We start from the raw sequence: 72,089 nt of genomic DNA, 5'->3' as shown, positions 1-72,089 counted from the left end.
ATCAAAAAGAATGAGATCTTGTCATTTGCAATGACGTGGATGGAACTGGAGGGTGTTATGCTGAGTGAAATAAGTCAATCAGAGAAAGACATATATCATATGACCTCACTGATATGAGGAATTCTTAATCTCAGGAAACAAACTGTGGGTTGCTGAAGTGGTGGGGGTGTGGGAGGGTTGGGGTGGCTGGGTGATAGACATTGGGGAGGGTATATGCTATGGTGAGCGCTGTGAATTGTGTAAGACTGTTGAATCTCAGATCTGTACCTCTGAAACAAATAATGCAATATATGTTTAGAAAAAAATAAAGAAGACAGCAGGAGGGGAAGAATGAAGGGGAGTAAATCAGAGGGGGAGACGAACCATGAAAGACAATGGACTCTGAAAAACAATCTGAGGGTTCTAGAGGGGAGGGAGGTGGGGGATGGGTAGGCCTGGTGATGGGTATTCAAGAGGGCATGTTCTGCATGGAGCAGTGGGTGTTATGCACAAACAATGAATCATGGAACACTACATCAAAAACTAATGATGTAATGCATGGTGATTAACATAACAATAAAAAAATTTAAAGAATAAAAAAATTTCACACACACACAAAAAGAATCAGTGGTTGCCAGTTGTTGGTAGGAAGCAGGGAGGGAAGACTAGGGATTTTAGGGCAGTGAAACTCTTCTATATGGTAGGTCTGTATCTTTACATATGTGTCCAAACAAATGTACAACACCAAGAATGAACCCTAAGGAAAATTATGGTCTTTGGATGATAATATGTCATTGTAGGCTCACTGATTATAACAAATGTTACTTTGTGTGGGATGTTGAAGTGGGAGAAACTGAAGGAGTGGGCTTGTGGGGGTATATGAGATCTGTGTACATTTTGCTCCATTTTTCCATGAACCTAAAAGTACTCTAAAAAAATGAAGTACCTTGAAATTGGGGAAACCAGAATAAACACTAAACAATTGGATTTAAAATGAAAAAAAAAGGAAAAATAGCAAGGCAGACCACACACACACACACACACACACACACACACACACACACACACAAACATTAAATATTGGCTTCTGCTGTCCCTTAAGAATAGAGCAATTTAAATAGATCTGGGGAAGGCAGCCTCTGCTGTCCCAAAAATGGCTTTCTGTATCAGTTTGTTAACTTTGAAATATACCCCTGGACCCTCAGCCCAAGATATCGAATCTGTATGCTTGGGTAAGACCTTCACTTGAGATTTGTTTATAGTTTTTCCATATGAGCTTCTGCTACTCTATGTAGGTTCCATCAGCCATAAATTTTCCATTCGGAAATTCCTCTCAATTTTTGAACATGAAACCACTGCAAGCTATGGGCAGTTTGGGATTTCTTTTTCAATTTCTTCAAGACCAAGGAATATGCTGTACCACTTAGACTATAGCCATTTATTAGCAATCTATAGTTTCTGCCTTTGATGGCTGACAGCTCAGCAAGGGAAACTAGTATTTTGAAAATTGTGGGAATTCAATCATCAGCCATGCTCTCATGGGCTCTCTTCCAAGGTACTGGGCCTGATTAAAGGAAACGTTAATTTTGGAAGTGTGCATTGTTATTGAGCAGAAGTAAAAGCAAAACACAAAACAAAATAAATTGAAAAACAAAACAAAAAAACAGTGTACTGTTACTATGTCAGTGTTCCATCTTAACCATCTTGAATTTTCCCATTTGTTTACATTTTTTCTCAAAAGTGAGGTGTGTGTGTGTGTGTGTGTGTGTGTGTGTGTGTGTGTGTGTGTGTGTTTATAATTTTTATGTTGGGAGTTACCAAATATAAAATCTAGATATAACTGAATCACACATCCCCCTCTTTTATAGTCAGAAGGCATTAAAAAAAAAAGATGAAGAGAACTCTATCTGCATAAACAGATATGAAGCCAAATCTTAGATTTTTTTTTAAGATTTTATTTATTTATTTGCCAGAGAGAGAGAAAGAGCATGCACACAAGCAGGGGAAGCAGCAGGCAGAGGGAGAAGCAGACTCCCTACTGAGCAGGGAGCCCGATGTAGAACTCAATCCCAGGATCCTGGGATCATGACCTGAGCCGAAGGCAGACACTTAACTGACTGAGCCACCCAGGTGTCTCAGATCTTAGATTTTTCTATTGAGGTAGGACATAGCAGAATTATTATAGATACAGAAACAGGAGTCATGGTCTTGGATCCGCAATTTAGATGTTTAGAAGTCAAAAAGAATAACACCAATGATCCAAGGTTTACTTTCTCTCACATATATTTGAGGAAATGGGGAAGAACATAGGGGGCAAAAATGTATTTAAAAAGGGAAGTTGCTTGGCCTTAAATCTGCAGGCAGGTGAAGGCAGTATTTAAAATTATATCAGAAAAAATAGTGCTCATACATAGAAGGAGAGAGAAGTCAAACTCATATCTTAATATCAGAGGTTGCTAATGCTCCTAAATTGGTGAAAGAAGGCTAAAATACATTGCAGCTGACCTTCACTAGCTGACATGATGGCTATGTGACGCTTTTCCCCAAGCAGCCAAGAGAAAGCAGGCATAACCTCATAACCTCACCATCCAGAGCGCAGATTAAACTCCTCAATGGTTCAATGACTGGATTCCCAATATTCCAGTTGTGCTCATGGGTCAGGACTCCTGAGCTGCCCCTATGAGACCAGGTGGTATTATTACAATCTCAAGGACTTGTGTGAAGATCAATACATAACCAACAGAAAGAGAAATCTCAGTGTAAATGAAGCATGAGGCAAGGAGGAAGAAAGAGGATTGAAGTCTCAGTCAAGATGTGCCTGAAAATCAAAATACAAAGAAACAAAAAAAGTGAGAAATAATCATGCTAAAAGGGCAGTCAACAAAAATAACTTACTTTTTTTAAGTAAAGAATTTTAAAATTTCCAAAGATATAAATGAGAGAATATCATTTATAAAAAGAATAAAGGATATTGATAAATAAGTAGACAAAAACAAAAAAGATTGAGATTGGAGGGTCCTACCAAGGAACTCACTCAGAATGCAGATGGGATACTTTAAAAGATGAAAACTGTTCAGAGTTACAGAGAACAGATTAAAAGACACCAATAATTATTTACTAGGCATTCAGTAAGAAGAAAACGGAATGGCAAAGAAGCAATATTGAAAGGGATAAGAGCTGGGATTTTTCTGAAGTGTAAGATGTAGTCCACAGACTAATCCAGCTCACTGAGGGCTAAGTAGAAAAAAAAAAATAATATAAATATATAACTATACACATTTTAGCAAAACTGTGGAACATTAAGGTTAAAGACAAAACATTAATTAGAAAATTTAAAAAATAAAATTATCCCATAAAAAGACAAATTACATACATATGGATGCTGATAAGTAGCAAGCTTCTCATCAACAACAGTATGAGCCAGAATATAGTGGAGTAGTATCTCCAAGATGTTGAGCGAAAAATAACTAACAGTTTAGAATTCTGTAGCCAGTTAAACTATCATTCAAGAGTTAGGATGAAGTAAGAGAAAAAAAATCAGACTAATGGGAGTTTAGCACCCGTAGACCTTCCTGAAAGAACAACTAAGGGAGGTATTTCTACATAAAGAAAAGGCAAGAGTGTGGAGTCTGGTGGAAGAAAAAATAGTGTGATAAAAAAATAATGAAATATATTTGTAAGTTTAATTCAATATTTGCTGTAAAATAATAACTGATTTGTGCTTGAAACTTTTAGAAAACAATAAAAAAAAGAACATGTAGATGAAGTGTTAAGAGTGTTAAAACAGGGGCGCCTGGGTGGTGTAGTCAGTCGAGTGTCTACTGGTTTCAGCTTGGGTCATGATCTCAGGGTCATCAGAGCCCCAGACTGGCAGGGAGTCTGCTTGTCCCTCTCCCTCCCCCTCTTCCCCTCCCCCTGCTCTCTCACTCTCTCTCTCTCAAATAGATAAATCTTTAAAAAACAAAAGATCATTAAAACACATGGGGGTCCTTATCCACTTGGAAGGAACAGAATAGAATGAAATAATTTTGGCTTGTTACAAGTATGTACAGTAAGGTCTATATATTAAAATTTTAGGTGTAACCAGCGAACATTTAAATTTATTATCTTAGGGGTACCTGGGTGGCTCAGTCAGTTAAGCATCTGACTCGATTTCAGCTCAGGTCATGATCTCAGGGTGGTGAGATCGAGCCCCACGTGGGACTCCATGCTGAGCGTGGAGCCTGCTCAAGGTTCTCTCTCCTTCTCCATCTGCCCCTCCCCTGCTCATGTGCCCTCTCTTTCTAAAAAAAGTAATTAATTAATTAAATAATTAATTTTTAAAAAAACAATTATTATCTCAAATTTACAAACCAGTAAAGGGGAAAAGCATATTTAAAAAGGGAGGGATGAAGAAAACTTTACCCAAGCACAGCAAAAACCCAGAAAAAACAAGTGTTAATATATTAACCACAATAAATGTTAATAGAATAAGCCTGTATTTCAGATGAGATTTTTTTAAACCCTAGGTATATGTTGCTTGCGAGGTTACTTCTTACACAAAAATTCACAAAAATTTTAAAAATAAAATAAGAGGCATGGGCAAGATTGCCAAATATAAATGAAAGAAGGCTGATGTGATGATATTAATACCATACTCAATAGAATTTTAATGAAAGAGCATCAACAGTTACACAGAGTGACATTGCAATAAAGAGTGATTCAATACATGTGTATTAAGACAGTTGTTTTGCTGGGAGTCTAACCAAGGCGCCATGAGACAAACTTCATCTGGTAGCATAGCTCGACCATCTTTAAGAGGTCATCCTCAAGGAGACCTCTAGTAGCTGTCTTATCTTGATCTTTCTCATGATAACTTCATATGCTTTGAAAGTTAGAGTATGCACCTTTTTTTAGAAAGTACAGATTCTTCCATGTCAAAGATTCTCATAAATATTGAAGTAATTAAATAGTTAAGCAGCTTGGCCCAATAGGTTGACCAGTCCCTGGTACCAAGACTCTAAATGGCTGAAATGCAGTCTTCCATTATAAGGTTTGTCTCAGTCACAGAAGCACCAAATGAAAAAACAGCAGAAATAATTTGCTCGAAAAGGAATAGAGAAAGTGATTCTTTTGTTGTCTCTTTTTATGATGATAATTCTTGACAGAATAGCCATTTTATCAGTAAATGAATTCCTAAAGGAGAAGAAGGATATTGAATCTGTCTCTCTACAGTTTTTTTTTATTTCTCATAGAACGCTAACACATAGAATGAAATTTGGATTAAAAAATAATAAACTGCAAAGAAGATATCACAACAGAGCCATTTAATTTCTTCTTGCTAACACTTTATTTTTCTATCTAAAACTCCAGAGTGAAGGCAAAATATAGCATTATTGCCAGGAACAGTAAAAACATTTTCCCCTTTATGCTACCACAGTAAAATGTGATTTAGATGTAAATATAACTTATATTTCCAAATATTAACTTCAGGATGCACTACAGACCAGTTGTTTTCAGGAAATTCATATTGCAGATACATAGTTCAAAAGGACACTCATAACACTTCATCCTTAGCATCCCGATTGCTATAATACCTCCAACTCCATAATCCACAACAGAGAAAACACAAATGTCATACTATTATGTCCCAAGCCTTGGATTAAATAGATTTGCCTTTGATTATCGTCACTGATGGGGGCTCACTCAAAACCCAGATTTCTCAAACAAATTGTTCCTGGGTTTAAGATGTATTGGACTTCACCTCCTTTGTCAATCTTTGTACTATTCTTCATTTCTGCTGATTGCACCTGACTGTTTTCATTTTTCCCTCCCAGACGCGCACCACATTCTCAACTGGTCTTCTTTCCCCCCTGTCTTCTAGGTCCAACATCAACTTTGCACTGCAGACAGTAGTGTTTGCAATGTGCAAATGTGACCATATCCCTGCTTTAAAATTTAAGTAGGTTTTTTGTTTGTTTGTTTCCATGCCCCACCTTATTTCATCCTCACCACAATTTTAAAAGGTAGTTAATTTGATCGTCTTTGTTTTTTGTTGTAAATGAGATTTAAAATGCAAGTCATCCAAATTCCCACAATAGCTAAATAGAGAACAGGATTTGAATTTAGATCTAACTCCAGAACCTAGGTTCTTAATTACTATAATATAATCCCTCAATGTGCTTTATTATATATCCTCTCTTCTATCTGATCTCTATCCCCAGTCTTCATTCTCTCTGAAATGAGCAGAAAATAACTTTGTAGATAAATACCCATCTTAGAAGTCATTCTACCTTGCCTTCAAGCACTTCCTTTTCTTTTTCTTCTATTTTCTGTCTATATTTTGATGTCCTTCATCTCAATAATTTCTTTCTTTTTCTTTTCTTCTCCTGTCTTCTTCTGCACATAGGCTTCCCCCAATGCTAAGTTCTTGGAGTTGTACTTGAATGTCTACTCTTATTTGATTGACTCTTGTGTACAAGCCTTCAATTCCACACTGATTACCATTTTCCTAAATGGGTACTTTTATTTTAGGGTCCTGTTATCACCTCACACTCAACAATAATCAACTGAATGCTCTTCCTGAGTCCATATGTACCATTTTTATTTTATAAATCTATTAAATTTTTGCTATAAGTCCTAGGGCTAATAACCCAATTTTGATGTGTCTCTGTATTCCCTCTTTAAAACAAATAGATAATTCGAGTCCACATGCCTCCATGAGTCCTCACAACCTCATAAGGAAAATGTAGGTATGTTTCTTTATGTAATAAGAAGACTCCGGGTAGGAAGCAACTGTGATAGTATGTGCAAAATACTTTTCAACAATAAAGTGCAAATATAAAAAAAAATAATAAAACAAACAGATAATTTCTGCAGTTTCTACAAGCTCTGGAGTTTGGTGATTCCTTATTCCAATCCATGAGAGATTCACCTTTGAAATTTTAAAAGTCAAAATTTTGAAGTTTGTCATAGTTGGCTCTTTAAGGGTCCATCTCTTTGACTAATCAAAATCTTAGTTCTCATTAAAGAAATGTCTGGTGACTTGATGATTTATCTCCTGAACCATCTTATTATACTTAACATGTATCTTGAACAAACCATTCCCACTTGGAAATTTCTGTTTTCTTAAAAGTTCTCCACTTTTGAAGAACTAAATTTTGCATTTCTGTCTCCATCAATGATCAATATTGCTACTTATGAGTCTCATTGGCAAGTCAACTTCTTGAGCACTTTTTTTTTTCATTTGCATTTCAGCCTTTTGGCTAATGGCCCCTAAAGCATTGCATATTTATGCTCTGCCCCTGGAGACATCCAGCCTGAAACCAATACATTCATAGTGATTTCTTCTTCATCACTCTCCAAATCATTTATGTCCTTTATTTTTAAAAAATGTCTGTGTAGGTACCTACAAAATTTAATTCTGAAAATTCTCTCCAGTCCAATCATTCTGAATTGTATATTTAAATAGCTTTCTTAAAGTACCAATTTAATTATGCCACTTCCCTTCATAATCACATAACTCTGAATTTCTAGATTAAGTAAAAGTATGATTCTCAAGTGCTCTATATGTCAGTTGTCCAAATGTATCTCTTTTTACTCCTCAAAATACAGCCAAACATGTCTGTTTTAGTCAAGTCGGTCTTCTTAATATTCTCTAAGAAATTATAAAGAAGTCTGTGGTGGCACTATGATACAACACTCAGATCCTCCTTCAAGGAAGGATATTTTGCCTTAATTGTTGGGAGTGCTGTCCTAGCAGCTTTGGTTATCAGTACACTCAGGGATTGCATCAGCTGCAAATCTTCCCCGCCCAAGTTAACAACCTTGCTTCGATAGCCCATATCCAATGACCAATTAAGGAAGAAGTATAGGGTAGTACCAGTCATTTTTTTTAAACATCTTGATTAAGATATTCCACAAATCACAAAATAGGCTTTACTGAGAGTGTAAACTTCAATTTTTTTTTTTTTTTGTTAAATGTATAGCTATGCAACCATCACCGCAATTTGGATTGGAACATTTATATCACCTCAAAAAGATCCCTTGTGTGGAACTGGAGTCAATCCTCACTCCCACTGTAAGTCTTAAGCAACTGTTAATTGTCTATCTCTCTTTGTAGATTTGCTTTTTCTGGAAATTTCTTATAAATGTAATGTTATAAATGAAGTATTCAACTGCCCATATCATAAATCCATTCTCTTCAATGTAGCTCGAGTTATATTTCTAAAACACAGATCTCAGCATTATATCCCCCTGATTATACCTTTTAGTGTATTTTCTCTTTCTAGGTATCTGAAATCTGTTACATATAGAACATGAGAGGCTTTTCCTCGTCTGACTAGAGCTAAGAGGCTCATCCAATCTCCAAATACTCCCTTCCATTCCAGGCATAGATTTGTGACATCTTACCTATTTCTAATTATCTTTCCAAATTCTCAAATATCTCTTCAGCTGTGAGGCCTTCCCTGACCCAACATGGTATTAAGTACTTTTCATTTGGTACACAATTATTTCTAATTCTTATTTAAACCACACTATATTTCAATTAATATTTAAATATGTCTTTCCTCCTACGTACTGAACTCTTTGAGAGTGGGGATCAGGACTTTTACAAACCTTTCCTCTTGATATTGCAGAGCTCCTGGTCCATAATAGATACTAGATGAATGTTTACTAGGTCAATGAATAAATGAATGAATAAAAATTTAAAGTAGTATATTCATGAGCTTGGGGGACAAGGAAAAAGGAAAAGGAATAAATTGTCCCTGAGAATTGATTATCTACATTCAAGCTGATGCTCTGGATCCTGAAACTTATTAATAATAATTAATAGGGAACAACTCAGGTGATAGTTTCAGAACTGCTGTCTACTTTTCTGCCTGACACGTAATTGGGCTTTCATGATGTATAAATTGTGGTTAATAATTTCCTTTGACTGGGCTCTTGCAATTTTTCTAACAGAGCAGAACCAAACTACAGCCAAAATACAGTGAGGAGCTCTTTAAATCATTACTGAAATTTCCATTAAGATTCAACTGCTGTACAGGATCTTTAAAGGAGTTTCTCAGTTACAGAACCCAGGCTTATCGCACTGAGAAACCATTGAAACTATTCAAATTCTCTCCTCGTCACTTGTAGGCAGAAGAATTATTTTCACATCAGCTACTTTATTCTGGCTACATGTACAGAAACAACACATTGAAGACCAAGTTTAATTCATTCATCCTCAAGAGGAACATAAAGACTATCTGTTGAGATACGGAATTCAAAAGTATACTCCAATCAAAAATAGTTTGGTTTTATCTTTTATGCATACATATAACACCATGATACATATATAGCAAAGATGTATTACTGTTGCTGTCATATCCAAGGATATAAAACATAGAACATAGTTATTCCAGCAATGGTGTCTTTCAGCTCTTTCTGTAAGCCTGCATATGTATGTTTTCATGGACAGACTGCAAGTTAAAAATTTTATATTTGTCATTTTTAATGTCAAATGTACCCAGTATCAAACATAGCAAGCCTTATCACAACCTTATAAAATTATTGGCAAGGCTTCCTGTTACTTTTTTATTGCCACTGTCACAAATTACCACAAACTGAGTGGCTTATAATGATTTCCATTCATTATCTCACAGTTTCATGGTGAGAAGTCTAAGCACATGGTGGCTCAGTTGGATCCTCTGTGCAGAGCTTCACAAGGTCTAACTCAAAGTGCTGGCTGAGCTGCCCTCTTAGCTACAAGCTCTGGGGAAGACCCTGCTTCCATATAGAGTCAGGCTATTGGAAAAATTCAATAATTTTAATTCATTTTTAAGCAAACTAGAGCATGTTGAATCCCTGTTCTTCAAATCTCTGACTTCCTTTTCTGCTATCAGCCAGAGAAAAATCTTGTAAGGACTCATGTGTTTAGATTAGGTCCACTTGGATCCTCCAGGATAGTCTTACAATGTTACAGTCAAGTAATTGATAATCTTAGATCTTCAAAGTCCCTTTTACTATGTATTTGCAAGAGTAACACCAGGGGATCGAGAGTATGGGGGCTAAAATTCTTCCTACTACCGGCTCTTAACTGGAAATGAATTTAAGGAATGATATGGAACATGAAGTTCTTCCATTATTTTTAAAATTGTAACCCCAGGAACCAGTTGATATCAACAATAGAGCTAAATGAAGCTTATATTTACTGTGATTACTTCTGGGTGCATGTCTTCATCTTTGAACCTCCAGCAAGACATCTGTAATCCAATAAAGAATGCAAATAGGGATATTGGGCTTCCTATTGGCACTTTACACGTACTTGTTAAGGATATATCCTCAATAGCCTCTGTTGAGCCATTGGGTTTTAGAAGTCACTATTCCCCCTTGCTAATGACTCCATGCAATATGTTTAGTGAAAGTAAGTTTTAAAAAGCTTTGCCTTGGCACTCTTAGCAAAATATAGTGAGAGGTCTAAAATTTTTCTCTCCATCTAAGGATATTTGAATATACGCACATCATCCGTAACAGATAGTAAGTGTGCTTTGCTCAAAGGAAAGTGACACGTAACCAGCAGAATTTGATTGCAAGATGAAATAGAAAATAATTATTACAGGCTGGGTTTAATTTAGATTGCACTTTAGCATCCTAAAGATCTTTTCATATGTACCACATCAAAAGCTGAGATAAATGAAACCTATACAAGCAGTTGTACTGTTCCTCAAAGTATTCCTACCTTCACATTATATATTTTCTAACGAAGGCCCAATCGATACCACTTAAAAATGAGATGAATTGACATGTATCTCTTCACTTCTTGAAATCCAGAAGTGTTAACTCAGATTGTTTTAACACATACTAAGTATATGTCTGGCACTCTGTAGGGTTGATGAGTGTTTCTGACATAATATTTCCAATACCTTTTGCTATAATAACTAAAAGAGGAAAATTTAGACTCAGAGTGGCAGAATTTGGACTTTTGTACCAAAGCCTAAATCTGTCTCCTTCTAACTCAGCATTGCCTCTAGATTTGGGGATTAGAAAGTCTGCTGGATTTGGCCATTGGGAGTCAATTAGAAGACGAATTTAAAGAACAGATAAGCAGTAGAGATGAAAGGCGCTCTGAGGGCAGGAGGTTTCACCTAAGTGGATTTTGGAGAAATGGAACCAAGTGATCTCTCTTATAAGTTTAGCAGCTATAAAACAAGAGGTAAGGTGACAGAATGAAGAGGGAAGGAGGGACACAGAAGGTTTCTTGTTCTGCATTTCTTTTTCTTCTCTAATCAGGAGTGTCTGAGAATGTTGGTAGCCAGAGAACAAGCAACAGAAAGAGAATTTCCATAGAAGAGTGAAAGATGGAGCACAGTGAGAGAAGAGATAGAAGAGAGTAAAATCAAGAAACTTAAGTGGAGAAATTTTCCTTAGAAAAGAGAAAGGACATTTGTCATTTTGAAGCAGAGGAGAGTTCGTTTGATAGCTTGCACTGCATAAACATGTAGGTAAACCCAGGAGGTAAGAAGACCTATGGAAACAGTGTCTTTTTCATTTCATAGATGTCAATTAGGGATGACAACAGCCCTAGATGTGTAGAAGAAGACTGGTTAGTGTATTAGTTACAAGTTTAGGTGCTTTAGTAGGACTCAATATAAATCCTGGCTCTGGCATGTCAGCTACTGAGATAAATTTCACATATCATACAATCAACCCATTTGAAGTATACAGTTCAGTGTTTTTAGTATACTTAAAGAGAGTTATGTGCAGCCATCACCACAATCTAATTTTAAACATTTATGGCATCCCAGAAAAGAGCCCATTAACAGTCATTAACCTTTCCTTCTTCTCCTCCCACTTCTGGGTCCCAGCCTCAGGCAAACACTAATCTACTTTCAGTTGTTAACAGATTTGTCTGTTTATAGCATTTTACTTAAAAGGAATCATGCAATATGTAGTCTTTTGTGAAGCCTTCTTGCACATACAGTAAATGTTTCAAGGTTCACCAACTTGTGGCACATATCAGAATGTCATTCCTTTTTATTTCTGTATAATATTCCATTTTATGGATGTAGCATATTTTGTTTATTCATTCACCAAGTGATGCACTTTTAGCTTGTTTCCAAGTTTTGCCTTTTATAAATTACGTTGCTATGAACATTTGCTCTAAGTTTTGTATGGACATGTTTCATTTCTCTTGGGTATATACTTAAGAATGAATTGCAGAGTCATATGATAATTATAGGTGTTCCAAAAAGATTTATCATTTACTCTTGTATGTTATTTAACATCACTGAGATTCAGGCTCCTGATCTCAAACTGGACACAGAAATTGTACCTATTTGCTAGGATTTGAGGGAGGATTAGATTATATAAGTCATGTAAAACTTGGCACACAAAAAGTGAGTAGGAGAATACTTTTATTTTTATAACATGACTGGGTACAGTAACAACAAAATATTTTCTGGTGCCTATGGGGTGTGTGTGTGTATGTGTGTGTGTATGAGAGAGTAAGAAAGAGAGAAAAAATAAGACTGTAATTTGCCAGAAGGCAGTTTCAGTCTGACATGCATGAGTATAACACTACCATGGGCTCTGCACATAATTTCTAGCCATGTCCCTGTTGGATCCCTATAAGTATTTTTAAAATTTTTCTTTAGAATTTTTTACTGGTCCAAATATCTCTCACTTTTGAATTAGCCATTATCACCTCACCTATTCATTCCTGTCTTTGTTCATCCATTTCAAACCACCTCTTTGCCATCCTAAACCATCCACTAACCCTGTGAGCCCCTGGTAACCATCCACTTCTAGCAAGGAGTCTTCGATCTCAGCTTTCTTTCATCATGGTAATGACACTCCCTCCCTCCACTTTACCTTTTTCTGAGCATTCGCATATCCAAGTCTATACTAAGATGCCTTTGGCAAGCAACCCACATTCCTGTCCTTACTTTTCTTTCCCAGACCACTCCTAGGAAGTGGACGGGGGAAGAGAAAATGCATCAACCTTCAACATGACTAAGAGAAAAAAATGAAACACGAAACAAATAAACAGGTCATATTAAAGACCTAAAAGCAGATTAAAATTACTGAGTTATTTATCTGTTTACTTTCCATTTTCTCCATATAAAGTATTTCTCCTGGGGTGTTCTTATAATAAGAGCTTGAGTCATTGTAGAGCTCATATGTCTGCCCAGAGGTTATTAAATTTTGACTATTGGCATTTCCTGGATTATGCTGCCTTTGTGCTTTAGTTCTTCAGGGTATTTATGCCAGTTCAGAATTATATTCAAACTCCTTAACCTAGTGCAGAAGGCCCTTTGTGATCTTGCTCCCTGTGTACCTTCTGTCTACCTAGCTCAGATTCACACGCCACACTTCAAATGGACATGAAGAACTTCCAGCTCCCCCTGAGCCCTGGGCCATGTTCTCTTCCTCTCTAAATCTTATTACATGCTGCAAGCTCTCTCGGGAATATCCTTCCTGGGGCACTCTGAGTAAGGAGAAAATGAACTCTTGTAGCACGTTAATTCAGATTCATATTCAGGAACGACATTAGAAATAAGTGATATATCAAGTACCAGGTAACCACATAAGGACATGTCATACAGGTTATGGCCAGGGATCCTTATTAGCATGTTAATGTTTTTTTTCTTTTTTTTTTTAACTTGGCCTGTTGAGCCAACGTCGCAGTTGTTCTCTTTTTCTCCAGTGACTTGCTCAATGCTCTCCCTCCATCTCTCCATACGTTGTTTCCCCCCTTCTCCTACACACAGCCATCAGAGTGTTGCCCCACTTAAACTCTTCCCATTGGCTCCCGGGAGGAACAGAATCCCCTTGGTGTGGCCACTCCACTCTTCATGATCTTGTTCCTCTGTCAACCCCAGCCTCATTTTCCACCAAGTTTTATGTGCATGCTGAATTGTAGTCATACTAAACCCAACCTGTTCTCTCCTGACTCATGACTTTGTGCCCTTGCACATCCTTCTTTCTAGAATTGTGCCATGTGGTATTCTAGGCACTAGAGATTTGCAGTAAATAAAACGAAGTCCCTGTTCTTTTGGTACCTGAGTCAGTTCCAAAATCTCACTCCATCTGCCCATCTTGTGTTGCGATATTGTAGCATTCACTGCTTTTTGACTCTATACTGTTTGTCTTCTCCCCTAGATGGGACTTCCTTGAGTATGGGGATTTTATGTCTTTTGTACCTATACCTTAGGACTTTATGTAGAGAGGCTGGGACATAATAAATACTCAACAAAGGATTGCTGAAACACAATGAATTAGGACTGAGCATGCCAGGACTCCCAGCATCAGTACCGGCTCAATCTAACTTGGGCTAATGCTTGACTAGATTAGCTAAGTAGGTATCCAAGCCATACAGGACCATAGAAAGAGCTTAACAGGGCCCCGCGGGTCTCAGCAAAGGGAGCCATGCAGTGAGACAGTCAGCACCGCTGATTAGGATGTAAGCAATATTTACTCTATCTTCTCATCGTGCTTCACTTCTGTGAGCATATTTCCTCCCGGAATGGAGGGGGTGGGATCAGACAGTCCCTCGGGTCTCTTTCATCCTTACTACCCTGTTGATGAAATGAATTGGGGAAAAAATCATTGTATTGTTTCAAAACTGTAAATGCAATTGCCATAGTGAAAAGGCGAATTGTATGTTCAGGACGTGTGTAGAAACACTGGGACACTCCATCCATTTTTGATGTTGGTTTGACAGAGATGTTCAAACACATCTCCTCTTTACTGTTTAGTATTCACTGCCCACTATGGGCAAAAAAAAAAAAAAAAAAAAAAATCACGATTTTTTTTGGCTCTAGAGTTCAAAGCCACTTCTGTTTTAAGTTGTGCTGAGATAAAAATAAAGATAAGGTAAAAAAAACTTACAAACTTTTGAGAAAGCAGTGCATTATTAATTACTTTTTGCATGAATTAACTCTGGAGAATTTTTTTTTTACTTGATGAAAGTTTATTTGATATATTGTTAAAGACTTCTTACCCTGATATCTCCACACACACCTGATTGTAATGAAATTTTTTAAAAAGTTGCTTTAGAGCCATAGGAATTTAGAGGAGCTAAGGACATTAGAGAGTATTGCACTGAACCCCCAGTCAACAAAAACTCCCTGTGTACAGAAACCTTTACAGCTGTCAATCTGGTTAGCTCAGAAGTTAGGAGATCATAACCATATAACATACCAACTCATTTTTGTTCAGCAATTCTAATGACCATAGAGGCTTTCTTTGTGTGGTATCACAGTGTGCCTTTCTGTACACCTTGCTTATTGGTCTCAGGATTTTTTCCCTCTTTACCCTAGACCTGCCCCATGGGATTAGATTTAATGCATTCAATCTGCCTTTCAAGTATTTGAAAACAGTAACTTGTCACACATTTTTCTTCATTTTCTCCTTTATTTCAACAAAAATCAAGTGAATGCACATATGTTTTGTAAAGACCTCTCTCTGTCTTGGCTAAAAACTTGGTTGGGATGATATAACCCCGGACAACTCTGTAATTTATATTAACAATAACTTGTTAAAGGATATGGTAGCCATTATAATGCATGCTCAAGGGGATGATCCTTAGGAGTTTGGCAGCTTTGCAAGCAGTAGTCAGGTGGGGACCAGTCCATACATTTGGGATGGATTAATTGCTTAGCAACATTTAAAACTGTTTTAACTGGGCAGAAGTATATTACTATCAATTGAAATGGATAACCTCAACAACCCTTTTATTCTTAACTAGTTGGAAAAGAAAACCTGCATATTATGGACAGTGTAAGATTTTTTTTCTTAGGAATGTTTATCTGAATAGATCATTACTGTGAGAACATTCAAGACAGCATAAAGTAACTTGTGAAACCAAGTTACTAGAGTTACTGTTTGGGAATATCCAAGATGATGCAAGAGTCAAAATGAATTAAGAGCGGGAGATAGATTGGAATACAAGAAAAAGAGGTATGTGTGAATATAAGAGACAATTGTTATGCCTATGACCTGTTTTTTGCACATTCAGGTACCCTAGCATGCATGAAGGAAGATATTTTTTAAAAGATCTAAATGAAAAGAAGAAAAAAGAAAGAAAGGAAGAAGGGAAAAAAATGAGGTAGTCAAAAGAGAGAAAAAATGTCATTTGTCATTATCAAAATGTGTTATTTTAGAGTCAGTTAAATTGGTGATTCATGAAGGTGAGGCAGAGTACATACATGACAGATATCACAGAGGAAGGGAACTATTGCTTACTGAGTATGGCTATGTGTCAAGTATGATGCCAAGGGCTCTGCATATGCTATCATTGCTATGATGTCAATTATTATAATAATTAACCTTTATTGGCTATGGCAAAATAGAAATCTGGGGGAAAAAGATCAAAAAGCCAGCTATAAAGTATATCCACCCAATGTTTCCCTTTGAAAGTTCAACTCAGGCAAGATTATATCTTATGCCTTAAATGCTTTCAGGTCATACTGTTTTTCTTTTTTAGTACTTAATGCAATTTCATTCATTAGATATTGTATAATTTTTGCTAAAAGCCAGTTGCCCCTACTAGACTATTAAGTGCATGCAGGTAAAGACTAAAACATTTAAAAAAATTTTTTATTGTAGAATTCCCAGGACCTAGCACAATTGTGAAGCATATTTTAGGTGCTTAATAATGAACTATTGAATAAAGGTATAAATCCATTAATTGAGAGCCTTACTAAGTCTGCTGTGTCTTAATAACACCAAAAAAAAAAAAAAGAATCATAAACTACACTATTTGGTCTAAGTAGATTGAAAATACTGTTTTTTTCCAAATGTAGTAAAATGCCCTGAGTCCCAAACTGAAATTCAAATTTGACTACCTGTGGGTATCTTTTGAATTTGCTTTCTTTTCTTTTCTCCTTATTTCTACTTTATTTTTAATGAGCTGATATGCAGATTGCAGATGGATTCTATTTAGAAGAGAGAGAAGAGAAATACGCATACGATCCCTAAAAGAACAGGTGAAGGAAGGAGTAGGAAAATCACAGTACACTGTTAGGATTTAGAATCAGATAGAGCTGGGTTTCAGTCACAGCTCTCATACCGGACTTTTCTCAATTCCTCCAAGACTCAGGATCCCCATCAGTGAAATGGACAGAATACGGCCATGCCTATAGCATCACTTGAAGAATTATCAGTAATAAAGCCTGATATATGCTAGGTGCTTAGACAAGTACCTGGCAATCACTGCATACTCAGCAGGTGGTTTGCTATTGCTATTATCATTATTAGATTAATAAGTATTAATGGAGAATAGCATTATAATGGTGTCTGCCTTGTCCTACTGATCTGAGAGTCTTCTTTAAATTCTGAGATGAGAAATACAGAGCCAGAAGCTGCAAAAACTGTTATCTTAAAGTACTCTCTGTAATAGAGGTGCAAGCGTTCAACCCTAAGGCCAAGTGACACAATGCAGGGAAAACTTAGAAAGAAAGATAATGTGTTCACTTCTACATTGAAGCCAGTATTGCTCTGGAACCTTAAAGTGTTGAGCCCTTGACAGGGGCATTTCTTTGATAATAGACACTGACAACAGAGATGGTGATGCAGAGCCTTGGTGAGGGTATCTGATCAAAAGACTGACTGCAGGACATTATCCAGAGCACCTGAGAAACTACCCTGAGAATTCCTACAAAAAGTGATTTGCAATAAAGTCAGAGTGCTTACAGATGGGTAGGAAGGAGCAGAAGGTTGATGGCCTGTCATCAGGGCGTGGGCTTCTGCATTATGCATTTCAAGAATTAATATGAATGCAAACTTGCTTACAAATTTGTTCCATCAAGTCTGGGTTAACAATCTGGTTGCATGAAAAATAAATGTTCCAACTAGAAGAGAGTTAGCCTACACCAGAAAGCAGAAAAAGAAAGCTGAAGATGATGCCAAGCCAGTCAGTGTCCAGGAGGGAGAATGCCTTAGCCTGGTGATGGTAGTTATTTGGACTTTGAGCCTCAAAGCTTTATCCCACATCCTCCCTTCTCCCACTACCGGCACCATAAGCTCACATACTGGAGAGGTGAATCTGAGTGCTACACAGCATGCTGTCCTCAGAATTTTTCCTCCCTCCATAGAGCTACCATTTCAAGAGAGTTGTATAACGAGCATACTTGCTTTGCTTGTCTCTCTATACTGCTGTAGAGTCAATTGTCTCTAACGAAGCAACTCAATCACTCTTGCAAAGAGGCTCCTGAATTGGCATTCCACCACTTCACCACACTTGTGCTCAGATTTGTGGAAAGCAGATGTAGACACAGTTCAGGAGCAGACTACAACCACCTGCTTCTCTATTAATTTTATTCGGAATATTTTAACTTTTCTTTCATTAAAAAAAATAGTTACATGCATGGAAGGCACATTCACATTTAACCAATACCTATTAGTAATGGGTTCCAAAAGCTTTTACTGAATTTTATAAATTGGTTCATGTCAACTCTAGGTGTTCAAAAAGTACATTTAACCCTTGAGCCAACTACTTAAAACTCACAACAGCTATTTCCTCTGGGTAATTACTGAAGTATGTTTGAAGAGTTCATGATGTACCAGACAAAGAAAAGGAACAATCTTTGCCTGCTGTCTTTTCCTATAATTGCTGTTTGGCCTTTTTTGCAAGGTCAAGTTGCACACAAAACATTAGAGGCCTCTTGCCATCCTTTATCTGCAATGATTAGTCACAAAGCTTCAGTTCCAACACTTTGGAACTTAAAAGTCTTTATTCTAAAGATGAGTGATACAGTTGAGGTGGGTGGGGAAAGAGTTTTGGGGAGGATGACCTAAAACAGGGATATTATTTGACATAACTTTCCATTTTAATCAAATGAGTCATGGTGGAGGCCTGAGAAGTATGTCAGTTGACAGTACAAATATGAAAGAATGTTTTGTGTAGAGAAGCAGCCGGACTATGATTTTGTCTGTATGCTCTCACATACAGAAACTAGTGTGATCTTCTGTGCAAAACTAAACTGTGCCCCTCTTTAGAAGATGAAAACAATCCCTGTGCAGAAAATGAACTGTCCAATATGTCCACTCATAAATACCATGTGGCAAAAAAATCATCTTCCAGGCCCTTAAAAGCTGGTTTCCAACTCCTGTAGGGCACCTCTTTAAGTCTTTATGGTATGTTAACAAAGATATTCAGCTCTAACCTTGATTTGGACTACTCCCCAGGTTGTATCATTACGCTCCACTACAAAGGCATTAGGTCTCCAGCTCTTATTCTGATTGATATTGGAAAGTCAAAACAGATTTTGAACAGGAGACCCTTTCAAAAAGGATAGCTCTGTTGTTGGTCAAGAATTGTCTTTCTGGGGGGCCATAAAGGGAGGGGTATCAAGATTAGGGGCAAAGAATAAATTTAGGAATATATTTTAAAAATAATCCCCCCTGAGAGAAAATGGTGGCTTGAATTAGGTGGTAGATGGTTAAGTGGTGAGAAGGGAATGGGAATTTTTAAAAATATTTAAAAATATATATTTAAATATTTATTTATTAAATATTAAGTATTTAAATATTTTTAAAAATATGTTTTTAAATATATTTTGTATTTACACTCAGTGGGTTTTGTCAATGGATCAGATATGGAAGGAAAAAAGAAAGGAGTAAAGGATGAGTTCTAGGATCCTTGCCTGAGCAACTAGAACAATAAAGCTCCCATTCACTGGAATAGCCAGAAGGAGCTATTTCTGTGTATGTGGTGGTGGTGATGGTGGTGGGGAGGTGGGTTGGTGACTTTAGGATTTATGTGTTCGACCTACGAAGTTTCAGAAGTCTCTTAGGTATCAACATGGAGATATTCAGTCAACAGTTGAATATAAGAATCTATTGTCAGAGAAGATGCCAAGGACCTTTCTTTGATTTTGCCTCCACATCCAGTAGACACTGTCTTGTTAAAACAGAAATGTCTTGGGGCATCTAGTGGCTCAGCTGGTTGAGTGTCTGACTGTTGATTTCAGCTCAGGTCATAATCTCAGGGTCCTGGGATAGAGCCCCGTGTCAGGCTCTGCATTCAGTAGGGAGTCTGCTTGAAGATTCTCTCCCTCTCCCTCTGCCCCTCCCCCCCACTCTCTCTCTCTCTTTTTCTGAAATACATAAATAAGTTTTAAAAAACAACAAAACAAAACAAAACACACACACACACACACACACACACACACACAAACACAATAATTATCTTGGATGAAGTTGAACAGGCAAGGAAGACTTTACTTAAGGCTATTGCAATAGTGGAGAGAGACCAGAACTGAACTCTATTGGACCAAAAGGAGAATTTTTAAGAGCTGGGGTGGGAATGGGGAGATATTAGCCCATTTTCTCTTTGCTGATTGACTTTATCCAACAGAAAAGTAAACTTTCTTTTATCTTCATGTCTTACAACTTGGAACAAGGCACCCACCAAAGTTAGGCTCTCACCCTACCACAGAGACTGGGAATTTCCTTGATGGTTATGTTTTAAGGAGATGTCCTGAGAAAGATGTTTTTGTGTTGTAAAACTGGCAAGAGGATTTTAAAAAGGCTTACATCTCAAAGGAGCAGAGAAAGAAGAGTTTATAATTACGAATTTTCTAAAGTAAATGTCCTAAGAACGGGGAGGGGAAGGGCTTCTGTGGTTAGGCCACCAGGATCCTGGAAGGGCAGGGTGGTGAGAGGGAGGTCAGGGGTCTAGAGGCAGGAAGAACCAGTTTCAAGTTTAGTCAAGCTAAAGGAAGCATAAAGGCTCTTTTGGTCAGTCTTTACTAGGGTGACCATACAATTTATTGTTTAAGTTAATATACTCTGAGAGTAGAATAGGACATTAATATCCATTAAACTGGATAATAGGATAAGGCAGGGCTGGCCCATCAAACTTCAGTGGGTTATTATTCCACCTCAACACTCCTCATGCTGTTTTCATACAACTTAGAAGAGAGGGTATCATAAGACATATCTGTGAAGATTAATGAAACTTACCTTAAAAATACTATCTGACCAAACTGTCAGGAAAAAAAAATGTATTGACACCAACGTTTTCTGAAAGATCAATTACGGAGATGATTTGGCTTGGATCGTTCTTCAAGATCCAGCCCAGGTATCACTCTCTTTGTCTCCAGAGTTCTCTGGGTATTTCTCAAGAATAAGAGTCAGCATTTTTCTGTTTACTTCTCTCTCTCCACAACAAAACTTGAACATGGTGAGGACTTCCTCTTTAATCATTGTTACTTCAAAACCTAACAGTGTGCGTAGTACACAGGAGATGCTCAACAAATAGAGGTTGATTGGATTAGTGGAGAGGGTCAAAAAGGGAGTCAAAGTTGGCACCAACATGCTAAGCCTCAAAGACTGCAGAAATAGTTGTAAAATGAATAGAAATGGAAATAACAGAAGGCATGGAGCCTGCTGTTTGAGTCCATATGGGATTCAGATTATAGTACACAGGCTGGGAAGAAGAGAGACTAATATATTTACCTAATGGTATCCATAATGCTATTTGTTGCCTTACGTTCTATATTTTCTTCCTGTGGAATGTGCTTGTTTCCCATTAGTGCTTCATGAATTAACCATAACTGCCACCAATGTAATTAAAATATTGATTGCCAAGAGGAAGTGAAGATTCAGCATTAATTCATTCAGCAAAAACTTATTGAGTCCTATTATATGTCATTCCTTGCAATAGGCTCCAGGAAAATATATATATAATAGCAAGTAATTATCTTGGCTGCACCAACTTGGGGGTAGAATTGCATTATAAAATAATACAAAACATCATTTTATGACTCCAAACTCACCAAATATATTGCAAATTTTCTTCTCTGACTAACCCTAGTTCTCAGCAATAGTACTCTTTGGTACTTTTCACAAATGGCATTTGCATGGAGGTATATAGTTGCCATATCACTGTGCCATGGCATTCTCTCAACAAGGTCCCCAGGGGCCCTGCCACCGCCCAGAGAATCCACCAATTCATGGCGGCACCCAGTACCCATACTGTATCTACACCAAATCCAGGAGGCCCCCTTGTAGCAGAAACATTATTTATCTTTCTGTGCACCTGCTACTATGCTTCACTTGAATTCATATGTTTTTCCTACATCTGACTTTATCTGAAGAGGATGAATTCTTTCCCCACCTGTGCAATGGTGAACCTGGTTTATAATATTCACATAGGTATCATTTATTGAGAATATGCTATGTAACAGGCATAATCTTTGCAATAACTCAGTAAATCTGGCATTGTAATCTCTAGTTTACATACAGGAGTTTAAATCACTTTCTCAATAGCAAACATTCTCACTTCAGAGTCCACTTTCTTAAACATGCTCCATATCTAGAAATTTGTTGTCAGCCACTACTACTCAGGCATTGTTCCTTTCCATCAAACACCTTGGCATTTTTGCTAGGAGCATCCAGGTGATCTCACCACTTCTGCACTCCAGAAATACCCAGAAATGGCCTATTAGGTTGAATCTGCACCATCAAGCCACCTTCAGGGAGCACCCTTATAACACAGATAAGAACAACACATGGATAAACAGTCCATTGTCTTCAAGAGTATTAAGTAATACAATAAATGACAAAATATTACTTTTTAAAAAATTTTATTGATTAATTTGACAGAGAGAGACACAGAGAGAGGGAACACAAGCAGGGGGAGTAGGGGGGGAGAAGCAGGCTTCCCGTGGAGCAGGGAGCCTAATGCGGGGCTCGATCCCAGGACTCTGGGATCATGACCTGAGCCGAAGGCAGATGCTTAACGACTGAGCCACCCAGGCGCCCCAGTGACAAAATATTATTGACAGCAAAGACACTGAAGCCCGATACTATGGAGAAAGTGGTATCCAATTCAAATGAGGCATGGGTGGATTGTTGCAGGTATAGAGAGGTTGGGGAAGCCAACAACATCTGTAACATAACACTGGGGCAGAGGTTGGGGAAGCATTATCTCTAAGTAAGAGATAAGGCTGAAAAATGAAGCTGAGACAAGATTGTCCAGTGTCTGAATGCCATGCTTGTGTTTGGGCTTTATCATGTTGCAGTGAAAATGTGAGTAGGGTCTTTATATGATTAGATTTGTGGGGTTTTTTTATTATTTATTTATTTGAGAGAGAGAGAATGAGATAGAGAGAGAGAGAGAGCATGAGAGGGTCAGAGAGAGAAGCAGACTCCCTGCTCAGCAGGGAGCCCAATGCGGGACTCGATCCCGGGACTCCAGGATCATGACCTGAGCCGAAGGCAGTCGCTTAACCAACTGAGCCACCCAGGCGCCCCTAGATTTGTGGTTTTGAAGAAATTGAGAAAGACTTCTCTAGTGGCTGTGTGGAGGATGGAGAGAATCAGGGTGCCCAGTCTGGTGACCACTGTCATTGTAAAGCAAGAGAAGGTGAGAGCTGATCTGGAACAGTGGCAGTGGGAAGTAAGGGAAGTAAAAGAATTAGGTGGGCATTTCTGGAATAGATCCATCTGATGTAGTTACCTATTGAATGGCAGGCATGAAGGAAATTGTCAACAATGCCTGAAATTCCTGATGATTCCTTACAATAGTTCCATCATAATAACAAGCCCCTGCACAATCTGTCCTCCCGTCACTTCCCTGACCTCCCCTCATATTCATCCTCTCCAGCAGCACTGACCTTCTTACTCTTAGAATATGGAAGACAAGCTCCCACATGAGATCATTTGCATGCCTCTTCCCTTTCCCTGGAGTACATATGTCCCTCATATCTCAAATCCTCAAATCCTTCACGTCTTACTTTCTGAGTAAGGATCTCCCTTAAATTCTTAAATTTTAGGTGATCTATCTCCCTTCTTTTTATTTTATATTACATCTGTAACATAAAAGCTTATACAACCACTCACACAGACACACTCAGGCTTACACATATACACATATACACACACATGCATTCACATGTGTCCATCCACACACAAAAAGTTTCTACTTGGTGAGATCATCTCTTGGGACTGGAAATGGATTTTGGTCTATGGCACTGAAATGACCATCATTACCTGAATGATTTTTTGATGCTGTATTAAGCATCTGCCTTAGGGGTCCTGAGTGGCTCAGTCAGTTAAGCCTGAGACTCTTTGATTTTGGATCACATCATGATCTCAGGGTCCTGAAATGGAACCCCCACCTCGCCTCCCCATCAGGCTCCGAGCTTAGCAGGGAGTCTGCTTGAGGATTCTCTCCTCTTCCTCTGCCCCTCCCACCACTAAAACAAATTTTTAAAAAAACATCTACCTTAGTGCCAAACTTAGCAGATAATTTGCTAATTTTTGAAACCAGCTACAGAGACAGAACAAGACTTAAAAAGGGAATGGTTATGTCTGTGTGATGGCAAGGCTTCTGACAGAGTGAGTGCTAGGATCATAATGGACGTGGAGATAAAAACTGGATTTGGGTGTATGTGTATGTGTGGGGGAATATTCTAAAGGCGTGATTTAAATACTTAATTTATTTTAACTCCTTTAGCAATCCCATCTGGGAGCATGATATTTTTAGCTCACTGGCACTTGAGCAGTTTTCTATCACAAAAAGAAAAGGGATATATCTGCTAAACTAGAAAGAGGGATATCTGGGGTGTTACTTGTTGATAATTACCACTGACATGATCTGGGACCCCCATGTAGAAAACAACTATGAGAATTCAAATTGACATCCATGAAATCAAGCCAATTTTCTGAAAATAAACTCACCAAACCAAATTAGTCAAATTTATTTTGCCATGTAGTAAATCTGCCAAAAATCAGTCTTACTGATGGATACTCTGCTAAATAACTGATTTAACAAATTTATGAAATTCAGCAATTACAATTTTAACACAAGAATGGTTTAAGAGCTTTGATAGGAACATTTTAAGAGCTTCACAAGGATATACAATTCTTGTCCCTCTTACTGAAATATAAGTTTATGAACAATGCAATTAATTATAATACAAAGCATTAATATTAGAATCCTAAATATATGCATATATTTCTTTCCAAATGTCAACTACAGATTCTGCAATCAAAGTTTGATTACTTTATATGAAAATTTGTTAGGTTAATGTAACAAGCTTTTACTCATTTTGAATTTGCAAACTGTTAAAGTTTTAAGATTCATTTGGCAATTTCAGGTAGCATTGTAAATTTCAATTGTTATATCTAGAAATTAGTTGCCACAATTTATTGTGTGCAATTTATTATGTGATGTCCTTGCTCCTATCACTTCCTAGTTTATTTTTACCCATTGAGTCCATTATATTTGTCCCTTCAGGGCACCTATGCCTTGCTTCCACACTTGGACACTTTGGCTTTTTGATAGTGAATCATTCTCCGAACAGGTAACAAGTTGATGTTTTCAGTTGCTTCCTATTAGAAACCAAGATTTCAGCACTTCATAAATGATGTAATTCTTTCAGCTACTTCAATTTCTTTTAGAGGCTTTTGGGTATTTTTTTTTTAACCTTCCAAATATAAAGCAAATCAGGTAAATGTGTTATTTTTAGCAGTGAATTCTGACTTTAATTAGGTTAAATTTAAATTTAAAATTGTTACTAAAAAGTACTTGCACATACATAATATATATTTATTATATAAATCATATTATGTAACATATTTTATTATTTTTATTTATAATTTATGTTTATACAAATATACATATATAAATTTTTATCAGCAGTAATCAAAAGTATACATTCTTGTTAAAGCTTAACAGATTCATCAAACATGTTGGAAACCATAATTGCCAATTAGCATATTTGATAAATTTAACCAATTAACCAGTTGGCAAACTGACGGCTTAGAAAATGTCTTCTAGCAATTACTTTTGTGTGAATGAATCATTCATCACATTGGTTAATCTTCAACCTTCATTTCTGTGACCGGCTACATGATAGTATCCCATATCATAACATGACCAGTTCCCTGAATGGAAAAAATTTGTTCAGGATTAGGCATTTAATTTAAGCTGGGCAAATCAGAATCTCCCTCACAATTCTAGTTACCAGGGCCTAAACAAAAAGACAGTCTCCTATAGAGACCCTATGATGTCTTGGCTACGGATGGAAGCCAGGGGGACTGAAGAAGATACAGGGACTCAAGTAGTAGAGAGAGCCAATTTGAGGAAAACAAAGAAGACAATCAGATAGGCACAAAAGAGCAGAAATAAGATTAGAGGGGGAAAAAATGTACTGAAAGTAATTGAGTGTTGGTCCCAATTGTTCTTGAGTCTTATCCACATTTTCATCTCAGAATGCCTTGGGGTAGAGGGATGCCCCAGTGTGTGCTAATGATAAATTTTCCTTTTTGGTAAAACGATGAGTTTAGAGTTTCTTTCATTTTCAAATTAAAGATATGAAACAGATTGACCTTGAGGGAGTCACAAAATAAAAGTGATAGTAGCAGTGAGGATGATGATGGTGATGCTACAGTAATTTTTTAAATGCCTTGCAGCTGTTTTTTACGTTCTCGGGTAATCGAAATGTTTTGTCGTACTTCCTCAGCAACTGCTGAATAACAAGCAATGAGCTAGGTGTTGGGAATACAAATATGAAAATAAAGTCTCTCCATGATAGACAAGTAAACAATCATACCTTAAGTGTTATGACAAAAATATGCAGAATTCCAATCCAGAGAAGATTAGAAATTGATCCCCCTTCCTCTTTTGCAGCAATATTTCTATTAACAAATGAATTTTTGATGTATTTATATCAAGTCCAATAATTAGCTTATAACAACAAATGGTTCATTTTTATTAGACACATTAACAACTGTTGGTAAATAACATTCTTGAATTTCACAGTGTGGGTATAACTCAGAAGTTTCACATATTGTGGTAATCCAGTTACATATTCTGTTTAAGATAAGAAGTGAATATCCTTCCTAATAAAACTAAACAATTATTAATAACCCATGGCATTGTAGAGCAGAATGGATTTATGGTCACAGCATTTTCTTCATGAAATTATTGATTGATGTTCAGTAAGTTCCAGTTATATGAAACATATATTAACTTATTGCTATGTGGGATAACTCAAAGGACAGCTTGAGTGTGGGTTCATAGTGGTGTACAACCAAAGACTGTTCTTTTCCAAGTTCTTGGAAAAGATGAATCAGATGTGGGGCAAATATAAACTATTTCTTTCTAAAGCCACTCCTAAAACCATACTTTCCACATTTCTTTCTTCTTTTAAGAAATAGGACTTACATGATTCCCACACTTGAAAGGATTTACATGATTCTGGGCTCTTAATTTAGATTTTTATTGCCTTTATCTCAATTTCATGGCCACAGGCATTATTATAATCCTTAATCAGATAATAAATACAAGTTTAATGAATGTTGAGACATTTCCTACAAATTTGCAAAGCTTTTTAAAAAGCAATAATGCCCAGTATGGTCCAAAGTACAAGGAAACAGACTAATAACACTCATGGGGGAATGTAAACTGCTAGAACACTTATATAGGACAAGAAAGCAATATGTAGCAAGAACCATAAAGATTCTTTACAAATTTTAACCCAGAAATTCTCCACTAGGAATTTATCCTTGGACAATAATCATTAATGTGGATGGACAGATAGTTATACACAGACATGTTCATCATATACTTTATAATAGCTAATTGTTGGTAACAGCCTACAGGGTAAATGATAGAGAAGTAACAAGGGAAAACAAAGGTGGAACGTGTTATGATCAGTGAACAAAATGTTTTTTTCCAGATTATTTAATAACATGTGAATCTGCTTACAATAGAATATTTGGATATAAAGGCAGCATGTCTGCATACACATAGATGAAAATACGAATCTAATTTTGTCCACTTCATCTCTGTAAATACAGCAACGATCATGGCTCTCTGTGTGGCAGACGCTGCCAGTGGGGACCGATATCTGCAGCTGCCCTTTCCTTCCAGGCACACAGCCAGACCACATGTCCTAGCCTCCTTTGCAGTTACATGTGGCTTCACAGGTCCTAACCTCCCTCTTGTGCTTTCTTTGAGGAGTGTTTAAAAGACAGTTTTGGGGGTGCCTGGGTGGCTCAGTTGGTTAAGCGTCTGCCTTCGGCTCAGGTCATGATCCCAGTGTCCTGAGACTGAGCCCCACATTCGGCTCCCTGCTCGGCAGGGAGTCTGCTTTTCCCTCTGCTCCTCCCCCTGCTCATGCTCTCTCTCTCTCTCAAATAAATAAATAAAACCTTAAAAAAAATAAAAGACAGTTTTGTAATTTGTGATAACCTACTGATTGTCCCACCCCCATAATATCTGGATGATTTTTCCCCTTGTTGTCTCTGTCTTACCACTTCAGATTCTCTCTCCTGTAGCGTCTCCTCAGTATGTGGCTTCATCCCACAAAGGAACTTCAGTAGGTTAGTTCTGAGAGTTCACTGGGCCTACACCTTTGATCTCATTTTAGTCTCCTGCGCTCAACTGCACATGGGAGCCTTACAAGCTCTTTCTGGTTTGGACTGCCATTCTCAGGCTGGACTACTGTAATTTCTGGGGAGCACATATCAACTATTTTAGGTTTCTCTGGATAACGGGTCATCAGAGGTCCCGAGGCTTCTCTGCAGTCCCTGATGGGATAGGTGTCTTGCTGCCTTCACTGGTTTGCTTCCTGTCCCTTATATTGTTAGGTTTGTGGAAACACTTAGTATTTTATAGATGTTGTTTTGGGGGTTTGGGTTTTGCTCTCTTGGTTGTGATTTCAGTTTTAGGGAAGAAGTAGAGAAATTAAAAACAGAACAAAACAATAACAACAACAACAACAACAAAACCCAAAAAACAAAATACCCCACAACTGTATTGTCACAGCTATCATCAGCACAGAATTCTGAAAAAATACCACTTGAGTGGGTATGATATAAAGCATGGTGGATAAAGTGGTGAAGGTGGATGGATTATGGAGGTAAACAAGAACAGTAGATGGGATTATAAGAAACAGTCCCAACCCTGGGCAGGAAATGGAAAGGAAATTTATGTATTAAGACACCTGAGCGGAGCCAGGAATGGGAGCAAGATGGCGGAGGAGTAGGAGACCTAGATTTTGTCTCGTCTCAGGAATTCAGCTGAGTAGGGATCAAACCATTCTGAACACCTACGAACTCAACAGGAGATCGAACAGGAGAGTAGAAACAACTCTCTGAACAGAGAAGCGACCACTTACTGGAAGGTAGGACGTGCGGAGAAGTGAATCCGAGGCGATATTCGGGAGGATAGACGGCGGGGGAGGGGCCTCCGCCGGCCGCTTCTGGCAAGTGCTAGAGCCGCGGAGCACAAAATCGGACCTTTTAAAAGTTGGCTCGGCGGAGGGACGTCGCTGCAGTGGCTAAGCGGGGGGTGGAATCCTCCCGGGACAGTGTGGTCTCAGGACCCTTGGGGTCACAGAGAGACCGGGGGTGCCTGAGTGCGCCAGAGCTACCAGGTGTCGGGGCGGGGAAGCCGGTTGCAGATACGGAGCAGAGTCGCGGGCTCTCAGCTCGGGGTTGCCATAAACTGTGATCTGTGGCCCAGTCGGGGCACGGCTCCCCCAGCAAGGACCCAACAAGCAGCAGATCCGGGGAGACTCCCCTTCCTTCCCGGGGAGGAGCGGTGCGGGAACGCACTGCAGGGATCTGCTGGGTTTGGAGACTCCGAGCGGGGTCGGGTGCCAGAGATAGCAACGCTCGATCACAGGCCGGGTGAGCACGGAGTGCGGCCAGAGACCGGGGACACGGGAGTGACTGCTTTTCTCTGGGGGCGCACTGAGGAGTGGGGCCCCGAGTTCTCGGCTCCTCCGGGCGGAGACTGGGAGGCCGCCATTTTCGCCCTGGTCCTCCAAAGCTGTACCGAGAGCTTGCAGGGAACAAAAGCTCCTGAGAGCAAACTGGAGCAGCTTCCTTAGCCCGGACCGACAAGGGCGGGGCAATTCCGCCTCCGGCAAAGACATTTGGAAACCACAGCAACAGGCCCCTCCCCCAGAAGATCAACACAAACAGCCAGCAAGCCAAGACCAAGTTGATCGATCAAGGAGAATAGGAGAACTCCAGCGCTAGGGGAATACTGCACATAGATTCATGGCTTTTTTTTTTTTTTTTTTACCATGATTCATTATTTCATCAAAGTTAATTTTTGTTGACTTTTTTTTATTTTTCTTTTTCCCTTTTTCAACCAACATCTTATAAATCCCTTTTTTTAAAAAAAAACATTTTTTATTTTTTTTTCATTTTTAGAGTCATATTTTATCCCTTCATAGTAGTTATCCTTGTTTTTGGCATATATATATAAGTTGTTCTCTCTTTAAAATTTTGAGGTACAGTTTCTTCTAACAGATCAAAATATACCCTAAACCACTAGTGTATGGCTTTGTTCTAGTCTCCTGCCTGATCACATTCTCTCCCTTTTTCCTTTTTTATTTTTTTCCTTAAATCTTCTTTCTTTTTTCAAACAACTTATCTTACCAAGTCCTTTTATAAAATCTTTTATAATTTTCATCTTTACAGTCATCTTCCATCCCTTCATTGTATCAACCCTTATTTTGTACATATATGTCTTTCTTCCTTTAAAATTTTAGGAGGCACTTTTTTCTAACAGACCAAAATACGCCCAAAATCTAGTGTGTGGCACTGATCTATGCACTAGCCTGATCATATTTGATCATATTCTGCCTTTTTTGAATTGTTTTGTTTTTGTTTTTATCTTTTTTTTCTTTTTTTTTTCTTTTTCTCTTTCTTTTTTCTTTCTTTCCCTTTCTTTTCCCCTGGTTTCAGGTCTTTTCTGATTTGTATACAGTATATTTCCTGGGGACGTTGAAACCTGTTAGCCTTTTGTTCTCTCATTCATCTATTCTCCTCTGGACAAAATGACAAGACGAAAGAAATCACCTCAGCAAAAAGAACAAGAGGTAGTACCGTCAGCCAGGGACCTACTCAATACGGACATTAGTACGATGTCGGACCTAGAGTTCAGAATCATGACTTTAAAGATACTAGCTGGGCTTGAAAAAAGCGTGGAAGTTATTAGAGAAACCCTTTCTGGAGAAATAAAAGAACTAAAATCTAACCAAATCGAAATCAAAAAGGCTATTGATGAGGTGCAATCAAAAATGGGGGCACTAAATGCTAGGATAAATGAGGCAGAAGAGAGAATCAGCGATATAGAAGACCAAATGATGGAAAATAAAGAGGCTGAGAAAAAGAGAGAGAAACAACTACAGGATCACGAGGGCAGAATTCGAGAGATAAGTGATACGATAAGACGAAACAACATTAGAATAATTGGGATCCCAGAAGAAGAAGAGAGAGAGAGAGGGGCAGAAGGTATATTGGAGCAAATTATAGCAGAGAACTTCCCTAATGTGAGGAAGGAAACAGGCATTAAAATCCAGGAGGCACAGAGAACCCCTCTCAAAATCAATAAAAATAGGTCAACACCCCGACATCTAATAGTAAAACTTACGAGTCTCAGAGACAAAGAGAAAATCCTGAAAGCAGCTCGGGAGAAGAGATATGTAACCTACAATGGTAGAAACATTAGATTGGCAACAGACCTATCCACAGAGACCTGGCAGGCCAGAAAGGACTGGCAAGATATCTTCAGAGCACTAAACGAGAAAAATATGCAGCCAAGAATACTATATCCAGCTAGGCTATCATTGAAAATAGAAGGAGAGATTAAAAGCTTCCAGAACAAACAAAAACTAAAGGAATTTGCAAACACGAAACCAGCTCTCCAAGAAATATTGAGAGGGGTCCTCTAAGCAAAGAGAGAACCTAAAAGCAGCAAAGAGCAGAAACGAACACAGACAACAGACAGTTAACAGTCACCTTACAGGTAATACAATGGCACTAAATTCATACCTTTCAATAGTTACCCTGAATGTAAATGGGCTAAATGCCCCAATCAAAAGACACAGGCTATCAGATTGGATTAAAAAACAAGACCCATCCATATGCTGTCTGCAAGAGACTCATTTTACACCCAAAGACACCCCCAGATTGAAAGTGAGGGGGTGGAAAACCATTTACCATGCTAATGGACACCAAAAGAAAGCTGGGGTGGCAATCCTTATATCAGACAAACTAGATTTTAAAACAAAGACTGTAATAAGAGATGAGGAAGGACACTATATCCTACTTAAAGGGTCTATCCAACAAGAAGATCTAACAATTGTAAATATCTATGCCCCGAACATGGGAGCAGCCAATTATATAAGGCGATTAATAACAAAAGCAAAGAAACACATTGACAACAATACAATAATAGTGGGGGACTTTAACACCCCCCTGACTGAAATGGACAGATCATCTAAGCAAAAGATCAACAAGGAAATAAAGACTTTAAATGACACACTGGACCAAATGGACTTCACAGACATATTCAGAACATTCCATCCCAAAGCAACGGAATACACATTCTTCTCTAGTGCCCATGGAACATTCTCCAGAATTGATCACATCCTAGGTCACAAATCTGGTGTCAATCGGTACCAAAAGATTGGGATTATTCCCTGCATATTTTCAGACCACAATGCTTTGAAACTAGAACTCAACCACAAGAGGAAAGTCGGAAAGAACTCAAATACATGGAGGCTAAAGAGCATCCTACTAAAGAATGAATGGGTCAACCAAGAAATTAAAGAAGAATTAAAAAAATTCATGGAAACCAATGAAAATGAAAACACAACTGTTCAAAATCTTTGGGATACAGCAAAGGCAGTCCTGAGAGGAAAGTATATAGCAATACAAGCCTTTCTCAAGAAACAAGAAAGGTCTCAAATACACAACCTAACCCTACACCTAAAGGAGCTGGAGAAAGAACAGCAAAGAAAGCCTAAACCCAGCAGGAGAAGAGAAATCATAAAGATCAGAGCAGAAATCAATGAACTAGAAACCAAAAGAACAATAGAACAGATCAACGAAACTAGGAGCTGGTTCTTTGAAAGAATTAACAAGATTGATAAACCCCTGGCCAGACTGATCAAAAAGAAAAGAGAAATGACCCAAATCAACAAAATCATGAATGAAAGAGGAGAGATCACAACCAACACCAAAGAAATACAAACAATTATAAGAACATATTATGAGCAACTCTATGCCAGCAAATTAGATAACCTGGAAGAAATGGATGCATTCCTAGAGATGTATCAACTACCAAAATTGAACCAGGAAGAAATAGAAAACCTGAACAGACCTATAACCACTAAGGAAATTGAAGCAGTCATCAAAAATCTCCCAAGAAACAAAAGCCCAGGGCCAGATGGCTTTCCAGGGGAATTCTATCAGACATTTCAAGAAGAATTAATACCTATTCTCCTGAAATTGTTCCAAAAAATAGAAATGGAAGGGAAACTTCCAAACTCATTTTATGAGGCCAGCATTACCTTGATCCCAAAACCAGACAAAGACCCCATCAAAAAAGAGAATTACAGACCAATATCCTTGATGAACATGGATGCAAAAATTCTCACCAAAATACTAGCCAATAGGATCCAACAGTACATTAAAAGGATTATTCACCACGACCAAGTGGGATTTATTCCTGGGCTGCAAGGCTGGTTCAACATCCGCAAATCAATCAACGTGATACAATACATTAACAAAAGAAAGAAGAAGAATCATATGATCCTCTCAATAGATGCAGAAAAAGCATTTGACAAAGTACAACATCCTTTCTTGATCAAAACTCTTCAGAGTATAGGGATAGAGGGTACATACCTCAATATCATAAAAGCCATCTATGAAAAACCTACAGCAAATATCATTCTCAATGGGGAAAGGCTGAGAGCTTTTCCCCTAAGGTCAGGAACACGGCAGGGATGTCCACTCTCACCACTGCTATTCAACATAGTATTAGAAGTCCTAGCCACAGCAATCAGACAACAAAAAGAAATCAAAGGCATCCAAATCGGCAAAGAGGAAGTCAAACTCTCACTCTTTGCAGATGATATGATACTGTATGTGGAAAACCCAAAAGACTCCACCCCAAAACTGCTAGAACTCATACAGGAATTCAGTAAAGTAGCAGGATATAAAATCAATGCACAGAAATCAGTGGCATTCCTATACACCAACAACAAGACAGAAGAGAGACAAATCAAGGAGTCGATCCCATTTACAATTGCACCCAAAACCATTAGATACCTAGGAATAAATCTAACCAAAGAGGCAAAGGATCTGTACTCAGAAAACTATAAAATACTCAGGAAAGAAATTGAAGAAGACACAAAGAAATGGAAAAACGTTCCATGCTCATGGATTGGGAGAATCAACATTGTGAAGATGTCCATGCTACCTAGAGCAATCTACACATTCAATGCAATCCCCATCAAAATACCATCCACTTTTTTCAAAGACATGGAACAAATAATCCTAAAATTTGTATGGAACCAGAAGAGACCCAGAATAGCCAGAGGAATACTGAAAAAGAAAAGCAAAGCTGGCGGCATCACAATTCCGGACTTCCAGCTCTATTACAAAGCTGTCATCATCAAGACAGTATGGTACTGGCACAAAAACAGACACATAGATCAATGGAACAGAATTGAGAGCCCAGAAATGGACCCTCAACTCTATGGTCAACTTATTTTTGACAAAGCAGGAAAGAATGTCCAATGGCAAAAAGACAGTCTCTTCAACAAATGGTGTTGGGAAAATTGGACAGCCACATGCAGAAGAATGAAACTGGACCATTTCCTTACACCACACACAAAAATAGACTCCAAATGGTTGAAAGACCTAAACGTGAGACAGGAGTCCATCCAAATCCTAAAGGAGAACACAGGTAGCAACCTTTTCGACCTTAGCCGCAGCAACTTCTTCCTAGAAACATCGCCAAAGGCACGGGAAGCCAGGGCAAAAATGAACTATTGGGATTTCATCAAGATAAAAAGCTTCTGCACAGCAAAAGAAACAGTCCACAAAACCAAAAGACAACCGACAGAATGGGAGAAAATATTTGCAAATGACATATCAGATAAAGGGCTAGTATCCAAAATCTATAAAGAACTTATCAAACTCAACACCCAAAGAACAAATAATCCAATCAAGAAATGGGCAGAAGACATGAATAGACATTTCTCCAAAGAAGACAACCAAATGGCCAACAGGCACATGAAAAAGTGCTCAACATCGCTTGGCATCAGGGAAATCCAAATCAAAACCTCAATGAGATACCACCTCACACCCGTCAGAATGGCTAAAATTAACAAGTCAGGGAACGACAGATGTTGGCGGGGATGTGGAGAAAGGGGAACCCTCCTACACTGTTGGTGGGAATGCAAGCTGGTGCAACCCCTCTGGAAAACAGTATGGAGGTTCCTCAAACAGTTGAAATTAGAGCTACCGTTCGATCCAGCAATTGCGCTACTGGGTATTTACCCCAAAGATACAAATGTAGGGACCCGAAGGGGTACGTGTACCCCAATGTTTATAGCAGCAATGTCCACCATAGCCAAACTGTGGAAAGAGCCAAGATGCCCATCGACAGATGAATGGATAAAGAAGATGTGGTATATATACACAATGGAATATTATGCAGCCATCAAAAGGAATGAGATCTTGCCATTTGCAACGACGTGGATGGAACTGGAGGGTGTTATGCTGAGTGAAATAAGTCAATCAGAGAAAGACATGTATCACATGACCTCACTGATATGAGGAATTCTTAATCTCAGGAAAGAAACTGAGTGTTACTGGAGTGGTTGGGGGTGGGAGGGATGGGGTGGCTGGGTGATAGATATTGGGGAGGGTATGTGCTACGGTGAGCACTGTGAATTGTGCAAGACTGTTGAATCACAGATCTGTACTTCTGAAACAAATAATGCAACATATTTTAAGAAAAAAGAAAAAGAAGAAGATAACAGGAGAGGAAGAAAAGGGGAGTATGTCAGAGGGGGAGACGAACCATGAGAGATGATGGACTCTGAAAAACAAACTGAGGGTTCTAGAGGGGAGGGGGGTAGGGGGATGGGTTAGCCTGGTGATGGGTATTGAGGAGGGCACGTTCTGCATGGAGCACTGGGTGTTATGAACAAACAATGAATCATGGAACACTGCACCATAAACTAATGATGTAATATATGGTGATTAACATAACAATAAAAAATTAAAAAAAAAAAAAAGAAAACCTGAAAAAAAAAAAAAAAGACACCTGAGCTCTAATTCTAGATTAACTACAAACTTCCACATGATTTTTGGTGAGTAATCTTTTAATTTCAGGTTTTTTCGTGTGTTAAATAGTTGAACAATTTTCCCCTTTTGGCTTAGACTTCTTATGGTTTTTATGAGAGACACAACTACATTATATGCTTACTTATATTACATTTATACAGCCAGCATCTATCCCTCCTCACAAATTTACAGAGGTTTTCCTTTCTAGAATAAAATCTCATCTATCTACCTTGCCACCCAGTACCTAGCACCAACATTCCAGCATTCTCCTTTTCCCTGCCCATCCCTAAACCTTCTCTCCTAAATATGCTGAGGTTGAAACCCTCTAATGTAAACCAACAATTGTTCACCCCTCTGCTCTTGCTCAGATGTGGCTCTCTTATCTAGTGGAGACAGAAAATCTTTGGTTCTAGTCTGCCAATTGAAACTTTACCTTTTCAACTTACCAGCTACTTCCCTGAAGAAGACATCATGAATTACCACAGTGAAAAAATGCTCTTCCTTCTCAGATAGAACTTTTATTGATCCCGCTCTGCTTTAAATTACTGCCATCTGAATATATGTTTGGTGCTTCATTACATTTCAAGCAGAGCAGAGCAGCATAAACAAGTCAACTTTAGCTTGGAGGTCAGACCAGGTGATTTTGCTAATGTACACGACCTTAACCAAGTTACTTAAGTACTCTGAATTTAACATGAGGATGAATAATATCAAATACAGTTTGTAAAGATTTAAGGAAATCTTTATTCATTTATCTCAACTCTCATACTCAATTGCAACTGTTTGCTTGACACCTTCAATTAACGTGCCCCAAATACTACTTGTGAGATATATATATATATATATATATATGCCCAAACCATGTATCAACCTCATCTTGCCCAGTGCTAGAATTGCAGATAGTCATCCAGTTACTCAAGACAAATGATTAGGATGATTAGATTCTTCTTATTCTGTCTCCACACCTCCCACTTCCAAATCATCAGCAAGCACAGTTTAGCTCCTAAATAGATCTTCGTCCCTACTACTGAGACACTAGCATCTTGCATTGGGCAAAGGCAGCTTCCCACATTTGGTTCCCAAAAGTCTACTTCCTACCCAGTAGAGCAACCAAAGTCACCTTTAAATAAATAAATGATATCACATAACCCTCTCCCCCTAAAACAATCGAATCATGTGTCTCTACTCTTCGAGTTAGCCCCATCTCTTACCACACCCTACGATACCCTACAGAATCTGTGCCCTGTACCCTCTGAGCCCACCTACTACAGTTTTTTCATCTGTATTCTGCTTTAGCCACCAGGGCCATATTGTCATCTCTCAAAAATCCAGGATTGTTCTTATTTCAGAGCCTTGAAATTTCTGTCTCTTTTGCCTTGAACACTCATTTCTCAAGCTTCCTTGTTGCAGACCATGTTATTAGGCAGATCTCTACTAATTCAGTTAACTTCGGCAAACAGGTAACACACTGGGTATATACAGGGCACGTTGTATATGCCGTATCGTGCCAGACACACCTGTCTAACGGGTGTCAATAATTGACAAGATCCTATTGTCGTGGAGGTTACAGTGGGAGAAATATCCATCGAATATCACAGAACAATGGCAAACTTGAAACTGTAAACCAACATAGTTTCTTTTAAGGAAAGGAATCTCACACCAAAAATCAGTATCCCTGAAGTAATATTGACAATTGGAACAGGTACAACTCCAACTTGACATCTGTCAACCAACATAGTTTCTTTTAAGGAAAGGAATCTCACACCAAAAATCAGTATCCCTGAAGTAATATTGACAATTGGAACAGGTACAACTCCAACTTGACATCTGTCACAGGTGAGGGAGAAGGAGATAACAAATGTTTCATTTTATGAGACATCATCATGATTTCAGCCATATCTGTCACTCATCATGGGCCTGATGTCATATTACAGCATACATCATACTCGTTACCAAATTTAAACTTTTGTTTATGCTGTTTTCAACGCTTGGAATTCTATGCTTATCTTACTATATTCCAAATTCCTTGGGATACTTCTAAAATGTTTTCTAAGGTATAACTACTCATTGTCAGACTCCTCTGTAAGGCTTTATCACTTGTTATCCAACTTATCAGAGAACATATTTTTATTTAATGTCCCTTTTATTAGGCAACATGTTACCAGATGTAAGGAATGAACTTAAACTTATTTTATATGCAGCAAAGATATTTGAAGTAGTTAATATCTTTCTTTTCCTTTTCTTTTTTTTTTTTTTTTAGAGAGAGGGTGGTCAGAGGGAGAGGGAGAATGTTAAGCAGGCTCCACACCGAGTGCGGAGCCCAATGCTCCACAGAAATCAAGAGGCAAATGCTTAACCACCTGAGCCAACCAGGTGTCCTTTATGTACCTTAATGATAAATAATAGAAAATAAAAAATGAGCATTAGACAGAAAATTCGCCCTACAATGTCATGCAAAAATTAGAAGTAGAGGCATGAACAGGATATTTTTCTCATTTGTCTTTTAAAAAGTAGCTAATTTTTATTTTCAAATTATTTATGCTACATGTATATGAATCATTTATTTTTAAAAATCTTGTCAAACATCTTGATGTTTCCAACTACCTGGATTTTGTACATTAATTAGCTATAGTCCATTCATAATAAGAAGGTTTGAGGCAGCATTTCTGCCTTATATATGTTATCATTATGGCATATACATATATGCCATATTATATATACTGTACATATAATCAATATACATATATACGTGTGTGTGTGTGTGTGTGTGTATCATGATGTACATAATATGTACCCACTGGCTGAGACAATAATTAAAGTCTCTTTGAATATGCTTTGCTTTAAACAGTAGCTATAGTTAAATGATAAGAAAAAAGGGCCATATTATTTGTTTGTTTTTCTACTGAGCAAAATCTTCTTGAGTGCATTATCCCCAAATATGTTCTTATGCTTGCAAAATGAGTTCCCAAGAGGTAGTTTTTAGTTCCTTCTAAAGAATAGAAATATATTCTAGTCAATAAAGATAATATAAATGAGAATAAATGTGGGAGAGGGATGAGGAGGAGTCTAAATTTATTGAAAAGCAAACTGAGAAATCCAAAGAAGCAATATACAGAAAATGAAACTAATCTCAAAAGTTAAGGGAAGGATCAATAAATGAAAGCTTCTGTGGACTTGTGGGAAGAGACTGCAAACACCAACAACTTTACATATTGGTAGATAGTGACCTGTAATCATCTTGGAAGTTATGAGAAAGAGTTTTAGCAGTAAGGGCTTTCAAAGCTGATCAGACTAGTGCAAATTTTGGATTCAGAATCTACTATATGTGTGGACTAGGGTTGAACTAGTAAGTTAATCGAGCCACAGTTCTCTTACCTTTACAAATAAGAATGGTGAGTGGCACCTGGCTGGCTCAGTCGGTTAAGCAGCCAACTCTTGATTTCAGCTCAGGTCATGATCTCAGGGTCCTAGGACTGAGCCCTGTGTTCAGGCTTTGTGCTCAGTGCAGAGTCTACTTGGGATTCTCTCTCCCTCTCCCCCTCCCCCTCTCCCTGCTCTCTCTCTTACTCTCTCTCAAATAAATAAATCTTAAAAAAAATTAAGAACAGTGATACTACCTTGCACTGTTTGTATGAGAATTAAACAAGATAATGAATATTCTTGGCACATATTCATTATAGCTATGCAAAATAGTTAACTTTTAAAAGAAGTATGTATGGGCTAATTAGGTGATGGGTATTAAGGAGGGCACTTACTGTGATGAGCACTGGTTTTGTATGTAAGTAATGAATCACTAAATTCTACACCTGAAGCTAAAATTACGCTGTAGGTTAACTAGAATTTAAACAAAAACTTGAAAAGAAAAAAAGGTAAAAAGGTATTTATTACCCACTAGCCTATATTCTGAGTATTTCATGGATATGTAATACCAATTCCATGAGAGAAAGACTATTAATATCATTTTATAGGTGAGGAAACTAGGGCACAGAGACTAGCCCAAGATCACAGATCTTAAAAACAGTTTTGCCAGCATTTGAGCATAACCACTGTGGCTCTCACATCTGTGCTGTCAACCCTGGGCTATCCTGCTTCTCAAGTTACGCTGGCTCCCATCTTATTTCTCCTTGAATAGTTTCACCAAAGAAGGCATACAAATGGTCAACAGACAAATGAAAAAATGCTCAACATCACTTGGCACCAGGGAAATACACATCAAAACCACAATGAGATACCACCTCACACCAGTCAGAATGGCTAAAATTAACAAGTCAGGAAACAATAGATGCTGGTGAAGATGCAGAGAAAGGGGAACCCTCCTCCACTGCTGGTGGCAATGCAAGCTGGTGCAGCCACTCTGGAAAACAGTATGGAAGTTCCTCAAAAAAGTTAAAAATAAAGCTACCCTATGACCCAGCGATTGCACTACTGGGTATTTATCCAAAGGATACAAACATAGTGATTTGAAGGGCATATGCACCCCAATATTTATAATTTATAACAGCAATTATAGCCAAACTATGGAAAGAGTCCAGATGTCCATCAATAGATGAATGGATAAAGAAGACGTGGTGTGTGTGTGTGTGTGTGTGTGTGTGTGTGTGTGTGTGTGTGTATACAACTCAGCCATCAAAAAGAATGAAATCCTGCCATTTGCAATGATATGGATGGAACTAGAGGGTATTATGCTAAGCAAAATAACTCAGTCAGAGAAAGACAAATAGCATATGATTTTACTCATATGTGGAATTTAAGAAACAAAAGAAATGAACATAGGGGAAGGGAAGAAAAATAAAGTAAGATGAAAATAGGGAGGCAAACCATAAGAAATGTTGAACTAGGAAACAAACTGAGGGTTGCTGGAAGGGAGGTGGGCTGGGGCATGGGGTAACTGGGTGATGGGCATTAAGGAGAGCACTTGAAGTAATGAGCACTGGGTATTATATGCAACTGATGAATCACTAAATTCTACCCTTGAAACTAATAATACAGTATATGTTAACTAAATTGAATTTAAATAAAGAATAAAAAAAATAGTTTGTTGACAGAAACAACTGAATGGACTATGTCTTATTCATTCTATATCTTCAGTTTAAAATCTTACTATATCTACTTTAAATTTTCTCCATAGTGCTGCTCCCTTTGGGTTATTCACAATAAATATCATTGAAATGTCCCCTAATAAAGTGTTAGTTTCAATGTCAGTATTACAATGTTCTATCAGGGCTGTGGGATGAACATGTTGTTCCCGACTGGCCCTATTTCTACCCCCACCTATTGGTCAAGAGGCACCTGTGAACTAAACTTTGTAGCACTCGACTTAGAATTACAAGTAGTAAATGAGTAAACTATGTGGATGATTCAGCACATTTAAAAATGTTTATGACCTTATTTCACTGTTTATTCATATGTTTATTCATATGTGAAGAAACAATTTACAAACCTAGAAATACTAATTTGAAGAGGACTAGTTTTTTTTTTTTTTTTTCCATTTTTCTTTCTTATGTTCTTTTTTTCCATTGAGAAGATATTTCTAAGTGAACAGAGTTCTAACTTCTGGAGATATGGACAACAGAACACTAGTTTCAACTTTAGATTGTTATAAAAAAAAGAATAGCTCATTTATTGTTTGTTTGTGTGTTTGATAAGCACAGCCAGAGGCTCTCCTCACCAATTAGTAGCTGCAGTGGCTCCATGCATACAGATTGTAGGAAAACAAATAAATAAACACGAGGAAGGTTCTGGTGCTGAGAGACTGGAAACATGCCTATAATAGGCTATTATGCTGCTTCCATTTCCTATCATTGTAGTTCAGATCAGCAGATATATTTTGAGCATCAATATCAAGGAGTGGAAAAGCAGATCTGAAGAAAGAACATAGATAAATAGCAGCTGGAAAATGTAAGAAGACATCATGCAATGTTAGTGTTTTCAACAAATATAATTGAGCCACTACTTGTCCCAGGCACTATTCTAGGTACCAGTAAAGTCCCTCATCCCAAAGACCTTACATTCTAGCAGGAGAGAAAAATAGCATCCCTTTAACAAATAAATAAGTGGGATAATCACAGAGAGTAATACATGCTCTATAGACAACAAAACAGGGTGAGGGAGGAAATAGAAATGATAATTATGTAGTTACAGCATTATGGATATATTTCTAACATCTTACATGATCTGTAAGTTACAGGTTAGGTTGCTCTTCTACGAACTCCCCACCCTCCCCACCTTCCCCACCCCACCACTTCTTTGCTCATCTCCAACCACAGGGCTCCTTGCTATTCTTCAAACCCACCAGACTCTCTCCCAGATTGGAGTCTTCCACTAACTGTCCACTTGGCCTCACATTTTCTTTCTCCAGATTTGAGACTTCCTCATCTCCTCTCTACCTGTGCTCAAATGTCAGCTTCTCAGTGAGTTAATTCTGACCACCCAGTTACTCCATCCTCCCTACCCTGATCTACATTTTCTTATTTTTATATGACTTATCACTTTCTAAAATTTGATCTAATTTACTTATTTATTTTGTTTATTGTTTATTTTTCTTATTTCCTTGTCCCCATTAGACTATAAGCTAGACAAGGGCAGGGATCTTTGTCTGTTCTATTCACTGATGTACCCCCAGTATATAGAATTGTGTCTGGCCCATAGTAGGCTTTCAATGAGCTTGAGGAAGTAAAAGTAATCACTTCGTAACCATAACAAAGAAATGAGGTCAAAAGACAGTGAGTGGAATAGAAGACATAAGAGCTAAGAAACCATGGGTACTGGCACCAAGAATGGACACGACTATGATCAAGGTATGGTTTTGCTTAGAATTAAATGGGACACTAGTGCAGAATGAAAGTGCAAAATTAGGAGTACATGAAAACATGCTTGGAATGAAGACAAATATGATATTTGAAAATGGATATGCATGTGGAACAGCAGATGCACAGAGGACCTACTGGCATACCAACCAAAGAGAGAATACTGTGTAGTTCTGCTTTCACACGAGATTGCATGTGTCTGTTGAATATAGAACAGGCAGTGTAGATTGAAAAAGTATGTAACTGGGGCAAGCAGCAATGATATGGTCATGGCGCAACTAGAAAATTTATCAACAAGAGTATAAGAGTTTAACCTGCCATATAATGGAGTGTCTTCAGCATGGCATTAAGTAACTTGAACATTAGCCTGCAAAAAATTGAGAATTAACTGTTTTGAGGAGTGTATTCATGTGGTAGAATCATAACCACCCACTTCCTCCTCCTAACTATCCATCCACTCATTAATTCAAGTAAAATATATACTGAGGACCTGATATATTACTAATACGAGGCTAGACCCTGTGGATACAAAAATGACTATCATATAAATGCTACCTTGAAAGGGCTCACATTCATTTGTGAGATCACAGGTGTATAGGAAAGAATTTCTATGAGTATAGTATCAAAGAATAACTTCCATGAACCTATGGAAGAACAAGGAATATTTTTGTGTTGTTTGGGAGGGTGCTTTATAATGAGTGGTAATAACTGAGCTGGATATTAAAGACTAAAATACCACCTTAAGTGGAAAACAGAAAACTTATGCAGCAAGAATAGCATGTGAAAGTAAATTAAGATGTGAGAGTGCATGACACATTCTCAGAATAAGTAATCCATCACATTATAGGAAAAACATAGATGGCGTTATGGGCTGACTTGTATCTAAGAAAGAAGCTACTGTAATTAAATAGGTAAGAGCCAATGAGGGACTAAAATAGGGAGCAGTAGTTAGAACGAAGATCGGGAGGTTCATAAAGAGATTAATGGGATACAATCTGTAAGATTTAAATATTGATCAGATAAGAAAGGGAAGGCAAGGGAGGCATCTCCTGTGGGGAACTGGGAGGATGGGGTACCACATTCATGGGAAGGGAATAGCCATGGTCTTCAGGTAGGGGAAGAAGATTAATTTTTTTAGTCAATGTTGAGATCAATACACATATGGGAAAGTTGCCAGTTTACAAGTGGGCTTGTGGGTATTCTTTGGTGAGTTTTGAACTAGATAAAAACATGAGAAAATTAAAATGTTATGAATAATATTCTTTGTATGATATGAAGGATCAAAAACAGAGGATAGAGATTAAAGTTGTATGGGGGAGGGAATGAAGGCAGGGACATGGGGGAGGATTAGTTCTGAAATTCTTGAAGTAGTTCAGGCATGAGGTCATAAGCTTCAAATAACTAAGAAAAAGCAATAATGACTCCTTGCAAGGAACTAAGAAGCGTTCTTTTATCTGAAATAGAAATTATGCTGAAAGTAGTACAGAAAAAGCACTGCTTTATAGTAGATCTCACCTGGCCATGAACTTCTAAGTAATACATTTTATTTGTTTCTGAAGAATGTTTATTATATAAATAAATATTAAAATGCTAAAAAGCTTTCTTATTTCCTTCTAATGTGAAAGGTACGAACTTTTAAAAAATTATTGATACACATAAAGATAAAATAGCTGTCTAAAATCCCTTAAATTATGAAGAGTAGAATGCAAAATAAGGAAGACTTGACCCATGCCACCTACTCTCCTAATGTGATACTTATGACAGACAAAAAAAAAAAATAATGTCCCAGAATGCTTCAATAGTACTATTAACATATTCCTTGCAGAAAGAAAAACAGAAATGAAAGCATAACCAACAAATATTTTGTGGGATTTATGTTTAAAAATATTATTGTATTATCATAATTGTCCCTCATATTGAAATTTCATTGTAACTGGAATAACTTTACTAGCTTAAAACAAAAGCATAAACAGACAAAAAACAAAAATAAAAATGCATACCAAGTGAGAAAGAATGAAACATAGTAAATAGAGAAGAACTTGACAGTTTGAGTCAGAAGACCTGGATTCAAAACCTCCTTTTATCAATGACCAGCTGTGTGATTTGGGGGAACTTACATCACTGAGTTTTGTTACAGGTGGAAGGTAAGCTAGAGATTAGCCACTACACTACTGAGTTCATGAAGGTGGGCTGCAAAGGATAAAAACCCAAACAACGGTGGTGACAAATTCTAATAATGGCCCCAATTGTTCATATCTCCCTGTATCCATGCCGATTGGTAGTAACCTCCTGCACTGACTCAGGGCTTCTTCTCCATGACTTCCTTTAGCCAGTAGGTTTTTAGCAAATTTGACATAAGCAGAAGTTGGAAAATTAACTTGCATATTGCTGTTTCCATTCTTATACTCTTGCCACCACCCTGGGAACGTGTATAAGCTAGATCAACAGAGGGATGTGAGAAAGACACATGGAGAAACATCACAGCCATCCTCAACCGTCCCACAGGCGGCCAACCTTAAACAGATGAGGATGTGCAGCCAATATCAGCAGGACTACCTTAAAGACTCTTAGATGACTGCACATGTATGAATGTGCTCAGCCAAAACTAGGGAGACCACCTGCCGACCCACCTAATCAATGATAAACAATGATTTCTCCCAGCAACTAAATTTCTTGGCAGTTTGTTACCCAATATTTTTGTGATAACAGCTGATGTATACAGTGAGGAAGGGATAATATTCAGGAAGGACAGAAGAAATGTTGACGGTAATGAGGCTTAAGTGGGGAAGAAATCCTTGCCACATGTAAGGCTCACAGCGTATAATGAACTCCTGAAAACCTAGGAAACTTAACCCCTCCTCTTGCATGTCTTCTGTAGAAAAGAAAGGACTATTAAGATCACAACCAACCACCAAGCAGAGCAGAGAGGCAGCCCAGATCTAGGCAACAGGATGGAAAGACGGCCTTCATATTGTTCTGTTTATAAGCAGGCTAATGCTGTATTTTTGGAATGCTCTAATAAGTGATCATTAAGTGTAGCATATGTTCCAGCTGCTGCTTTTTTTTTAAGCTTCCACTAAAACAATATATGTTATATACCCTGAAACAACTAGACAACACACTTCTCATCAGCCAGAACAATAAAGTATTTTCATTGTGCTTTACAAACTGGCAGGCTAGAATTCTAAACATGTAATTATTACATGAGGACTGAAGGATAGTTAAATGTATTTTCATACAGAGAATGACAGAGCTTAATAGAGATGGTCTCTGAAAGAACTTCTAAATGATGCTTTTTTTAAGTAAGAAATATTCTAAATACAGAAGAATGGAAGGAAATGCCCAAATAATTATTTTTCACAAGCTGTCCTGTGCAAATAAATTGGCAAATATGTTGGTAATTCAAAATAAGCCCTGGATATGAATGATACAATATATAACCAATGTGGTGATATTAAGGTAGAGCAGATATAAAATATTAGACAAAAATAATGTAGCCAGTAGAACAAGGAGACTATCATTAAAGCTAAGATATGTTTGGTCATTGAATATGAAGGGAAAAGGGAGATGGTTAATAAAAGGAAAACAAAGAAACCAAAGAAAAGTATGATAATTAAAAAAAATATTAGGGGTGCCAAGGTGGCTCAGTCATTAAGCATCTGCCTTAGGCTCAGATCATGATCCTGGGGTCCTGGGATCGAGCACTGTATTGGGCTCCCTGCTCATTGGGGTCTATTTCTCCCTCTGCCCCTCCCCTTGCCTGTGCTCTTTCTCTCTGTTTCTCTCTATCTCTCAAATAAATAAAATCTTTAAAAATAATAGATAGGGCGCCTGGGTGGCTCAGATGGTTAAGCATCTGCCTTCGGCTCAGGTCATGATCCCAGAGTCCTGGGATAGAGTCCTGCATCAGGCTCCCTGCTCAGTGGGGAGCCTGCTTCTCTCTCTCTCTCTGTCTCTCATGAATAAATAAATAAAATCTTTAAAACAAACAAACAAAAAAATAAATAAAAATAATAGATAATAGTGAAATCTAAATATAACAATAGTCACTCTAAATATAAATGCATTAAAGGTACTTATTGAATGAGAGTCTCAAATGGGATATAAAACAATCAGCTCAAGATATTTATAAATATAATGACAGAATATATAATGACTTAAGAAGTTTGACAATAAAAAATACACTGGGAAAAACACTAACTAAGAATAACTGGTTTGCAATACTAATACAGTCCAAAAGACATTATTAAGGAAGAAATATTCCTAGTAAGGACAAAATGATAGAAAGGACGACTCCTCATAAGGACATAACTACTCAAATCTTTGACAGTCTTTAACAGCTGAAAATCAAAATTAAAAACAAAATACAAAATTACAAATAGATTTTAATGAATCTGGGTTCAGAGACAGATTTTTTAACATCCCTCTCTTAAGAACTGAACTCAATTTTAATAATAAAGAGTAGTTTGATTTTGTAAATATATATAATCTGATGCTCAACAATTAGAGGATATATATGGATCAATCAATCTGAGAGATTCCATTCCACTCAGGTACACATAGAAGTTTTATCAGAATTAACAAATTAACGCATGGACAAAATAACAAATGGACAATGCCTTAGAAAGATAACAGGTCAAAACTGACTCAAGAGGAAAAGGAAAATCAGTAGGCCTATAATCATTAAAGAATTGAGATGCATTAATATTTACTACCCCTTCCCTCTCCACACCTATAAGCATCAGGCACAAATTGTTTTACAGGAAATTTTTACCAAAACCTCAAGAATCTGGTAACCTTCATCTTACACAATTGTTCTAAAGGCTAGAAATAGAAGAAATGACACCCCATGCAAATTACTTTATACAGACCCTTGATATAAGATACTTTATACACTTTTTAATGCACTAAGATTCATATAACTAGTATAACTTATTATTAAAAGTGGACACGAAGACTAAAAGCAAATAATGTTATAGACCAATTTTACTTACAAACAAGATGCAAACACCCTACATAAAATTTTATCGAACTAAACCACAACAACATAACGGTTATTCTAGGATCACAAGAATGTTATTTTTACTATAATTCCTAGGATCCTGACCCCAGACTACCAACATGAAGGAGATATTATAAACAGACATATTAGTATTAGACCTTATTTTTCATATGATCCTATCAACTGCTTCTTGTGTATTAATTTGGAAGAGTTTGGCCGTAGGGATAGGTTTTAGTGATTACAACTTACTATTCTATAACTTTTGGGGATATATATCTATATTTATAGATATATATCTATATCTATATATATATATAATTTATCCTCAAACCTATCTCTATAGTAAGTAAGACAAAGAAACTGAGGATTTGGAAAGTTCACTGAAAATGAGAAGAACGGTTTTATGGGGATGCTCCATGTCAGTTATCCCCCAGAATGACCTAGAAGTGCTTGACTTTGGTTTCAGATTTATATTTTCCCTTTAACATCCCCACCCATTCACATCTTGGGTGGTTTCGGATTATGCAATGTCAATGCCTGTTACAGTTTCATGAATACACATTAAGACATATTTACTAAAGTGCAGTTCTAGAGGCAGAGTTTCAATAATAAGGACATTATACCTTCAATGTTATGAATATGCTAATTATGCTATAAAAATCAAGCAAGGAAACCTAATTTTATGTTTAAAAATAAATGTGCAAAACAAATCTGTTGAAACACATAAATACAACTGGATAACTAGGGGAATATTTTGCATAGTAAGGATACCTCCTGAGACCGAGGTTGATATTACAAAAGTCATACTATAAATTCTAGGTACCATACTGCATTAAGTGACTGCAAAAAGGTCAGTTTATGAGTTTTAGGCTGATGTACTTTAATCTCTGCTCTGCATACTTCAATGTTACATTTGCAAATAGTAAATTTCAAATTTACTGATTTTGCATCAGTAAATATTGCATCGCCTGATATTGCATCACCAAAAAAATTTCTCATGCCAAGTTTCAGCTCTTTAACTTTTCTCTGAATGAAGGGAAACTCAGGCAGTATAATAACTCAGTTATTATACGTGAAATAGCATGTTTAAGAGATGACACATTTGAAGTAATATATGTAGCCATGGATACACTGACATTGTGGCATACTATATGTACAGTGATATAAAAGTTATTTTGTTATACGTAGCTAATGAATCATTGAACACTACATCAAAAACTAATGATGTAAAAAAAAACTAATGATGTCCTATACAGTGGCTAACTGAACATAGAAAAAAGATATTTTGTGAATGTATATACTTCCTTTACAGTTCATGTTCCTGATTCTGGATCTGTTTAATAGGGATGTTCTTGGTACATTGGTTAGTCATAGTGTTAAGTCATCAGTCACACAATGCATAGCTAATTTTTCTTTCTGAATGTTAGGGCATATGAGGACTTATGAGGACTCTTGTTTTCTGCACTCTGGTCATATGCAATTACTTGGTTTCCCTACCTTTTTTCTTATATATGTGTTCATATTATATTTCTCAAACTGCTTTGTTCTATGATTGGATATATGTCTAGTTCTTGCAGTGAACTGTGAGTACAGGTGCTAGGTCTCACCCTCAGATCAGGGGTATCTGGTAGGGTTTTCCCATGCTTTTGTCCCCCATCTGCCAACTGAATTACCTTAAAGTCAGAGGATGATGGAACCATAGAATGAAAGCCATCTTATCCTCGATTCATCATTTGGAGGTGAGGTACTGATAGAGGACAAGTTCAAAAACCTACCTATCACTACAAAGTGGGCAATAAATAAATATGTTTTTGTGTTAAGATGATGAGAAATTTTTTGTTATTTACTACAGAAAATTACCAATTTACTAATCTCCCTTCTTCTCCTCCTTCCTCTCTCCCTTTCAACTCATGTTTATTGATCACCCAGTAGTATGCATTATCAGTGCATCAGAGACAGAGATGAGAGTCTCAGGTTCTGTCTTCAGGCAGCTCCAAGGAGCATGAAATAATGGTGAAGAAACCAACAATAACAATTCATTTTTGATGAATGCTGTTATGGAGTTATCCCTAAGGATGCTGGCACACTATGTCCTTTAGGGGATGTATCCTCAGAAAAGTGATGCTTCATTAGAATGCTAAAAGGCAGGGAGGATTTATCCAGAAGGAAGGGGAAGAAAGGCAACCCAAGCCCAGGAAAGAGCAAGCATTCCTCAGAGTTCCTGCCACTGTATCTCAGGATTTTCTTTTCTTCCGGACAGTTGCTCAAGACAACAACCTAGTAGTCATTCCTGACCACCATTGTCTTCTACTCCCCACAGCCAATGAATCACCCAGCAGTTCCATCTTCTTAATGCCTGCTGGACCTACTTCTTCTCATTCCACCTTCTGAGAACTTAGTTTGGATGGCTTACATCTCTCATCTTAAAAGCTTTGTCATTGGTCTTTAAAATCCCACTTTACCACTTTCTAACAGTCTTCCATACAACAGTCAGGGCTGTCTTACTAAAACTCAAATATGCTCATATCTCTTCCATAGTTACAACTTTTCAATGATTTCCCATTGCCCGGGGGTGAGGGTGGGGGGATGATACATGCAAACTCTTAAGTATGGTAAGTAAGCATGCTTTATGCTGTGACCTCAGTTCACGTTGCTGACATCATGTCACTACGTGCCACCACAGCGTGCTCTCCAGCCAGACCCGTTCTCTGTGCTTCAGCCTAAAATGGCATCTTTACACAAAAGTATTCTGTAACTTCTCTATGCACCTGATGACAAACAAAATGCAAGCTCACACAGCCTTTTTTTTTTTAAGATTTTATTCATTTATTTGAGAGAGAGAGACAGACAGATAGTGACAGAGACAGTGAGAGAGAGCACAAGCAGGGAGGAGAGGGAGAAGCAGACTCCCCACTGAGCAGGGAGCCCGAACTGGGGCTCGATCCCAGGACCCTGAGATCATGACCTGAACTGAAGGCAGACACTTAACTGTCTGAGCCACCCAGGTGCCCCAGTCTCTCATAGCTTTAAAGTGGATGAAGTGCAGGAGGTACCTGGACAAGAGGAAATGCAGGCTATTGACAGCTATCCCATGAAAAGCCTTTTAAGCCAAATTAAAGAGTCCAGACATCCACAGACTTCAAACAATCCCTGGGACTTGTGTCCATGTCAGCACCAATCCCATCCAAGTTACTGATTGTTAGAGACAATTCTGTCACAATGCATTCTTCTTGGAGAAGAAGAGTGGAGCTCTTGATTTCAGATATCTTCATGTCATGTCTTTAGAGTCTGGGCTTTTGTTGTTTTGAGATCCTGAAAGAAGAAGAGATTTGTGCTTACTTTTTCCCAGCTCCTTCCTATTTTCTTAGCTCCCTGAGAGAGGAGCAGCTGCGAACAAGTTAGTTGAGGTCTAAGACATTGACTGGACTTGGTTGGCAAGAAGGCAACATTGCTGTGGGCTCAAAGGTACTCTGCACTCTTAGATCATCTCTTGGGTTTCTCATCTCATCTTTGGATGTACTGCGTAAGTCTGTTGACCAGAGCATGCTGCAAAGACCTTGTGGACATGAGCCCCTTCCTACCTTAACTTATTTTCTCCATGTTGCTAGTCAGAGGACTAAGATTTAATGTGGGATGAGGTGATGGAGGATAGTATAAGTATTTTGTGTTTTTGCAGTTAGTTTCTTTCTTTCTTCCTTTCTTCCTTTCTTCCTTCCTTCCTTCCTTCCTTCCTTTTCTTTCTTTTCTTTCTTTTTTTTTTTTTTTTTTTTTTTTAAATGCTGTCTTGACCTGGTTTTAAGGCCAGTCCAGAGGCTGGTCATTTCCCCTTCTTGGGCAGCTGATTATATCCATTCCTCAACTATGTCCCTTATGGGGGTTCTCATGCTCCAAGGCTGCATAGGAACACACCCTAATCACTGCAGGGCCAGGTACAAGAAAACTAGGAGCAACCTTTATGGCGTGGAGCCTGTAAAATTATTCAACTCAACTAATCCATGAAGGCATTCATGAAACCTAGCTAACCCCACCCAGGTTGCTATACAAAAGCTGCCTCCTAGAGCTCCAGCTTGCTGTTTCCCTGTCCCCTGCTGCATCCCCCTGTGTGGTCCTACCTGGAAGCCTTTCCTTGTTCAGAACTCTAAGTAGCAAAGAGTTCTGACTTTCATCTATCAGAATGTCATTGTGCTATGTCTTTGCCATCAAAAAAAAAATTAAATCTCATGAAACAGATGATAAGAAATAAGAAAGTGTGCTTATCTTAAATCCAAGATTAATGTTCCTTTTTTAAAAAATTGTATTTATTTATTGGAGAGAGAGGGAGAGAGCACAAGTGGGGGGAGAAGCAGAGGGAGAGGGGAAGTGGACTCCCCACTGAGCACGGAGCCCAACATGGGCTCGATCCCAGGACACTGAGATCATGACCTGAGCCGAAATCAGAAGCTTAGCCACCTGAGCCACCCAGGCGCCCCTCCAAGATTAATGTTCTAAACCAGTTTTTACAAAAGCTCTGCATAAGGTGTTCCTGAGGGCTGCCCAGTTTTGCCAAAACACTTAGGCTTTGTTTCCCATATGACTTCCCTTGCATATGGTTCTTGTAGTAATCCCACAAAGTCTCTACGCATGGTTAAAAACAAAGTCACTATGCATGGCAGGGAAGGATACCAGTTCTTCTGTGCCCTCAATCACACTGTCATCTAATTACCAACAAAGGTTCACCCTATGTCCTGACATATTAGTGTAGGGCTTGTAAGCTGGACAAGTGTATGCACAAGCACAAACATCTGGGGACAAAGCGAGATGTGGGGAGATTCAGGTTCTTATATAGCACTAGTAGTTACCTTCAGCTGACATGGTGCTGTTAGGCATTTTGTTTTTTAATTTTTTTATCTCTTTGTTCAGTTGAAACTAAAGGATTGTCTAGCGGAAGGAAGGTTCTGTTTTAACAGCATAATAGGCGGTTAAATGTAGGTAGGCTACCATTGAAGTATATAAGGTTAGGCAAAGCTCAGGGAACTTAAAAGACTATTTTGTAGATAACTACATAGAAGAAATTCATATTGCTTTTTTTGAGACAATAAGAGAATTCCAGAAACATTTATTTAGGTTAAGAAAGCATTGAGATTCTGCAACATTTGAGTGTCAACTTCAATTATCAATGGATTGAAAATGTCTCCCAATACAGTATAATTGTCTAAATTATGGGTAATGAGCAAAAAATCTAATAGATTTTTATAATGTCCTGTATTCTAGATGGCAGTATAGTGTACATAAATAGACGACTGAGAGGAACATTCTTCATCTGTATGTATCATCAGAAAATGCTCCAGAGAAGCACTAAGGTAATAACTGAGGCTGTAAGGGCTTTACTTTTAATTATGGCTTTAAAAATGTCATTCAGGATGGGTCTGGAAAAAGAATTCAACTGTGCAGTTCATATGGTCTAAAAATCAGAAGCTAAGTGGAAAAATTCTAGGGGGTCCTGAGAAACAAAGTTTTATCCTGAAAGGTGAATTTCTCTAGTATAGTATGTTTTTAAGATTTTATTTATTTGAGAGAGAGAATGAGATAGAGAGAGAGAGAGAGCATGAGATGGGGGGAGGGTCAGAGGGAGAAGCAGACTCCCCGCTGAGCAGGGAGCCCGATGCGGGACTCAATCCCGGGACTCCAGGATCATGACCTGAGCTGAAGGCAGTCGCTTAACCAACTGAGCCACCCAGGCACCTTCTAGTATAGTATTAACATATGGTCTTCCATATGGAAAACAAAACAAAATGGAGAGAAGGAATTAAGTGACAGTCTTTTCAGTGTATGCCATTGTTTGTTCCTCTTAGAGCAAATATTTATTAAACTTTATTTTTAGACTGTATCTCATTTGAAAGTTATGACAATCCTATAGAGAAAGTATTTTCTTCACTATTTTCAAGAGAATTGTATTCAGGAGGTTAAGTGGCTTTGCCAAAGTTACAATGTTAACATGTGACGGAATCAGAACTGAATTTTTTAAATCCCATGCACGTCATGGAAGTGCATTGCTCTAAATGGCTTCCTAAATGCTACCATTAAAGACAGAAGGGGATCTCACACCAATGACGCTTGGAGGAGAAACTGTAAGTTACCAGAGGAACAAGGAAGTCTGGAGGATGTATTCTGTAATGTGATCTTACTCTATACTGGGGTGTTTAGCATCTGAACTATAAATTGTTAGATTGTGTTTTAAAAAAACCTTTATCGTTACAAAAACACCCCATGTAAACATCAGCCTCTATGATAAGAGAAATCGAGGAGAAGAGTTTTTGCCTACACTGGAGCCAGCGTTTTAAGAAGCATATATGGTGCTATGGGTTGGAAGTAGTGGAGAATTACAAAGGGGGGTGACAATCAGAAACAAAGTCAGAGAAAATATGATCCAACCTCTTTTTTTTTTTTTCCCATCTGGATATTCCCTTCTGGAATCCTCCTCCTCCTCCAAAGCCACAGAGGAGGATCTTATTTGAATGATAACACTTTCTCCACCCAGCCTTATTCTGGGGTTCTCCACTGTTCACTTTCTATTTTATCTACACTTCTCTACTACCACTCCTAATTTTCTTACTGAAAATGGGAGGCTTTCTAAAATTATGAGCTCTTCTAGCCTCATGGAATAAGAGTGGGCAAAGGGATAATATGGGACATGAGGAAGGAAAGCAGGAGTAAAATTTAGGAACTAAAATTCAGTGATTTAGAAATGCAAACAAACTTAGTTCTCTAGCATTCAAATTAAATTACACTTTTAATGCGACTTCTTATGGCTATAGAAGTTATTTAATGATCTTATTTAAGCATTTTGAATGGAAGTAAGAGTGATATTAATGCATTAAATATAAACTTGTACTTAAAATAAATTCATTCTTCAAAATGATACTGAATTTTTTTATAAAGTGCTACTATATTCAAATAACCAAAATGAGCATGAGCTAGGTCTTAAATAGGCATATAAGTTAATAACAGAAGCCCATAAATGACTAATAAATGGTGAGGAGAGACTACAGAAAACTCATCTACGTAATGATAACACCAGATGATATCTGAGAATCATCAGTTTAATGTTTTTCTTACGATTTCACTACCTATTAACCATCACTTTAATATCACTACAAGTAATACCGACGGGAATTATTCTTTAAATGTGTGAACCAAACACAGACACAATAAACAAGCTCCACAGATGTCTCAAGGCTTTTATGCAATGGGCCATAACGTGTTGGAACAGGTATGGCTCTTGGTGCTTTAGGGGGTTTAGCTGCAGACTTATTAAACATACCACCACAGAACTAATAATGATAATATTTTGGCTAGAGGAATAATGAAAGATTTCACAAAATGACAGACAGAAATAACAATTTTGTATGTAGAAAGCATGTAATTAGCTAGATATAATTTTAACATACACCCTTGAATCACTGCAGTATTAAACCAAGAGAAGTATGTGTCCATAAGTTCTAAATACCATTCGAGTGTCATTCGGTATTCATTTTTATTAAAAAGTCATAGGGGCACCTGGGTGGCTCACCCGGTTCAGTACCCGACTCTTGATTTCAAGGTCCTGGGATCAAGAGCCTTGCACCGGGCTCCCTGCTCAACGGGGAGTCTGCTTGAGGATTCTCCCCATCTCCCTCTGCCCCTACCTCTGCTTGCACGCTGTCTCTCTCTCTCTCTCTCTTTCTCTCAAATAAATAAATAAATCTTAAAAAAAAGCAAGTCATCTTACAAAAGTTAGCTAGAATTCATTTTAAAATTCATTTGTTTGTTTTTAATAGGTTGCTCTTGGAAACGTCTTCATAGCGTAGAAAAGGATATGAGCTTTGAGATTACAAAGCTGGGTGGGAAACAGCTTATCTCCAACAAACTGTGTGACTTTGGACAAGCATCTCCTCTTCTTTGGGTTTTAATGTTTTCAACCTTCAAACTGGGGATGATAAGCCCTATTTATAAGACTGAAAATTAAAATATAGTGTGCTTGGTTCTTTGCCTGATGTAATATAAATAGCTCATACTAAGTATTCATGTGTTTCTTTCACGTTTTATAGCAAGAACCATATATATATATTTATCCTTTTATAGAACTTAACACAGCAATACAATAGATGTGTCTGCAAGTGCTTATTATTCCCATTAATACTAATCCCCACATTACTGCATGATGGAAACAGCAAGAGAAAACAAAAATATCTAGTTTAAAAACTTCTTTGTCCATACATGATTGCTCTAAATGGCTTCCATCTACTTAGAAAAATGCTGTCAATCTGTTGTTTTAATTCTCATGCTGTTTTATCATAATATGCAATATCATTTTGCTTTTCTGAATGGGGATGTCTTCGATTAGGCAAGTAGGATGTAGGAAGAACTCCACTTGGAGATTTAGACTCAAAAAAACCCATAGAATTTTAAAATTTTGTCCACATATCACTGATATTTTCCAATTCTGCATCTTTAAATGTCTATAATAATCTTGTGCTCCTTTCCTAGACTAGACTGATATCCACAGGTGCATCCCTAGGAAACACATTTTTTTATAATCTCCTTTCCAAATATAAATGGGTTAGCAAATGTCTTCAACACATCCCCTCAATTATTGGCTCTGCACTTTCACCTAGATAAATCTTATTCATTCTTAAGACCCTACTCAACCATTATCTTCACCAAGAGGCCATTCGTTTTTTTTAAATTTTTTATTGTTATGTTAATCACCATATATTACATCATTAGTTTTTGGTGCAGTGTTCCATGATTCATTGTTTGTGCATAACGCCCAGTGCTCCATGCAGAACGTGCCCTCCTCAATACCCATCACCAGGCTAACCCATCCCCCTACCCCCCTCCCCTCTAGAACCCTCAGTTTGTTTTTCAGAGTCCATCATCTCTCATGGTTCGTCTCCCCCTCTGACATACTCCCCTTTTCTTCCTCTCCTGTTATCTTCTTCTTTTTCTTTTTTCTTAAAATATGTTGCGTTATTTGTTTCAGAAGTACAGAACTGTGATTCAACAGTCTTGCACAATTCACAGCGCTCACCGTAGCACATACCCTCCCCAATGTCTATCACCCAGCCACCCCATCCCTCCCACCCCCGACCACTCCAGTAACACTCAGTTTGTTTCCTGAGATTAAGAATTCCTCATATCAGTGAGGTCATGTGATACATGTCTTTCTCTGATTGACTTATTTCACTCAGCATAACACCCTCCAGTTCCATCCACGTCATTGCAAATGGCAAGATCTCATTCCTTTTGATGGCTGCATAATATTCCATTGTGTATATATACCACATCTTCTTTATCCATTCATCTGTCGATGGGCACACCAAGAGGCCATTCTTTAGTTAATTTGCCAATCTACATTCTATGTCCTTGTTCTCACTGCTTCCTTGGCATCCTGTGCATACCTCTACCCCCACTGAAATATTTCTTGGCTTGCATATTGCTCTCACCAGATTGTGCCTTTTATTACTTACTTACACCCAGATATCGAATGCTATGATGATCAATGAAAGAAGATGTGACACTCGTGTCACTCAATTCCCAAGCAAGAGACCATATGTCTCTGCCCAGTTCAGTATAATGATAGTGGCTGACATCAACAAAGCATTTACGATGTTCTGACATTGTACCTGGAAACTTAGGAGCATCATTTTATTATTCCTATGGGGTGAGTAATACAGAAAATTATCAGTGCCAGTTTAGAGACAAATAAAATAAAGTTTAGCAGTGTTAACTAAGTTGTGCAAGATTGCACTACTTGCTTAGAACCCAAGTTGACGTGGCTCTGAAATGTGTGCTCCTTCTACCCTATCATGATGCATTCCTTCTTTTATGAAAGCTCCACAATATCTATGTATATAATTTGAATATCCACATATTTATAATACATGAAAGACACCACAGTTTTCTTCTGGTTTGGTCCATATAATGATTTTTTAAGATAGAATCCCACTGTAAGAAAAAGAAAGGTGAAGCCTCCCATTACATATTCTTTCTGCTGCTGTGCCTTTCATTTTTAGCTAAATAACAATCTAATTGGTAAAATGAGGTGTTTTGTTAATCAGATACTATGGGTAGTGATTGCCCTAATTGTCATTTGGTATTTTCTACTTTACAAGTAAAGAATAAAAGATGGAATCACTATACTCACAACTCACATTAAGTACTAGATAAAGCACAATTTTTATGTGGTGATTCCAAAGGTTGTTCGGAACCTTGTTAATACTTCAGGATATTCACGATGACAGTATTCTTCATTGAAATGTCATGGAGGTGAGAGATAAAAGAATTTTTTTTTTTAGTTGTTGAAATTCCATTCCAGTGAACTGCTCTTACTGACATTGCCTTTTAAAAAAAATGCCCCAGGCCCTAGGTTCTTTTAATTACTTAAACATACACACACACACACACACACACACACACACACACACACACACACACATCTACCACATTTCACAAATATATAGTTATTTAGAGATAAGATATCTTCTCTGACGTTTTTCAGTCTTATTGAGAAGTACTCACAGATGGAAATCCATGGGCATTTGTCTTCAATGCAATCATTTGTAACCTGTTTGGATAATTGAACTGTCAACTTGGCCCCAGCCAGGATCCCCTGGCTATTAGAACATTTGTTTGCTTTGTAGTAGTTAGTGCTTTCATTTTAATATGCCTTGTTAGTGCAAATAGCTAGTTTAAAAACCTTTTTTGTCTATACATGATTGCTCTAAATGGCTTCCATCTACTTAGAAAAATGCTGTCAATCTGTTGTTTTAATTCTCATGTTGTTTTATCATAATATGCAATATCATTTTGCTTTTCTGAATGGGGATGTCTTCGATTAGGCAAGTAGGATGTAGGAAGAACTCCATTTGGAGATTTAGGCTCAAAAAAACCCATAGAATTTTAAAATTTTGTCCACATATCATAATATTTTCCAATTCTGCATCTTTAAATGTCTATAATAATTTTGTGCTACTATTAAGGAGAAAAACTACTACTAAGGAGAAAAAATGCTCAGTGCTACACGTGAGAATAAACTGCCAAAATAATGTATATGTAATTGCAATGATAAGTAATCTGTCACCAAATCTGACATATCAGTTTTTTCTTACCAGAAATCTCCAGCCTGACTTTCTCATGCTTCAGCTGTCTTTGTTAAGCATAAATATTTTAAATTTAATTTTCCATGTGTAGTATATTGATGTTTTGTAACCCGACTTGTTCTAGAATCCTACCAAAAAATATTCACAGCTGGATGGAAATATAATGCACTTATGCAATTCTAAGAATTATTTATGCTTCTTTTGTTGTTGGGTATGTCCTTAAAAAGAAACAGGATGGCTAAAAATATTCCATACACATGCACATTCCCTTTGAAACTTATTTTTGCAAATGACATTTGAGTTCCGTTTGACCATGGCTGAGACTGGCAAGCCAAGATGTCAAGAACTTTTCAGAGCACAAGTAGCTAATGTTATCTCAGATTCCTTGCAGAAAGGCAACAATACAGTTGCTTCTTCAATCAGTCTGTAAGTTACAAAGACTACACTGAAATTTATTACAAGAAAGGCTTCACTTCCACAGTTTGGGGAGGGAGTTGCTCTTTATCTGACTTCCATCCCTCTTAGACCCTCGCTAAACAACATAATTTCAAGTTTTGTTGCTGGAAGTTGCTAAAGTTGCAAAGACAAGGCTTGATGTCGATGGAAGAATAATAAAGCAAAGAAAGTTAAATGCAGCCTGTTTCTGTTATTTAGAACAATCATCATTTTTCTTTATGACTATCTATAGGAAAATTAAAAGGAAACCTTTTGGTTTTTAATCACACATATTTAACTATTCAATGCATTCTTCAATGAATACTTAATAAAATACAGTACTTGAAACAACTTGTTTTTTATGTCTAATTATTTAATATTAGAGAGCTGATATATATTTTGACACTCAAACAGCATTTCTAGGTCCCCTAGGAAACTGCATGTGCTATAATTTTTAGATTATTGGAAAGATAATGTTCACACCTTCACCATCAAATCTGCCATCGCTTATAGGGTATTATGGCCTTATACCCTCAAATCATTAGCATGATATTTCATAACTCTTAAAAACTTAAACTGCTTTCATATTTACACTGCAATTGATGATTTTCACATAATAGTAGGAGTGAGGAATCCAAGAGAAGTTTTGGAAAAGGGTAATGTAGAAATCAGAATTTTAGGACTGAACCTCCCTCCCTTGGCGATATAAACACAAAACCTGATTTTTATTGTTTTCCTTGAGCAGCAGTAACAGCTATGTCTTAGTCTGTGTGGGCTTCTGTAACAAATATAGCTTATACTGTGTGGCTTAGAAACAACAAACATTTATTTCTGAAATTTCTGGAGGCTGGAAAGTCATGGTGCTGACAGGTTTGGTGTCTAATGAGGGCCAGCTTTCCAACACGGCTGACTTTTTGCTTTAATCTCACATGGTGGAAGGGGCAAGAGAGCTCTCTGGGGCCTCTTGTACAAGGGCATGAATCCATTCATGAGGACTCTCCCCTCTTGACCTAACCACCTCTCAAAGACTCCACCTCCTAATACCAACACATCAGAGGTCAGGATTTCAACATATGAATTTGGGGGGGACACAAATATTTACAGTGTAGTAAGCTGTCACACTAAAGACATAATCTGAGATGAGCCCAAGCCCTCCCTGAAAATCCAGTCTTGGGCTGCATCAGACAGCACACATTATTAGTAAACAAGAATTGAAGATCTGGAAGCATCTAATCAAGGAGGAAAAAGTACTATCCTTAGAAGCCATATATAATTCTGGCAGCTTCTCTGAAGTACTAATTCATTCATTTATTTATGCATTAATTCTAACAAACATTTGGTGAGGACCTATCATGCACTAGTTAGTGAAGATCAATGCAGGGCTTGTAGAAACAGCAACCTATCAAATTTAAATTGGGGACTGAGGGAAGAAACGAATGGGTCCCAAATAGGAAGTAATCCTGGAGTCTAGGGAGAAAATAGACCAAGGATATATGCAAAAATATGTTTGGATGGCCATGGCTAGGGAGGGAGAGGTTTAAAGTGGATATACAGAAGCATATCAAGGAAGAGCGGGGAGTTAAGCAAAAATAATTCCAGGTCCAAAGTCACGGTAAGCTTAATGCTGAAAAGTTGTTTTAAAATATTCAGCAAATATTTACTATAAAAAGAGGAGCAAAACCAGAAACAAGAGCCTATGGTTAAGTAGGATCTAAAGTTGAAATTAGTTGCAGAAGGGAAGGACAGATGTCAGGGGTGGGAGCTCCTTAGTTTTAATCACAAGAAAGCCAAGCTGGAAAGAGCAGGGTGTGGATGTGAGCTTGCCCTGGGGTATGTCCATCTGCATGCTTGCCTTAGACAGACATTCACCCTTTTTTTGACTAAAAGGAATGTACTGTTTCAGATGATAAAATCATACATGTTCATTTGCTATAATTTCCTATATTCTAAATACAGACTCAACACCCAGAGGTAGCCATTGTTTATTTATAATTAGATGGCTGCCTTCCCCTGAGGCTCATGCTGCTTTATTCAGGAAAAGCACGTCCCACATTACAATTAGCTCTCTTTTTCCACTTAACATCACCAGTGGTTTCCTCAATAATATCATTTCGGTCATTGCATAAGAAAAGTTCATTTTTGGGGGGGCGCTTGGGTGGCTCAGTTGGTTAAGCGACTGCCTTCGGCTCAGGTCATGATCCTGGAGTCCCGGGATCGAGTCCTGCATCGGGCTTCCTGCTGCTCAGCGGGGAGTCTGCTTCTCCCTCTGACCCTCCCCCCTCTCATGTGCTCTCTCTCTCTCTCTCTCTCTCTCTCATTCTCGCTCTCTCAAATAAATAAAATCTTTTAAAAAAAAAAGAAAAGTTCATTTTTTTAACCTGTGAGGCATTTTTCTCTTTCAAATAATATTTCTGAAAGATCCATAGACTATAAGTTAATCAATCAATCTTCACTTGATCGATTCACATCAAAGAAAAACATCAGAATCAAAAACGTTTCACTTTACAAATACAGTTCCTGGACAAAAGCAAGGGGAAAATGTTACCAAAAAAAAAAAAAAAAGTAACTGTACTCTCTATGTTCACCCTGGTTTGCTTTTTACCTCCTTGTTTTTCACTGAAAGTCTATTTGCTTCAACCACAGATTTGCCTAGAATAACTCATCGAGGGTATGAATCTTGTGGTTTCCTATGATTTTTCAGATCCTTGTCCCCAAAATGAGAAGTCCATCTAGATAGAAGCATAAAGTAAAAAAAAAAAAAAAAATTCCAGAATAAAAAATATTTTAAAAAATATGCATTTTGTGTATACATAATACTAACGAGCTGCATATTGAGCCCTATATGTAATCCGTGTCTTCTATAAAAAAAGCCATATTTCTCTATTGTGAATGTTAGGTAAAACACAATATTCTCACCAATAAATCTTGCTGCTAATGAACTATTACCACCTTCTACCCATACTTACTAAAATTTCATGCCAAGCTCCTAGGTGCAATTTAAAGAATAATTACCCTAAATAGAACAGTTTCTTCCTTCATCCTCCATGGTTTATACATAAAACGCATCCACTATTGGATATTTTGCAATGTATTATTATTAACAATAACCTTAGCACTTACATTAATATACATTCAATGGGCCTCTTGAAATGTTATTTTTACTCTTCTAAAAAAACACAAGTATTAAACAGATGATAGTTAAGATTACAAGACAGAAATTCACTCCAATTTCTTCCAAGTCTGTAAGAACCTTAATGAACTTATCTCCTTGACAACTTGTGATTTTGCTGCCCAGATACACCTTTGAGAAAAGTGATATTCCCCTGTGTTACTCAAGAGCATAAAATGAATTTTGGGTTGCCAAAACTTTCATTAAAATTTTATGTAACCATTCTCTAGAGCATGGAACTTGCATAATACCTTACCATCCATGAATTATGCATGTTAGTTTCTATATTCACCCTATTTTTATGTTTAGTCTTTAAGTGTATTTATAGCAGGGTTCCCATAAGCTCATTATGCTGTAAATATATTAAAAACGAAGTATACTGTGTCACTGGTTGAAAATAACAAAAAAAAAATATCTTAAGGAGGGTCAAATTTATATGCATTAATATGTAACCAAAAACCGCTATCTGTGGTTCACCATCAAAAGTTGAAGTCATTCAAAGACATAAACTAGAGATTTACTGAAATCTCTAGTACATACAGTCCCCAGACACTGTAAATTAAAATTTAGGGAGTAAATTTATAGGATTTAAACATTGAAAGTATAAAATAGGAAAGCAGTCCTTAATCTTCAAAGCCAGCATCAAGAAATCCAAGGTAAGAATTGACTTCAGACAAGGTCCTTTTTATGCTTTATATATTCTTTTAACTCACTGAGCCTATATAATGCTGTGTTGGGAGGCCCCAAACCACCCCAGGTTCAGTGATTTGCTAGATAAACTCAAAAGAATCAGCACAAGATTTATTACAGCAAGAGAATAAAGAGTAAATGCAGCAAAGAGTGAGGTACATGGGACAAAATCCAGAGAAACTAGGCCCACACTTCCAAGCGTGTTCTCCCCATGGAGTCACACATACAGCATGCTAAATTCCTTCAGCATCCAATAGTGATAACACATGTAAGGTGTTGTCACCTAGGGAAACTCATCTGAACTTCAGTGCGCAATGTTTATAACAGGAGAAGTTCACATAGACACCCTCTGGCTCGCATGCACCAAAAATCCAAATTCCCAGAAGGAAAGCAGGTGTTCAGCATAAACCACATTGCGTATACAGTTTAGGCAGAGGGAACCACTCTTCTTCGTTCTGGGAATAGTGGGAATTCTTCCACATCCAAGTTCCAGATGCTAGCCAAAAGCGAACCTCCCAAGCAGGCCTTTCTATGCTAATTCTTCTCTGCCCAAATGCCATTTTAGGAAATTAGTTGTTTTAATTCATATGTATTTTTGTCACATCACTTATGACTAGTGTTATCGGAAGGCAAAATGTGTGTTCAAGGGGCTCCTGGGTGGCTCAGTCGTTAAGCGTCTGCCTTCGGCTCAGGTCATGATCCCTGGGTCCCGGGATCGAGCCCTGCATCGGGCTCCCTGCTCAGCGGGAAGCCTGCTTCTCCCTCTCCCACTCCCCCTGCTTGTGTTCCCTCTCTCGCTGTGTCTCTCTCTGTCAAATAAATAAATACAATCTTAAAAAAAATTGTGTTCAAATGCAGATGGGAAGAGACGTGCGGTAGCACATCCTTACAGAGAATTCCAATCATACACATGCAATAGATGGAAGTAACCTCACGAGCATAGATAATAGTCAGATAGGAAGTGATGAGTTTTTACTATGTATTACTTTCGTTTTTAATTTTACTGATTTTGAATCATGGCTGTGTTTGACAGCTGGCTTGAACATTGCTGCAAATTATCCTTCAGTGAGCTTTCTTTGTCCTATACTCCATTAATACAAGCAGGTGTCAGTCCACTGCTCTCCTCATATCTACTAAGATCCTACTGACCACCTCTCCGAGTCAATGATGGGAAAGTATACTCCTTCCATGAAGGTAGGGGAGAAGCCTGGAAGATTTGCTAAAAAAAAGTTCTAACCTAACACACAAACTCCTATTTTGAGTAGCACTTTACAGTTTTCATAGTGTTTTCACCTGCTTTATTTAATTCTAATTTAATTTTATGGATAAAGTACCGGTTTGGTTCTTTAACTGGTATCATCCATTCAGTGGTAGAATATAGGCAAAAGGCAGGGGAGGGAGAGATTTCTTAGTTTTTGTTTTATTTAGGTGCCCTAAATTTAAACTCAGCGCAATATGTCTGAACAAAGAATAAGGCGAACTTTGCCAAGAGGCTTGTAAACTCTCACTGGACTTTGAGTTTATAGTTTCCTGGCAACTTCTTTCCATGATTCTGTTTAAGGTCTCTTCCAAAGCATTATGCTGCTTGAAATGGAAGATTTCCAAGTCTCTCGTCCATGGAGCTTGTTTCCAACTTTAAGTGCTTTGCAGCCTCTAAAGGCTCAGCTGCGTAAAAGTATTTTTAAGCTGGACCATTTAAACTAATCCTCTTTGAAGAATACTACTTTCTTTTTATCGTGGAGGAGCATAAGCCGCTCGTCAGGCCAATGAATATATGTCATACTGTACTTGGGAAGTTCTATCTGATAGGGCACTGTGGCCGCACTGGTAAATAATTAAAACAGGAGGTGATATGTCAATGGTGAGAACCCTTGTGTGACCTACCTTCAGTTCCTATCATCACCAGATCTTTTTAACTTCTTTTCAAAATAAACTAATTGCTTCAGTGTTTTATCTCTTGAAGATTATAGAAGCTCATAGAAATGACTGAGTTGAATGGATAAAGAAGATGTGGTATATATACACAGTGGAATATTATGCAGCCATCAAAAAGAATGAAATCTTGCCATTTGCAACGACATGGATGGAACTGGAGGCTATTATGCTGAGTGAAATAAGTCAATCAGAAAAAGACATATATCATATGACCTCACTGATATGAGGAATTCTTAATCTCAGGAAACAAACTGAGGGTTGCTGGAGTGGGGGGGGTGGGAGGGATGGGGTGACTGGGTGATAGACATTGGGGAGGGTATGTGCTATGGTGAGCTCTGTGAAGTGTGCAAGACTGTTGAATCACAGATCTGTACCTTTGAAGCAAATAATACATTATAGGTTCAAAAAAAAAAGATAGCAGGAAGGGAAGAATGAAGGGGGGAAATCAGAAGGGGAGACAAACCAGGAGAGACTATGGACTCTGAAAAACAAACTGAGGGTTCTAGAGGGGAGGGGGGTGGGAGGATGGGTTAGCCTGGTGATGGGTATTAAAGAGGGCACGTTCTGCATGGAGCACTGGGTGTTACACGCAAACAATGAATCATGGAACACTACATCAAAAACTAATGATGTAATGTATGGGGATTAACATAACATAATAAAAAAACAAAAAAACAAAAAAAGAAACAAACAAAAAAAGAAATGACTGTGGGTTCTCCTTTAGTGCTGAAGAGTCTCTAGGAGACATTTCATCAGTAAACACCTTGAGGACTTACAACTCATCAATACCATAACCAACACTTCTATCTCCAGTCTGTTCTCCTCCTTGTCTCTGGGTCATTTTCATTTGTGTCTTATCTCCCCAACTAGCTTTTAAAGCCCTCGGGATAAGACCTTTATCTTACCAACGCATTGCATCGTTTCAGACTCTTTTAAAGTTTATACTCAGGTAGCTAAGGAGGACAGGACAACAGTAGTCACTGTCTACAATGTATTTGTTACAGCAATTAAATTTACTCCTTAGCCAGGGACGCATGTGCTTATGCCACACTCATTAAATCCACAATTATTTCATGCCAACAAATATTCCAGGGATGCTAGCATGGAATGCCTTCTGGAATCTTGCCCTAGGTTTATAATTCTCCTCTCTTTCCCATCTCTTTGACCTTGCCACAACAAACTATCTGCATTCCTGTCCCCTGTTCCACAGTTTATGTATCCCAAACTGCTAGATACTCTGTCTAGAGTCACCATCTTTAGCCTGCCGATATTTAAAATCTGTTTCAACATGACCTCCCCTAGAAAATTGTCCTTGATCCCAAAGTCTGGGTTAGAGACCTACCTATGTTTCCACCATATGATGTAACTATGTCTATCTTGATATTTACCATAATGTAATTATTGACTCATCTGGTGGCTCTGCTAAATTCGTAAGTCCCTTAAGGAGAGGGGCTCTAGTGTACCTGGCTTTTTATTTCCAGCACCTAGGGGTCTAGCACAACATAGGTCCTCAATATATGCTTACTGAGAAAATCAATGGACATTTAAAAAGTTGTAGAGATGCTTCTGCTAAACAGGTTAATACAACTCAAGGTTTTTCACTTTGTGTGTATTTTTTCTCATACAGTTCCATCTCTGAAGAATGCTCTATTCTTCCCTCTCTTCCTAAATTCTGTTGATTCTCCCAGACACTGCACTAGAGCACCATTATAGTTCAGGAGGGACTCCTTCATCCACTGAACATAGTTCTTGAATTTTATATCCTATTGCCTCAATAATCTATGCTGTATTTTTTTTTTCATTTTATATTTTAGTAACTTTTTTCTGACTATAAAATACATGCTTATTTTGGAAGTTAGAAAATATAAAGCAAAAATAAAGATAATATGTATTTCCTTAGCTGGCAATGATCACCATAAACATTTTAGAATTTCTTTCTGTATATATTTATGTATAATTAAAAGTAATCTTTTCTGGCTTCGTGCTTTTTTTTTCAGAAATATGGTATTATGTGTACTTTCAAGCTTACCACATTGTCTATGAAGTACAGGAGGGAAAAGAGGTAGATAGACATTTCCCCACTTGAGACTGTCACTGTCAGTAACATATTTGCATACTGGACATGCAGGCAACCATCTTGGCTCTGAATTGAAATCTAAAAAGAGATAAAGTACGTAAAATAGAGCTTTATACTATTTTAAATATAATCCTTTGGACAGCTAAGTCTGACTAAAATTTCAAGGGGTAATTCTACAAATTCCATAAAGTCTCAAAGGGAAGCTGCCAAAGGGGCGGGGGGGGGGGGGGGCGGAAATAAAGAAAGAAAAAGAAAAAAACATTGTGTCTGCAATAAATAGCCATTGATAATAAAATTTGAGATAGATTGTTCTATTCATAGCCCTTCTGGTTGGTGTATTTCACAACTCACTCGCTCTCTCTTCCCCTCCCCCTGCCTCTCTCAATAAATGCTAGTGATTTATTATTGTCATCATCACTATATTCTTCTCAGTTGTCCCACACCAAATAAGGGCATCTTCCTGGGTTTCTATTACAGATCCCTGATTGTCTTTGGCAAAATTAATTATTATGATCTAGGTCAAGTTAAATACATTTCATTATGAACTCAGGTTTTTCAATTCTGTCTCTTGCACTAACCTTTGAATACTCTGGTGTGAGGTCTAGTTTGCTCATCTATGGTCTGCAATTTGAATGATAAGTGCAAGGCACTGGTGTCAGTGATAGAGACAGAGATTGGAGAAACAATAAGGGACACTAGAAGACAAAATTGGCAGGAATTACAGTCATCAAATATCCGAGGTGCTCAGACATAGAAAGCACTTAAGTATTGATTCTTAATACTGTTCTTGATACTACTTCAGTTCGTGATTTGAACAAAAGGAGACTATTATATGAACATAAACTATATTAATAAAGATTTTTCCCATTACAAAACTAATACATGGTTGCTATTGAAAGTTTGCATAACATAGAAATGTAGAGAAGGGCAAAAAAAGTAAGCATTTTTTCACACCCTAAAAAGAGCCACTATTAAGGGTTTGGTCATTATACTCATTTTTTTTTTCCATATTGCAGAATCTTGTGACCTACAAGAAAGCATTTGAATTTACTTAGGTAATTATGTAGGTAATAAAATACAGCTTAGAGTTAGGGAGCTATAAGAATAAAGCAAATGTTTATACTGTATTTTACATGCCAGATGTCAAGAAGCATTTTGTTTTGCTTTCCTAAAATGTCTCCCTTATTCCTGAAGGAGTCCTTTTTCCTGCCCTGCAGTCACATAAATAATGTGGTGCTGCAGATATCCATCAGGGGTCGTTGGGGAAGCAAGAATCTTGTACCGTTCTCACTGGGCTCACCCTGAAAACATCACAGTTCAGTCACTTCAAAGTTAACAAGAGCACTGTCAGTCTGATCAGTGTAGGGACAGAGGCTCAAAAGGGCAGTCTGATGATATTTCTAAGATAGATATGCTGTGGATTGAGCACAGCTTGGGAGTTAACAGGTAAGGATCTAACTTCCCAATCACAATGTTGTTTAAAAAAAAAAAAAAGTACATGGTAACATGCTTGCCTAGTCATCTTTACTGCTTGAAAGTAAACTACTTTCTTACTTCTGAGAAGTATCCTTTTTTTTTTCTGTTTTTCCTGAGAGTGGTGAGAGACAACAAGGAAGGAACTGGATACACTCTTGACAACATCCACGTCCTTATATGGTGGAAATTGAGTTTCATTCTTTTTTACTCTCAATTGTGATTCAGCATCGCCATACTTTCCAGTGAATAAAAAACAAATATGAAACACAATGGAGAAATTCCTCATACATATTATTTCAGCATCTCCCAATTATCTCCCTCCCAGAAGTTATTACAGTGAAGAAGAACAGTACAGAGGATGTAGGCACACTTCCCTAGCTAGGTGCAGAGCTCTTCCCTCAACACCATCAGGTGTTCTCAGGGAAGGTATCTCTGATCGCCCTACGAAATTACAAATGTATCCACTCATCATAGAGCCTCTTTTCCCACTGTATTTTTTCCCATAGTACTTACTGTCTTCTATTACACTTTTTATGTGTATTTATTTTGCCTTTTATCTGTCCCCCCCCAGAATATAAGCTGCAACAGGGCAAAGATTTTTATTTACTATTTTTCAAGAGGCACATTGTTTAGAATAGAACTTAACATACTATTCTTGATGCTTCATAAATATTTGTTAAATGAATAAACCTCAGTTTCCATCAGTTTAAACGTGATCAAATTATTGAATTTGTCGTGATATAATGACACAAATGACTACTGATCTGTATGCATATTTGTTTAGATTTTTTAATATAGACTCCTATGCAGTCTGCAACTAAAAACAATTTTACTTCTTCCTTTCCTAATCTGTATGCTTTTATGTCTGTTCTTGCCTTATTGCACGACTGGATCTTTTAGCATAAGTGCATATGAGTGATAGGAAGAGACACCCTTGATTTGTTTCTGGTCTTATGGGCAAAGGATCCAGTCTGTTGCCATGAAGGAGTATAACCAGGCTTTTCTGTAGATGCCTTTTAATCCAGTTGATGATTGACAAAATATCCTTTATACCTAGTTTCCTGAAACATTTAATCAGAAATGGATAGTGGGTTTGGTAATGCTCTTTGGTATGTCTATTAAGATAATCTGTATTTGTTTGTTTGTTAATATGCTGGATCCAATTATTGATTTTTCCTTTTTTGAGAGAGAGAACAGTGTGCGAGAGGGGCAGAGGGAGAGAGAGAATCTTAAGCAGGCTCCACACCTAGGGCAGAGGCCCACATGGGGCTCAATCCCACAACCCTGAAACCATGACCTGAGCTGAAACCATGAGTCAGGTGTTTAACCGACTGAGCCACCCAGACACCCCTTTCCTATTTTTCTATTGTAGGTAAAATACATACAAACATAAAATCCACCATCTTACCCACGTCTAAGTGTACAGCTCAGCAGTATTAAGTACCTTCATAATGTTGTCCATCCATCTCATAACTCTTTTCATTTTGCAGAACAAACTCTATGCCCATTAAAAAGTAACTCCCCATTCCTCTCTCCCCATAGCCTCTGGCAACCACCACTTTGCTTCCTGTCTCCATGACTATGACTATTTTAAGGACTTCATGCAAGTAAAACCATACAGTATTTGTCTTTTTGTGACTAGCATATTTAACTTAGCACAATGTCCTCACAATTTATCCATGTTGTAGCATATGCCAGAATCCCTGTCCCTTTTAAGACTGAATACCATTCCATTGTGTGGATAGACCACATTTCATTTGTTAGTGAATGGACACTTAGGTTTCTTCTACCTTTTACCTATTGTGAATAATGCTGCTATGAATCATATGGCAACTCTGGAAATCAGATTCTCCCCTTTCACCAGGTTTTATTATCTTCTGTATTTTATTTATTTATTTATTTATTTATTTATTTATTTATTTATTTATATTGTTGCAGGCTATCTCTGTGCTTAAGATTAGCTTGTGGCGGTGGGGGAGGGGTGCCTGTGTGGCCCAGTTGGTTAAGCATCTGCTTTCGGCTCAGGTCATGATTCCAGGGTCCTGGGATGGAGCCCTGTGTCGGGCTGTCTGCTCAGCAGGGCGTCTACTTCTCCCTCTCCCTCAGCCTGCTGCTCCCCCTGCTTGTGCTCTCTCTCTCTGTCAAATAAATAAATAAAATCTGAAAAAAAGAAAAGATTAGCTTGTGGTATAAATTTACGGTCTTCTCAGGTCTTTTCTGAGACTTGCCCTAGGCATAGATAATCACTTTCTAATTTTCCTCTTATATGCAGTTGCTTTTGAATAACCTGGCCTTTAGTATCTGGCTCCCAGAAAGGGGGTAAAGAGAAAAATGAAGGGGGGGCGCTGGGCACTGGCTCTTTAAATCCATATCCCCTGGAAGTCACCTCAGTCACATAGGGAGGGGCTTGCAACAATAAAAGGGGTGGGGATCTGCAAGAATAGTATCCACTCACCTGTTTGGCTACAGCCCTGTGGTCAGAAGCAGCAATGAGAGGTCAGAGAACAGGTTCCCAGTATTTGGAGGACAGGTTCCTTTCTGTTCATGCTGGATCCTGCAAGCTCTGTGTAAGCTGCTCTATTAACAAGTGCGTGGCTAGGGTCAAGGAGGTTGAAAGCTACTACTGTGCTAAAAGCTGAAATTGAATGAAATGAACCACAATTTACTCTCCAAGTCTTCCCCAGGAAGTTGTAAGGCTTCAATAGACTCCAGAGTTCTAAAATAGTTGTATCAGAAAAATTCTTCCAGTGCAATTGTTGTCTAGCCGAGGACACAGGTTTCTGGCACTTGCTACTTCATCATCTTCCCAACATTATTGATTTTTTAATGTTAAATTAACTTTGCACTCCTTAGCTAAATGCCATTTTCCCATGATGTAATATCCATCCTGCGTATTGTTGGATTAAATTTACTAAAATTGTAGACATTTTGAAAATTTGGATATTTTGAACCTATGTCTATAAGAGGTATTGGTCTGTAATGTGTTTGTGTGTGTGTGTGTGTGTGTGTGTGTGTGTGTGTGTGATGTGTTTTTTTTCTGATGAGATGGCCTCTAGAATAAATTGAGAAGTATTTCCTGATTTTCAATTTCCTGGCAAATTCTTACTGCTATGTAAGTTCTATTTACCTTTTCCCCTGTGTTTCTTTCTGTATTTTTCTAATTGTACTTTGTGTAGAGCCTAAAATTTTAGTTTTGTTTATTTTACTACTACTTATTTTTATATATGGTGAATTCTTCCCAAACAAGTGGTATTTTGTGAACACTTGGTATTAAGGAAGATCCAGGACACTACCTTGGCTAGTAAAAAGTGTCTCA

The sequence above is a fragment of the Zalophus californianus genome, chromosome 16 (genome assembly GCF_009762305.2).
Source record: "Zalophus californianus isolate mZalCal1 chromosome 16, mZalCal1.pri.v2, whole genome shotgun sequence".
Lineage (NCBI taxonomy): Eukaryota > Metazoa > Chordata > Mammalia > Carnivora > Otariidae > Zalophus > Zalophus californianus.
This window is presented reverse-complemented; position numbering follows the sequence as displayed.